Source organism: Vanellus vanellus (genome assembly GCF_965231255.1).
Source record: "Vanellus vanellus genome assembly, chromosome: 1".
NCBI lineage: Eukaryota > Metazoa > Chordata > Aves > Charadriiformes > Charadriidae > Vanellus > Vanellus vanellus.
The window spans coordinates 153,316,721-153,388,809 of record NC_138905.1 but is presented as its reverse complement, the minus strand read 5'-3'; the positions used below and the strand labels follow the sequence as shown (position 1 = coordinate 153,388,809).

The 72,089-nt window shown below is 41.4% G+C and overlaps 2 protein-coding genes across 2 annotated transcripts in view; both read right to left on the bottom strand.

Moving 5' to 3' along the window:
• Window positions 1-32,984: 32,984 nt before the first annotated feature.
• GCC2 (GRIP and coiled-coil domain containing 2) lies at window positions 32,985-63,250 on the bottom strand (the record flags this gene model as incomplete). Its single annotated transcript, XM_082487993.1, has 23 exons — window positions 32,985-34,196; window positions 35,286-35,487; window positions 36,340-36,479; window positions 37,292-37,486; window positions 38,900-39,117; window positions 41,116-41,292; window positions 43,047-43,168; window positions 45,188-45,325; window positions 46,020-46,097; window positions 46,228-46,328; window positions 46,856-47,018; window positions 47,602-47,706; window positions 48,087-48,251; window positions 49,707-49,826; window positions 52,782-52,880; window positions 52,959-53,059; window positions 53,743-53,812; window positions 54,490-56,976; window positions 57,969-58,073; window positions 58,907-58,974; window positions 60,026-60,110; window positions 60,750-60,812; window positions 63,146-63,250. 23 exons carry the CDS (start codon window positions 63,248-63,250, stop codon window positions 34,126-34,128), a joined length of 5,178 nt encoding a protein of 1,725 aa, XP_082344119.1. The 3' UTR covers window positions 32,985-34,125.
• Window positions 63,251-71,206: 7,956 nt separating this feature from the next.
• The window catches only part of SULT1C4 (sulfotransferase family 1C member 4), a 7,023-nt gene continuing 6,140 nt past the window's right edge, over window positions 71,207-72,089 (bottom strand). Inside the window, exons 6-8 of the mRNA XM_082498481.1 lie at window positions 72,077-72,089; window positions 71,683-71,863; window positions 71,207-71,524 (exon numbers count right to left, since the gene is read on the bottom strand). The exon at window positions 72,077-72,089 is cut by the window's right edge and continues 82 nt beyond it. Of these exons, the coding sequence (XP_082354607.1) occupies window positions 71,412-71,524; window positions 71,683-71,863; window positions 72,077-72,089 (307 nt within the window). The 3' untranslated portion in view covers window positions 71,207-71,411. The remainder of the gene's footprint in view (window positions 71,525-71,682; window positions 71,864-72,076) is intronic.

The window sequence follows — 72,089 nt, the reverse complement described above, 5'->3', positions numbered from 1 at the left end:
TTTTGTGTGAGACAGCATCAGCAGATACACCTCGTTTATTCCCTCGTTTATTCAGATAAGGCATGCTCATCTGACAGAGCTGGAAAATTGGCTGCTTTTAAACGATCTGTTCTTAGAAATCCACATGGCTTTTTTAATGCTGTTCTACTCAGTAAGTGCTTATATATTGACTGTTAGTTGCACTCATGCCTTGCTAGGGATCAAAGTTAGGCTGACTGAGCTTTAATTCTCCAGCAGCCTATTTTTGCCACCATTTTCAAATATAAATACTGTGTTCACTCTTCTGCATGTCTTCTGGGGCCTCTTACATGAGCTCTGAAAAAGCATCACTAATGAGCATTACAGCAGTCTCTAAACCATTCAGTAGTACTGCTGGCACCATGCACATAGTATTAAGCCAAAATGTTACAGAAATTGTATCCCACTATGTTTGACATCAATGTTAAGAAAAGCATTCTTCTTCACCATTATTACTGCATGTTATTATCTTTATGGATTAAACAGGAACAGTGACAGCCAGGGGAAAATAAACAACATGCAAAATGGAAGATTGTGCCTGTGGAATGGTACAAAAGGACCAAAAAATAAATCTCCTGTGAGAAATTATTTACACATTTCAGCCTGGTTCTGGCTCTGTTCACCGCCAGGCTTTCATTAATGGTCTCCCCTGTCCCCAGGGTTACAAGAAAGAGGAAATAAGATAACGCCCAACCCATCATTCTTACAGTGTGCCAGCCCTTTGAACAGCACCCAGCAGCCCCACTCTGACTAACACCATTGGTAGCTGCTTTCCTCCCAAACTCGCTGGCAGTGGACCAGGGATCTCCCTCCCAGGCACGCTGCCGCAGCCCCGGGGCCAGCTGGCTGCCGCTGGCCACCCTGCCTCCCTCCAAGCCTCCGCATCCCTCTGAGCCCTGCTGCGAGCCGGCGCTCACTCCTCCGATTCAAGAAACGCTTCTACTTCCAACAGGACCCTTTTTGCTCCCCACTGCCTCTCCCATCAGGAGTCAGGGATGTAAGTTATTCCTTTCCCTCTCTCTTCCCAGTGATACCAAATAACTTTGGATTCCTTGCCAGTGTCTCACCAGGGCACTGCAAGGGCTTGCCCTGCTCCCCCACCTGTGCAAGATGACGGTGGAGGTTCAGCTCACGAGGAACATCAGCGCACCCAGGGCATCAGGGGGCATTTACTTTATCTTTGAATCTCACAGCCACCTCAGGGTTCTCTGGCTGAAGGGTCAGCCAAGGTAATACCTGTCTGGACTTGCCCACCTGGTCAGGGCTGGACCACAGAGCAGAAGAGAGAGTTGTGGCATAAAGATCTGCCCCAACCTGAGTGAAAACTCAGAAAAACCTGCTCACTGCAAAGACTGGATGTCTTTCAAAAGTGATTTGCTCGATGCCCAGATTAAGAAGCAAAATTACATTATTTGTGGCAATCTTCCATGCAGCTATGAACTCCTGGGTTGCTTATTGACTGTAGCATTAAAAAAAAAAAAAATCAGTAAAAAGGTTCACATTTAACAACACTAGAGGAATAAATTTAGGCAGCAGCAGAGGGAAAAACAAGTTATTACATATCAGACCAGTGAAGATGAGCTCAGTGAAACAGCTTAATTGTTTGGAGGGGAAAATACAGTGAGTCACCCTTTAAGACTTCAAGTGTTCTCAATACAATCTCTCAGACGACTGCAAAGTACTTTAAAGACTCAGAAAGAGACTGCATGCTCGCTGATTCACCTACAAATAACCGTTTTGATTATTTGACTTCATTCACATTATCAGCTGGGTCCCCGGTTTGAATAAATCTGTGTTTCAACATGAAACTGCCTTGAATTTTTTTATTACATACTGGTTGGCATATTTGCATACTGCACAAGCGACAGAAATTACTACCATGTATGTGTAGCACTGACTACTTCTGTGCTCACCATTTGCCCTCCCACCTCACCCACCATGCTGCCTTCCTCTCCTGCTCTTCTCCCACCCTATTTTGGGAGACAAAGGAAATGAAGAGTGCAAAGGCTTTGTCACGGTTTGTGCCAGACTGGACATTCTGGAACGAATGACGGATGCTCTCCCCAACCTCTCCCTTCAGGGAGAGGCTTAACTGAAAAGTAAAATTACTGAACAGAAAATTTGTTCTGTTTTACCTCAAACCAGGACAGACTTATATAAGAATTCACCTTCTCCAAGCAGAGGGACTTTCTAACCAACCAGAAATAGATGCAACGTTGCTTTCTGAAGGCCGTAACAGCCTGAAGCACTTTTATTTATGGGACAGCCCTTTCTAGTCCACATGTCTGTCTTGCGTCTCAGTGCAGTAACCCCCCAGAACTCCTCCAGCCTTTCAAGTCAACATCACTGGGGTCACGCACCTGCAGAAACCATCCCAGCATCTCACTCAGCTCCCCTTCAGTCACCCGGCCGGGTTGTAAGTCCCTGCCCACCCTCTCTTCCTTCCTCAGCACCCTCCTCCTCTCACCCACTGGCTTATCCAGGGACTTATTTTCCTTATCAGTGCTTTTACAGTAGTGCAGTGGGAAAGTGCAGCAAGGGAGAGACAGAGGTGTGTGTTGAATGTTTAAGATGGTAAGCAGCAAAAGGATACCTGTCAGAAGATAAACCCGAAAAAACTGATCTCTAATCATTCACCGTTCAAGTCTTGTGTTTGACCTTACAAGCATAAAGCTTTGGTGGAATTGCTACCGGCAATCACTAAGAGTACCAGTTTGTAGAAAGTCAGTACACATATTGCACATATTTTAAAGTTCTTGCAATTAATTCTGCTTTATGTGGCAGTAGCTATGCAGTAACTTTCCGAGCTGGCACTATCATTTGACTCTTGTTTTTGTTTTCCCCCTGAAAAATAGGGACACCTTACAGCAAAGCCAGGCTGTCATATTTGCAGGATAACCTAACATACTACTCCATTCTGCTGGCTGTAACAAAAGCAATAATTAACGGGAAACAAAACCACTTTCATTATAAATCAAGTTCAGCCACCTTAATGCTTAGTACTGAATAATTAATGAATTTAGTAATTTAGTATCAACACTTTTTTTTTTTTTTGCTTGCAATTCCACCTGTGGAATATTAAACATACCGTAATGCCAGAATTGTACTCCTCTGGCAGTTTTACCCAATTTTGCTTATTTTAGGTAGGAAGAAGGGGGTGTCAAGGCAGGGACCCATTCCCCAGTTAACTAACCTCTTTACATATCACAGTCCTCCACTGGCTGCTTCCCTCTGCTGTGTACAGATCTGACTCTAGTGTTTGAGCTTCTCTTGGTCCTTAAACTATTTGCCCCGGAGCACTCCTGTAAGACAGGGAGGTGCCGTGGGGCTCCGCTGGCAGCCTTGGACCTGAGACACTTATCAAAGGCGAAGGAGCATGAGAGGGTGCAGCACAGGGGACCAAATCCTGCTCTGAGCTTGCATCCTCACCTCAGACCACCTGCAGCCTGGACGGACACTCTAGCAGAAAGGTTGTTTACTTAAAAAGAAAGGGAAATAAAAAAACCCACCAGAATAGTTTAACTGGAGCCAAAGGGAAGGACTTCAGGGCTCTCAAGCTCATGAGTAAAGCACTCATTAGCGATGCAGTCCCACCTCAGCTGGATTTGCAGACTGTCTACCTGCCAGGCTGGGGGCCTCCGGCATTTAAGAGCTGACTCTGACAGCTGGGGACACAGCTAGACAGGGGGTGTCCATCTGTCCATCCATCCCACTCCTTTTCCCTACTCCTTTGCCTGAGTGCTTACACCAGGCGGTGCAAAGAGAAGCGAATCGCTGCCCCTGTGCTGGCTGCCAGTTTGGGTGCCCGCATGGGGGCCATTAGCACGAGCCCAGGTGAGCAGGATCCCGAGCCCGCTCCCGCTCCTGCCACAGGGCTTCCCCACGCCCTGGCGGAGGCCGCCCTCCAAAGCGCCTTGGCAGGCTCACGCTTTTTCATTTTCGGAGAGGGCGGGTAAGCATCGCTCCAAGAGAAAAGGTGCGGTGGGACGGGAGGAATCCGGGCTGGGAGGCGCAGTGGGGCAGACCGGTGGGGATGCCGCCTGAGTCACCTCGCCTCAACTCTGCGTTTGCTGCTCCCCAACAGCCCTGCAAATTTTGGCACCACGCTCGCTCCCCACCGCGCTGTCCAGCTGTGCCCCTTCGCCTTTCCTTCCCTTAACCGGCCTTGATAAACAGAGCATCGGATACCAGGCATTTCACTTTGGGAGAAGAAAACAGCTCTTTTGCCCGCACTGGGAAACCAACCAGCTCCCGTTCAAATCAAAAGGAAAAGATCACGTGGATGCATTTCAATTAATTGCATTGGAGAGGCCCCTTCATTTACATCTTCTCTTGGGGAAAGGGTAGTTTTCAGCTGAGTTACCTGGAGGATTCATTTCATTACACGGCATCTATAAGCTGGGAGAAGGTTGTATTTACGAAGGGCTGAATTTAGCAGAGCCATAATAAGGGGGCAAATAAGGGGAAAAAAAGAAAGTACTCATTTTCCGTCTGCTAGATCAGTGGTCTCCAAACTATTTTGATCATGTACACCTATCAGTAAAAACTTTCAAGTGCACACTGCCCAATATATGTTTATTTATTTGTTTATAAATTATGTGTGTGTACTACTGAAGTCCTAGTATTTTCTTCCCACACCTCAATGCATGATCCTGTGCACGCACACACCCCCTTTGGAGACCGCTGTGCCAGAAAACATGGTGACAGTGGACAATTGGTGCCAGAAGCAGGACACATACGGACAACTAGTTGACCACAGCTGAAACCCAAATGCTCAGTCTGATGCGAGCTGCAGAGATTTACAGACTATGATGAAGCAGATAGGAAATCAAGACTAGAGTGGGGTAGCAGGAGGTCACACTTTTGCATGCCCTCTGTTCACTTCTTTGTTTCACCCAGTCTTCTCCAAAATGCTTGTCCAAGGAACGTTGTCCCCAAACAGCTCCTCTACAGCCTCCTCTCCTCAGCGGGGACTAAAATAAGGATCACATCAAGTTCTGCCCTTCTGCAGTTACACCTCCTCAGGAAGCCACCCACAGGCAAAATGCTGCTGGTGGGCTCTGCTGGGGGAACGTTCATGGCAAAAATAAAGGGCACATGAACAGCCAAAGAACAAGTCCATTTCTTCACACATGAAGACTGCAGTGACCAAAGAGCTGTTTCAAACTGACTTGGATAAAGTGGGATAACCATCCTTGTTTGGATTTATAGGAGATTATTTTTTTAGGTTTAACTTTAAGGATGATCCCATGCACAGCTCACCACTGATTTAAGAGGGATACAGACACGCCAACTGTCACCTGCCCCCAGGTACCGGCCCATCACGCAGGCTCTTACGCCAGTACCACCATCAAATACTCCAGGGCAACATTCAGGTAGCATGCATCTCAAGAAGGAAAAAGCAAACAAAAAGAAACGTAACCAAGAGAAAAACAGCATAAGGCTTCTTTGGAGTAAGAGGGTGTGGTATTTCTCAGAAATTTTTTCCCCTTAAAAGTAATTTTTAAGGCCTCTCCGGACACACACCCTTCATGAAAGAATGTGAAGAAGGAGCATTCCCAGAGATCCCAGAAGCGATCTAAATGTGGGTCGCAAATGAAGTGCGTTATGCATGTAAGTGATCATGTTCGGGTAAAGAATTACTGTTGCAGCACACCCTTTATAAGCAGTTAAAAACTGAGGTCTAAAGTCACTACTAATCTGCAGTGGTTTTTTGGCATGTCGTTTGTGCTTCCTCTGACAACAGGCATTTCCATTTCTACTTCCATTTACTTCTAACTGCTATAAAAATAGCAAGTAATGAAGTTCAGTAGTATATCAATTATTCAGAATCGAAATAAATATAAGTATTAATATCAGGTGTCAGGTAAGGCACAGGTCAATTTTATGTGTGGAAAATAGAAGAATAAGGGCAGTACCAGAACTCATATTAGAATTATATGCTTATTTTTTCTCTTATTTCATTCCCTTATGGTAAGTTACAAGTTTGTAATAATGATAGAAATAGATGAGGAAAACATAAGCCCTAGAAGGAAATGTGCTTTATCCTGGGACTTCCATAGACAGTCAAAACTTATGAAGAACTATTTGAAAATACTACTGCCATACAGCTCCAAAATAAACCTGATTCTTTCAGTTTCTTTCAGAATAACCGTCACCACTGTAATATGAACTTAAGATTTAGCAGAAGAAAGTGAAATCCCCAGATGTTGTGCTTAACAAAAAGTAATCACTTATTTTGTGTACTAGATATTCCAATAATAGAACGAAATTACTTCCAAAATTGACTTTCCTGCTTTCTAAGTAATACGCAGCTGCAAGGATGCCAAGGGATTTTGAACACAGCCCATAAGAGAATACATTGAGGACAGCAAAAAAGCGCCAGCCCAAAGAATCTTTATTTTCCCACCACTTTTAGATCATGGCAGTGCCAATAACATACGCTTATTAATTTTGATGTATGAAAAGAGAACCAAATTAATTTTTAAAAAGTTAGTTTGCTTGCCTAGCAGACACCTTTGTGGTAGCTCTGATCTGTTACTGAAAAACGAGGCATCAGTCCAAAGTAAAGAGTAAGCCTAGGGGAAAACAAATAAAGGTCTTTGAATAATACTCAAAAAATTTTCCACTAATTCTTTTGACAGCAAGAAAAAGAGGAAGAAAAGCATTTTCATCTGAAACGACACATGGAAAACCAATTTGGGTTCCCTCAACTTAAGGGGGAAAAAAAAAAAAAACTGCAAAGGAAGTTTTTATTTAAAAAAAAGTATAAAATTAAAAAAAAATTGTGCTCGGCAGCAGGGAGCTCAGCTCAGCTGTGGGAGTCCACCTCCCCACCGCATCTCCTGCACGCCCCACTCCCCACCATGGGTACCACCCCATCGCTGTGGGGGGATTACAGCTCTGCTGTGCTGAGACCCATGAGCAGGGGCAACCGGGAGAAAAGCGGAGGCTTTTTGTCATCTTTCGTTCCCATGTGACGGTGAATGTTAAACCCGGGAAGAGACAATCAACCAGACTTTGGCCAACGAAACTCACTTCTTAAATCTCTAGTTGTCACAGATGCAAGCATTAAGAGACACGTTTTTGACTACTTTTTGTTTATGTAAGAGCTTCAAAGTATACCAGGCAGTTACAGAAATGAGAAAAGACACTTCCCATCCTAAATGCTTAAAATGAAAAAAAAAAAAAAAAAAATAGACGGGTGAAAACAAGAATTCAGTAAAAGATGTGATGCTGAGCATGTACTCCTGATTTATTTCGAATCTCCTTCATGCTGGGCCCCTGGCTGCTCTTCTGGTACTTAAACTTCTTGCAGTCATTGCAGATGAAATGGTTCAGATGGGACTTGGGCAAGCCTGTGCCAGGAGCTTTCTGTCCCCCCCCCAGGAGTGACTGTAGGCATGTTTTCCAGCAGGACCACCCTGGGAAGAGACACCAGCAGAAAGCGGGAACAAAGGTGGCAACAAGCAGGAACAGCTTGGGTAGAAAAAGCTGGTGCAGTAAGAGAGGACTTCAGACGACCAAGGGTGGGAGGGAGGGACAGGCAATTGCCAACCACAGCCTGTAACGGGAAACAATGAAGTTTCATCCTGGAAAGCCCAACAGCCCACCAAGTCTCAATATGTTCCAGATTTATTAGTGGTTAGCAGTAAATGCTTGAACAGAAAGCACAGGAATTCCAGTAAATGGATCCAAGACAGTAATACAGCCAGAGAAGATTATATACACCAGTATTATATGAAATACATTATGTGAAATGGAAGTAAGACCAAGGGGAGCGCCTTCAGAATGATGGTTGGGGAAATACATCTGAACTTCTGCTGAAATGATTGAGAACGGCTTCAGATGTTCAGAAGTTCCAAAAAAATGGGACTCGTAACCCAGTGCCTTCTCTTCCTGGAATCATTACGGAAAAGCAGCTTTTAAATGATCCAGATTTAAATTATCTTAAACTATCCTGTACCTAAAACTTGAAATTAAATCCGATTTCCACAAAGAACATGCTCAAAAGCGGCCTGAAGTTCCTCTAAATTCTGGACTCTCCATGCAGCCTATAGATGCTAGAAGATATTAAAAATAAAAAAGCAATCAGCCCTCAGCTTTAAGCGCCAGCGATAGGAACCATGGAACAGCCATTACATACTGGAAGTAAGAGGCAAAAGGGAAGAAAGACAAACGAAGATGAAACTTTCCTTGTGGTTAGATCAGCCACAGCATTTCCAGGTGATTCTTTTCATCTCTGGAGACCTTCATTAATGTTATTTGTGCTTGGATAAAGTACAACAGAAATTATTTTTTTTTTAATAAAACGCTAATAATATAGGCCAGCCATGTCAAATATCACAAAGGGAGGGATGAATATCACTGCGGGGGAATGGGCTACTCTACCATCACCCTCCCAACGGGGAGCTGGAGGAGAACGCTACGCTTTTGCGCTCAGAGCAACGTCCTCTAATCAGGCGGGAGGAGGTTGCTTTATCCAATATTAGTTTACGCTTAGACTGCTCAAAGGCACCTCCCAAATACAGAACAATCAGTCCAATCAACCTATAACTGAGGGTATAAAACCAAAGAGTTTGCAAAACAGACACCAGTAAGGAACAACAGAGACCGTTTTCCCCACTAAGGCAGGAGATGGATGCCAGTTCAAGAGCACCTCATTGCGAATGTTCTTACGAGCAAGACATTTGGCAAAGCAATGGCTTCCTTTGTTTGCTGCTTGTGTGTGTTTGCTTTTAAGCTCTTTTTCCCAAACGAACAACAACAAAAAAAACTGTATACCATTCCTGGCCCTGCTCTCTGACCTTCAGCAAGCTGCATCTCCTTGAAATCACAGTTCAGAGACACAGTTCATGCATAGCCCGTTTCACAGCTTCTCCAGCAGGATCAAACATGCTGCAGCAGCGTGGTGCTGAGTACCAGTCCACTATAAGTTCTCCTACCCAGATCAGAGATTTTTAAAAAATATTGCCAGGTGACCTCTCCTGGTACAAAACTAACATGAAGTTATCACCAGTTTTGCCACAACTGGCATAAACGCTGTGCTGTGTGCTCTGCCCAATTAAACAGAGATATCGTTAGCGCCTGTGCCTGACCACATTTGTCCCACAGAGCAGCATCATACGCAGGTGTAAGCCCAGCCTTAAGCTACACTTAGCTTACACATAATGCGTGCCCCTGAACATCACCAGCAGTTTCTTGCTTTCAGAAACTGGGAGAGGAATCAAACTTGCTCATAGCATACATGAAAATCTGCCAATACTTCTAACTGGAATAAAGCATACCTAAAAATGCTATCCTGTACCCTTATGGCAACATTTCAAATGTCAAGGCCATGCACAATGCACTCTAGAAATTTAAGAGTCTGGATTCCCACCTGGATGACCCATGGGAGAGCATCTCCATTATAACCCTCCCTCAGAAAAAGATTTAAAGGACAGATAACTTGTAATATCCATGAAGCTAGGCTTTTTTCCAAATTACTGGCAATAACAGGAGATCACCTGGAACTCCACCTTCCAGAGGCAGTCTGACTCACAGGGAGGTCACCAGGACCCCACAGCCCGCAGTCCCACAGCCTCCCATGCCACACCACTCCCACCCACCTGCAGTAGCAACTCCACTGCCAACCCAAACCTCATCTCCCTTTCACAAATGAAACACACACTCTGTAAAATTCACTCCCCAGAGCTCATCCGAGGATCCATGAAGGCTCCCATGAATGGGCACCTCTGTCTTGCTTACCCATCCGTAACCATTTCGTTTGCACCAAAGCTGAAAGAACAGCATGCAGGTCATCAACTAAGTGGCTATAGAGCTAAAATGTAAATTGAATTCCCGTTAGCACTACACCAGGTTAATACACAACTTCTTAATTCGCCGCTGCATACGACTGAAATTGAATTGTCATTTGGGTGCCGACCTTCTGAGCAGGCAGACCTGCGCTGACTCGCTTTTTGTAACCTGCAGGTCTGGACTTCTGTTTTCTTTCTCACATTTACATTTGCATGATGGTTTGCCAAACTATGCGAACCCAATTATGGCAATGAAAGGGCGTTGCCAAGATCTGTTGAAAAATGCTGTAAATAAAACTGAAGGGTCATATAGTACAACAATCACTTTTCAGTTAAATTCAGGTCTTCTGTATGAAAAAAAAAAAAAAAAAACAAAACAAAAAACCACCAAAACCAAAAGCTGAAACAGCTTTAGTCACTAGTTATAAGCAAGACATAAATTATACAAAATATACTTTACCAGGTGTAAAATCCAACCTGTGACGTCTTCAACGGAAGGCATTTATCTGTGGGCACTGCGATGTGACACAGGGCAGGGATGCCATACCCATTTATCTAACAAGCAGCTGGCTCTTCTTTAAATATGAGAAACAACAGATTAGGAAAATATCTCCTAAGTTTTAACTATTACGAGACTGACCTTACTATACCATCTGGACAAAACTAACTCGAAACAGCAATAGTTTCGTCTCTATATCTGAGATGCAGAAGCAAGCTTTCAAAGATGACAGAATTATTTCCTAAGTATTAGCAAGTATTTTGTCTTATTTGGCCACTGATGTTCCACTTACAGACCCTCCAGTCTAAACCAAGTGCCATTAAACGGAACAACAGAATTTCAATTGGCTTTGAGGAGAATTGGGAAAGACTCGCTGTGATCCATCAGCACTGAACAAGTTAATCACTCTAACCTCTAGCATTTGCACATTATCAGAAACGTTAAACAACGAGTGATCAAACATACGGCTTGAAGTATTTCTGTGTTTCTAACAACATGCAGAAGATAATAAAATATTACCTTAACCTGCAGCAGAATTATCTATTTACATGCATGCAGTCTTGTGGAATTGTCACAAAGCTCCACTAATCTATTTTTATTGAAGGTGATGATACATTCCCTGCAGATTTGAAAGGAACTTGATTCTGAGTAAGGGAAAACCACCTGTATTTCTGATGGGTAATCATTCCAACCTTTATTATAGAAGCTGGCAAAAAGATAAATTTTCTTAAAACCTGTTTCTCGGCTATTTCCATATCACTGCCAAGCAGCAAAAAAGTAAGTACCCCCCTCATTTTAAAATACCTCTGCAAAAGCTGCTCTATTTAAAAAAACGCTAAATGCAGCTAGCGGTCCATCTCCTTTCCCCCTTGACATGGCAACGCAGACAAACCCTTTCTGAATCACGCTCCTCCAATTTTGAGAGGTGAAAACATTCCGTCCCCTGTAGAAGACACTTCTGTATTCTTAGAAAATGCTCCTGTATTCCCGGAAAAAAATGTGGGGCAATTTAATCTCCATCCTCCCTGGGTTGCTGGCCTCACCTCCCAGAAGATACAGCCAGAGGGGTGATGCAGACAGCGACTCTGCAGAGAGCTCAAGAGAAGCAAGCAGTAGCACGTTGGCCAGCTAGCTAGCAATGACCTCAGTTTGGCTCTTCATAACTAATAAATAAGCAAACAATTCCTGACTTCAGCTGCAGTTTCCTCCCCACTCCCCCTCCCTGTACACAAGTTGTTAGTGCAATCAGCTCACAGCGTGGCCTCGTGCCTGTGTGCTGAAGAGGAAGAGAAAGCCACTGCTGTGGTTCAGGTTGATGAAGCATCAAAGATGTCCTCTGTAAAAGCACACATTTGTTAGCACAGAAAATGCGTATTTACAGAAGCAAAGGAACAGGATACACAGAGCTGTCAGGAAACCGAACATCCTAGCATGCCATGATAAGGTAATGGAAGATGATAGGGTACATAAGACAAAAAAAGTTCTTCCAGTGTTGAGAAAAGACAGAGGAGGTGGCTTCACCACCTGGTGAGGTTACCAGCAGGGTTCCCACACCCACGCCACCCTGTGGGCTGCCAACTGCTGCTGCGTGTTCGGACATCCCCAGACACTGCCACTATTCCTCTCAACTCCTTTATATTTACTTATACAGAGCAAATTTTGCATGAAGCCCATGGGAACAGACCTGGTAGGAGGGTCTGGGGATCCCAGCTGAAACTCTTATCGCTCACCGAGCAGCCACTTCACACGCCTCCCCCAGTTGCGCCGTGCCACACCACCAGCTTCTCTTTGGGTACAGGCAGCATCATTCCGCTGAGGAGAAGCTGTAGCTTTCCAGCATCCAGGGAGAGAAAAATGCCAGCAATGACAATACATCAAGGCAACAGGCGGAACCAAAGCACCCCTTGCCACAGTGCTTTTGATACTGTACCATCATCCACTGAGGTCTTAAAATGTTAGCAATTCTTGTTGATGCATTTCTTGCTTTGGAAGGAAGACTTCAGTAGATGCATCCTGTGTTTGTTTATATACCTGACCATACAATTGCTAGTAATATTTTGGAGACAACATCCTATTGCAACACCTGCTTGTACTCAATGAGCAGAGTTATGGAATAATTTATGGCAGAATCACTTGGGAAAAAAAAAAAAAAAATCTACTTTTTCTCCTGCCACTATTTTACCTGTTTGGTTGGTTTAAATGCATCACATGCCGTGACATAGGTATCTCTCAAGAAAGTTTATAGAAAGACTACAGTAGTACAGATGCAGTTCAACACTCACGTGAGCCATGGACAACAAGAGCAAACCCAGGCCCTGTTACCGGGGACACGTGACGTGCCAGCTCTGTGCACGTGAGCTCTTGGCTCCAAGGAAATGAAATTTTAAACTCATAACTTGACCCAAGTGACCTCAGGAATTTAACTCAAGTGTTCTGTGTGATCGGGACTATATTGTCTTCAGACTAAATAAATTAATCCAATTACTTTTACTTAGACACATTTCACTCATCATGAATTTCCAAAAAAACATGTATGTCCTTTCTGTAAATGTTTAATGTTCATGCTAAGATAAGAATATTTGAGCCAAATATTATGAGGTCCTTGTCCTCATTGATTTCTGTTAATATCATAAAAGAAACAAATTTTTCACTAAATGCAATTTTCTTATCATCCTTGCAGCATTTCCACTGAAGCACTAATGAAAATTCACACTACAATCTGAAATATTAGATATTGATGTCACAGACACTTTTTTGGTACTTTTTGAACTTTATATCAACATGAACTTTAGACGAACTTTAGACATTTCTGTAGAATGCAGAACAATGTATTTTTAGAGTGAGGAACTAAGAATTTCCTCCTAACTATTTCAGGTAGACCCTGCTTCTCTTGCATCCCCAAGACCAGCCACGAGAACATTATTTTTTAAACCATGAACGCAGAATGGATAACTTATTGTTTTCCAAGTTTGATGGAAAACCTTTTGATCTTGAACTAAGGCCCTGCTCATTCTGCACATACTTTCATGAAAAGGAATTAATGATGTGTTAGAAAATCTGGACTCAGCAGTTTTTCATTATATTCTCCCCCCACTGTGGCATGGAGAACTGGTAAATACCTGTAATGCAAACCAAACAAGGAGCACCACTCAACATAGGAGAGAAACACCCTCCAGTTAACATTAGTATCATCATCAACATCCTTCATGCCTACATGGTGGGACACCAGAAGACAGCTTTAGGTGGTGTGGTTCCTCCTCCAGCAGGATGGAGCCCTTTTACCCCCAGAAGATCTCCCAATGCCACATTGTCACCATCCAACTCATCCAAGTGATGGCTGCGATGGCCGTAGTGGCTCTGCTGGGCACGCGGTGATTTACAACCCAGCATCTGCCTTGTCACTGCCCTTCTCCGGACTACAGCACTTATTTTTGTACGTGCATGGAAGTAACACTACTACACTTTTTTAACTATGCATTTATGGAATTAACAGAAAATCTGTTATGTAAATCAAGCCACTACATAGATACACATTATCAAAATCTATTGGGTAAAAACGACTAAACCAATTTTACCTCAGATGACACAAAACACTCATTTTGTAATTCTGCCCACCTTGGGCATCTGTTCATGCTGAAACTGCTCTGAAAAGACATCGATACCATGCAACAGTATCAAACTCCTTTAATGCCTCTTCTAAATACAGGTTCACAAAGCTATTTATAAAAAGAATAAATAGCCCGAGTTGAGCAGAAAGCCTTCTCATGAAGCCTGAGCAATAACGCAGTATTACTGTTCCTGGATCCGCTGCCATTTTATCATGTTCCAGTAATTTTCCCAAGGGTAATGTTGAGGATCCTCTTAAATGTACTGTTTACTCATCTCTGCATGGTAAACATAGAAATATTGATTTCCACCTTTGTGACTCCGATTCCATTCGACACAAGAAATCCAAATTATTTCCCCCTTGCAGTATATCAGCTAAGGAATCGCAAGCACAAAGAGCTTCACCCCTGTCGAAATGATGCAGCATCATTAATACGTGACACTTAAAAGCACACTTCATTTTCTCTGTACTTCTCAAAACGAAGCCCTGGTCCAGCACTAGGCTTAATGCCGGCTGGGGAAGGGATGGGTCTGAAGAGCAGGGTGAGGTTTGCCTCGGATGTGAGCCGACACAAAGGAGCATCCTGCCTTCCCAGGAGAACAGTGCTGGGATCTGTAGTGACCAGCCAGAGACCAGCACATCCAACACCCCCTACCGCTGACAACCCTCGGACCCTCTCCAGGTCCCACTGGAGAGGTCAGGGCAATCATTCCCATCCTGCATGCAACAATTAGGAAAACGCAGCTTTCAGTCTTACAGAAAGTTTGGCAACTCTGACCTTGGGGTTTACACCATACGTAGCCACCAGCAATTCCTTTATCCTCCTCCCTCACTTCTCTGACTGCAAAGCTATGGCACAACTCATCCCCCCACCGCCCCGGCCGCTCTCCAAAGCTAAACTCAGCCAGGTGGCCGGTCGGCTTTGTGCCACCGCCTGAAGACATCCAGCTCCCAGCGTGGCATCGAGCGGGGTTGAGCGATGCCATTTCACAGGGGACGTCACGTGAGCGGGATGCCCGGGGAGACGGGCAGCCTTTTCTCTCAGAAAAAAGAGAAATTGTAACTGGTGGAGATTTCAACAGAGGGGGATTCATCCCACGGCTGCGAGCCCATCAGTTTACCCCAGAGACTATCCTGGCTCTAGGGGTTTCTTTTATTTATTTTTTTTTAAATGTGAACCTGAAACAGTTCTTCAGTGTTTGAATGAGGAGGAAATCAGCCAAAAGAATAAGCCCCAACGGCCTTTAGACTATTTCAAACAATTAACAATAAGCTGCTATTCTTTGATATAATTATAGAAATCACACTTCTTTGAGGCATGATGGCAAACGAGCATGCTGAAGGGGCAAAAGGAGGTAGAAGTTTTTCCGGAAGATAAGTACTTTTCTAAATAACACCTACCCCGAGGACCATATTTATACAGCTATTTCAACAAGCAAGACTTTTGAAAGTCCACTATGACCCACAGATGAGAAAAGATCAAAGAAACTAAGAGGAAGGCTAGGACGCAATCAAAATATTTGATCAGTGAGAGGTTTCTTATCTGAGCCATAAACTTGAGGGCATTTCAGTGGGAGCTGCAGGAAGAAAAGCTGCCATGAACAACCCGGAGGCGTGTAGAGTCCCTTGGGGGAATCTTCCCCTCGTGCCTCGCCACCATCCCACCATCCCTCCCTGCGTGGGACACTGCCGGCGCCTGCCGTCCCCAGTCTCCCATCATTTTCAGTGCAGCTACCTTAAACAACCAAGGGTGGAAATTTAATTTGTTCTCCTAAATCCCACCATCTCCCCCGCTAAAGTTAAATATTTGGCCTTTGGTTAAACTAAATGGATTATTTCCTCCCCTCCTCCCCCTTTTAAAACAAAGTCTCACGATCCCCGTGTGACCCGGGTGGGAGGACAGCGGGAGGCAGCGAGACCCCACCATGCAGGCACAGCACTGCCAGAGCCCACTGAGTGTCAGCTCCCTGAACGGCACAGATGGGTATAATGAGCTTTTAATTACTTCCTTCTTTTTTTTTTTTTTTAAAAAAAACAACAAAAGAGCTACCTGGATTTTCCAGTTTTCCTCCTCACACTTTTTTTTTTTTTAAACATATTTGGCAAACATTAAAGAGCTACATATTGGGATACAACTCACATTAAACAACTGCTTCGATAGTTTAATTTTTGAAAGAAAGAGCAAAGTTTCACTTTCTTTAAAGGCTTTACTTATACTTGTTTGTATATTCCCTAGGTTATCAGATCATTTCCCTTGGCTTTTCCGATAGCAATATACATATGCTTGTAACCAGAGAAGTATGGGAAACTCTGGAACCATCCAACTGCGCACAAACATTTAGAGCTCGGATACCCTAATACAAAACAAGTACCTCTCTGAAACAAACAACTCCAGATGTTATAACATATTTTTATATATAGACAGAGATATATATAAGATGTGACTCAGGCACGGAAAGCCAAAAGAATGTTCTCATTTCCTGAGGCTGGCTAACAAAAAGGGAAAAAAATGTGAATGAAGGAACAAAGATTTCGGAAGTCAGCTTTTTCTTAGCAGCAGCAGCAGCTTTAGAATGATCCACTTTGATTCCTTTCTCGTATTATCAGAATATTGCCTCTCTCTTGCAACTGCATATACTTACAAAAGGAAAAAAACAACTTTGTTTTCTGGGACATTTAAAAGTACTATAGAAATGTTGCACTCGAGAGGTTCCTGTCCTTCTCCTTTTGGCCCCGGTGGAGCTTCGTGACAGCTCCCACCAGCCCCCTTTCCCATGGGGGCTTGCCTTGTCCCTCAGTACAGGGCTTCAGGAAGACAAGCAAGCAGCCACGCGCGCCATGGCTGGGTCTCTGTGTGGTGGGACTTGACCCGCCAGACCACATCCCTTGATCCATTTTTTCTTTCTCGAGAGCACAAGCGGGTATAAAAAGCATCCAGTTCCTCTACGACCTGACAGCAATGGGTGAAGCAAGCCCCTGGGTACCTTCAGATCGTGAAGTTGTGTCACACCAACAAACATGAGGTAGATTTAAACAGGCATGAATGTGTCGCTGTTCTCTGTGCCCTTTCCAACCATAACCTGTGTGTCACGGGGACGGCGCGTGAGGCGTCCTTCCTCCAAGCCCTCCGAAGGTCAATTTCTACAAACTAGTTCTGTGACAACCATGACAAAAACACTGCCAAGGTGGTGTCCCTTCAGGCAGGGCTGTAGGAAGGGACAAGCAGCTGCAGAAAGAATGCACTCAGGTGTGCTTTCAACAGCAGCGAGCAGAAATACGCCGGTGATCCCTCCCGGTGATCCCTCCTTGAACGACCTGCAGGACGGCAATCCCTCTTCCAGTCCAACACAGCACAGACGTGCCTCTTCCCGACACCGCACCCGGAATGGCCACAGGCTGTCCCCAGCCCCGATCCAGACCACCAGCAAACATCATTCACTCCTTCTTTAGATCCAAACACCTCCTCACAGAACCGCACCTTTAACACCGCTCTCTGAGGCCAAAGCTACACGACCCAGGTGCAAAACACACACTCCTGCTGAAATGGTTATTCCCACCTTTCCCATGTCTCCGACATCACTGCCACTCACAAGATCAAGGAACCAATCCAGATCAAGACAAACTCAGTTTTAAATCTATATATTGAAAGGCTGAGAGAGTTGGGGCTGTTCAGCCTGAAGAAAAGGCGGCTCTGAGGAGATCTTATTGCGGCCTTCCAGTACCTAAAGGGGGCCTACAGGAGAGCTGGGGAAGGACTTTTTACTAGGGCACATAGCGATAGGACGAGGGGGAATGGCTTTAAACTGGAAGAGGGCAGGTTTACATTAAACATTAGGAAGAAGTTTTTCACTTTGAGGGTGGTAAGGCACTGGAACAGGTTGCCCAGAGAAGCTGTGGAAGCTCCATCCCTGGAAGTGTTCAAAGCCAGGCTGGATGGGGCTTCGAGCAACCATGGCCGGGGGGTTGGAACTCGATGATCTTCAAGGTCCCTTCCAACCTAAACCATTCTATGATTCTATACCTACCAATCTCTCCCGCTGGGGGTTTTCAGCTGTCTCAGGTCCCCGCTGCCAGCACAAGAGATGTTGGGGGACGGGAGCGTGCGGGTTACCCTGGTCAGCTGCAGTGCAACCGCACACTCAATTAAAATGTCTCTGTAATTGTCGCCTGTGGGAAGCGCAGCTGTCCCGGCATGGCCCGGAGACAGTCTGTCCTGCTTCGTGACACTGGCCAGAGCTGGGTCTGGGAGATGATCCGCTGCCAAGTGAATCTTAGCTTACTCACCAGCATACCCTGGCAAAAATAAATTACTTAATCCAGCACAAACATTGGTCTCTCTGCCACAAAACACCAGTCTGTCCTGCTGCCAACGCAGTTCAGAAGCACATGGTGTATATATACAAAGATGCAAACCAAAATGCACGCCTATTTGCAAGCGTTTCCTCACGACGGAGGATTCACCAAAACCAGAGGGTTTTGCAAGCAGAAGCTGCTGTGCTGATTCAGCCCTGACTCCGCAGGGGCCGCCTTCCCCCCCCAACCCTGACAGTGCCAGCTGGCAGCCCCTGCCGCCCTGTCTGCCAAGCTGTATTTTTCATTCCCAAATCAGAGGTGGAGCCCGCCAGGAGACACCAAGTGAGGATTCGGGGATGCTGTGGCTCCGGAAGGCGAGAGGTTGGCAGCCGGTCCCTTGCCCCCGCCAGGCAGCACCCAGCCCCAGCAGGGATGGCCAAGACCCCGCAAAGAGTCCTCGCAAAGCGTCGAGTCCCCCTTTCCCGCTCCCAGGGCGGATTTGAAACTATTCCTCTGCACGATTTTCTCTCCCCACATCAATCCCACAGCTGTTGCACGTCAGCGTGGGGTCTGGACGGGAGCCACGCTGCCATGTTGTTGCCTCCCAAATATTTGCTGGCGTTACTGCATTGCTTTGCTGTGGTCTTTCCCAGTGCCCCCAACTACACTAAAACAATGTATTAATACAGAAAACCCTTATGATTCTGAGCGCGGCAGCTTTCCCATGCTGCTGAGGCCACCCAGGAAAAATTCTATAAAAATCATTACACTGCCTTAGTTTCTCCCTATCCACGATGTGAGCAATAAACCCCAAGGTTTTAACTCTACTCGTCCCACCAGTTTAGGTTTTACTCAATTAAAAGCCCATCCACCACTGTGTTCTCAGTTCTTCAAACTATTTAATGCAAGCAGTGATCGAAACAACCCCACGTGCACCAAGTGACGTATGACTCACCTTCTTATCAAATTCTCTAGAAGTGGCTGATGTTTTTTTTTTAAAGAGTTAAGAAGCGATAAAAAAAGGATGATCAGAGCTGGAATTCAATTACTTCTTATAGAAAACAGAAGTAAAAGCAACTAATGTGAAAAATACAGAGCATAAAACCTCATCCTGGGTGCTGGCCTTGTTGTAACACTATTTCTCATGCACCCTAGGATACTCCAGACCATGCCGCTTTTGCACAGGAATGTGGTTTCACAGTGCAGACAAGAGGTCCACTTGGCCAGTAAATAGTTTATCACTGGGCACATCATCTGCCCCCTGGACCTCACCGATGGTCTCCAGGTGCTGAGACAAATTCATCAAACTGTTTCACATCAAGGGTCATCGAGGTACACAAAACCAGCCAAGGAAATTACAGTATCTTTTTTTTTTCCTTCTATCTGCTTAAAAAAACCATAAGTAAGCACTTTCATAAAGACTTAAGACACTTCAGGAAGGGAAACGCTGACGTAATTGCAAAGGAGTGTCCTAATATGAAGAAAAGTATTAACCCCAGGGCACAGTCCCCTGCTCTGTTTTCTCTAATTGTCAGATTGAATTAGGACCTTCCCAGCCTTTTTCCACCCTTTCTGCCTCAACACCAGCCTTTTCGCACAAGCTGTAAGGTTGACGTGCACTGTAACACCCCACCGAAAGAACAAGCGCAGCAGACCATGTACGCGGCTGCTGGATTCATGCTATGGACAGCTTATACAAGGGAAGGCTTTGGCTGTCAAAACGTGACTGTCAGTTTGATTCTCCTTGTCATCAGCACCTGCCATCACAGAAAGAGCTGACGTGAGTAACTTCCCCACAATCTATCAGGCTGCTTTTAGCACAGCTAATAGTTAAAGAGTCTCTACATTGAAAAGTAACACGGGACCGCATTGTGCTACGGAGTGAAAAACCTTTAAACCGGGCTCTGGAGGAGAACAAAACACAGATGAATCAGGATGTCTAACCTAACACACTTAGCACAAAGCCACAACTGCGGAAGCTGAAAAGCCTGCCTTAAGTGCTTCAATAATAAATATTTCATTGCAACTTGAAAAAGAATTTGTTAACTATGCAAACCATCCTCCTTATATTGCAGGCCATTAACCGTTCCCCTGCAGTAAGCGTACGGAGCCAGTGCTAAGAAAAAGACCTGTGCGTTACAACTGAGACCAAACTGCAGCATCACATTTACCTCTTTATTTACGGAGTCCCCTATGAAAGCCAGTGCGTTTCTGAGCTTCACAGTCTACAGTGGAACAAGAGCTGTAAACCCAGTGAGTCTATCCCAGTTTTTCAAATGTAGTTACGCCTTGAATAAAGAGGAGCTCGCTTTGTTCAGTGTTTTACTGCATGCTGGCCCGTATTTATAGCTACAAAGGAAAACTTAGTTTGTGCTAGGAAACTACAAAAGCTTAAAATAATAACGGTTCTGAACTGCAAGCTAACGTTTTTCTCTGAACCGCATAAGAAACTCATTCCAAGGATAACACATCAAGATGAGTTCAGCACAACCAGCTGGAAAAGCTGCCCACAATCCCTTCTATCCCCCTAAAAAAATCTCCAACTCACATACTCTGAACCCAAACTGCTACCCAGCACCGTCCCAGCTACAGGGCGATCTGCACATCCTTCCCTGCCCAAACCCCTCTCCTCTGGGGCAGAGTCCGATCTCCCAGCCCGATGCCGAACGCGATGGCTGCGCCCCGGGAAACGGGCATTCACATTACCAGCGCCGGCCTGCAAGATCCTTTCATTGCAAAACAAAAGCCGCAGCAGTAACTGGAGTGCAAAAAGCCTCCATAAAGTGGAGAAGGGAAAAAAAAACACCCAAAGTTAAAAAGAAGAGTATTTCAGAGGACTATAATAACCCTGTGCGCGTACCTGCTGACCAGATGTCTGCTCTTCCTCCATGTACCAAATCTGGAGAGATACCTCAAGTCATTCTTTCCTTTTTTGTTTTCTTCCCCAGAACTTAGATTATTTTAACTCTCTAAATCAGAGCAAAAAGTCGAGACTAAAAATCCCTTAGGAGTTTCAGCCTGCAGAAGCTTTTGAGATCACCTTACATTTTGTCAAAAAGTGGTTTTGAATGAAACATTTGCATGTTTAGTGTGTTGTTTTTTTTTTTTCCCCAAAGAATCAAACCAAGAAAAACGCACCAATTTTTAACCTCCTCCCCCAGAGGGGACCGGCCAATTTAAACCAAGGGGTGCCATGTCCGGACCCTGCTGGGCCAGCAGCTCATATTCAGAGCCCATCAGCAGCCATAGGACATCAGGTTGACACTCAACCGTGGGAGGATTTGCTCATCTGGGATGCGGCAGGGCTCATCCCCACTGCCAGGGAAGGATGCTCAAGCCACCAGCCGTACCCTGGGATGGGCGTTCTGCCACTGTCGCTTCTGTGGACGTGTGGTTCACCCGCTTGCCCACTGTGGGATGCGCCGCCTGCATTTTGTGCTGAAGAAGGTCCTCCCAGACAGCTTTGAGTGAGGTGGGCTCCCACCAGAGCGCTCTGCTACTTCGTCTCAGCAAGTTCCCGCAAGCTTAGCCTGTAGCCTGACTTTGTCCCAAAATTTCTTGCTGTGCCAGCGGTGTAGCCTCGTTCGTATCCTGGGAAGCGTGCACTAGCAGGGCGGCTGGCCTGCTCCCTGACGACTTCAGCCCAACAGAGGCCAAATCCGCGACTGCTCTGTTTACCCGGAGAGGCAGGCTCTGCACCGCAGCCAAAGCACCTGTGCGGGGCTGCACCACGTGCAGTCGCAAGAGACTGACGCTCGCAGCACGAATACTGACAACTCGGCCACTTTCGGCATTGCAGAAAGAAACCTGGGCCTGGAAGCACCCGTCGCTCGCTAAGGAAGTGAGCGGCTTTTGGAACAACTGAAGAAAAAACAGTTACCTTGATACAGATGAATTATGTTACCGTCTTTTTCCCGGGACTTGGCTGCACAGCAGCTGGAGCGAAAGCTGACCCAGCTCAGCATCCCACCCCACCGCACGCCGGGCACAGCGTGCCACCGCGGTAGCCCCAACCGGGCTTGGCTTTGCTGCTGCTGCCGCCGCCGCAGCTTTTTTCCAAAGGTGTGGTGCGGAGGTGCAGGAATTCGCGGCAGAAATCAGGCACGGGAAAGATAAGGCAGTCTTTAGCCAGGCTAAAGTCTGTGTGTGCCAGCAGCCGCCCGGGACCTGCAGCCCAAGCCAGGGGCAAAAATCGAGCTTTCTCCCCTTCCCTCAACCCCAGGTTTCGACATATTAGCGCAGCACTCGCCGAGCGCTTTAATTCGGGGCATTTCTTCCCAAGAAACGACTCCAACAACGGGTGAGGCGCCGAAACGCCGGGTGATGGGTAGAACAGCCTTCGCTTTCCGCAACCCATCCCCATTAACCTTCCCCTAAGACACGACTTTCTCAGTAATTGTGGGATTCGCATACATCTACACCAACCTCACCACATAAATACCCGAGGTTATTTAGTACCACGCTTTTAAAGCGCTGAAAGGAAAGGGAAAAGACGCCTTTTAACGCAAAGGGCTTTAGACAGTGCTCACGCGCCCTTCAGAACGAGTTAATACTGGAGTTTCGTGCCCGATTTCCAGTTTGCTGTGGGAAGGACGCGCAGGGCCACCCCGCTGCTCCCCTGCGGGACCGTCGCCCCTCGGGGGCGGCCCACGGCGGACACACGGCACTTCTGCCGCCGCCCGCGGCTCCGCAGCCGCCGGTGCTGCCGGGCGGGAAGGGGAGAAACTTCCCCCCCGCGCCGCGGAAAACGCGCGGGGCGCGGCGGGGACATCCCCGCGCGGCTGTAAACACCCCCCGACACCTCCTCGGCGGGACCCCATCCCCTACACCGGCCCGCCCAGGGGACCGTCCCAGCGCGTTTCCCACCCGCCGGACCCCGAGGGCGCCGCCGCCGCCGCCTCCTCCTCCTCCCTCCGCCCCGCACGGCGCGGCCCCGCCGCCGCCCCACCGGCGGGGCAGTGTGTGGGGAGTGCCTTCCACGGGGCAGCGGGGAAGGGGGTTCAAGCAAGCGGGCAGCAGCCCGGTGACAGCGGCCCGGCCGCGCCGAGACAAAGCGCCGCCCGCCGCGGGAGGCGGGACAGGACGGGACGGGACGGGACGGGACGGGCGGCCCCCGCGCCTCTCCTTACCTGTTACAGCTCAGCCCCGCCGCCGCCGCCGCCGCCGCCACCCCCAGCATCCCGCCGGCGGCCGCTGCCCCGCCGCTCCCGCCGCCGCCGCCGGGAGGAGCCACGCCGGGCGGCGGTAATGGCGCTGGGCGGCCGCTCCGCCCGCGCCCCCCCCCCCCCTCCCTTCCCGCCACCACCGGGGGGCGCGCGCCGCACGCGCCGCCGCCGGCAGGCCCCGCCCCCCACCCCCCACCCCCCTCTCCGGTTTCCCGCGCTTGAGCGGGTTTGGCGTGGGCGCCCTTCTCGCCACCCGCCACGGGAAGGCGAGTCCCCGGCGAGCGCTGGGGCGGCGGGTGCCGCCGCTTCCCGGGGGGGGCGGGGGGGGGAGTCGCGGAGAGTCCGCGGAAACGGGTTCATCGGCGCCTTTGAGTCAGGAAAAGCGGGAGGGGCCGGGGCGGAAATTTCCTGCGGCGTTACCTGGAGTCGGTGCTGGCTTTTTCTTTTTTTGTTAATATATATATATATATATATATATATTTTTTTTTCTCCCCAGAGCAGAAAATTGCTGTCAAAACAATCGCAAGGAGTCTTACTGTTTCTCGGGTGGCGTTGCGTAATACGGTGCGGTTCCCACCAAGAGAGCTTGGAACCTTTGGGCACCGCACATGTTTCGGCGAGTATTTACCACGGCAAGGTGCCATTGTTTATCGACACGTTTGAAAATTTCAGCGGTACTAATGAGGAAGGGCGTGGCAAGAGGCCGGCACCTCGCTCGGCTTCAGCTGCCTTTTTTTTTTTTTTTTTTTTCTCTTTAGAAAATAAATAGAAATAAGTAACCTTCAGCCCCACAGCTGCGGGCAGAGGCCCGGCTTCGCTTGGAGAGAAGTGATCTCCTTCCGAACCACACAAGTTTCGGAGACCGATGGATGAATGAAAAGAGCCTTACAGAAAATGCAGGATTATTAAGCAACGTCTATGGCCACCCGTTGCCGTTCTCATTATCAGAACAAGGAAGTGGCGCGGTGAAATGAAGAATGCAAATATTTGAGTGCCGGGATTAAGGAGGTCTCGCTATGGCTCCAAGACGACCCTATGTTCAGGGAATGCGTTAAGCCAGTGAAAATCGGCATAGGCAGGTGCAAGTGAGTACACATCAGAAAGTAATTCCGACTATGTGTACATGGAGTATGTCTACTTCAGTATCCGTTAAGACCAGGAAAAAAATGTAAACTTTCAGGAATATAATTCACAAAAGATATTTGATCAATATGCCCCAAGGATGGTTCTGGAGAGAACTACAGCTGTGAAAACACAGAGCCATCAGACTGTTGGCTTTTTCTTTGTTTGTGCGTGTGTGTTTGCTCCTTGGCACAATTTGGTTTTGCTTGTCAAGTTTAGGAATCCAAACGTAGCAAAATTTTAGCATCACAGGGAATACATTTCTGTACAAAGAGGGAAATAAAGGATATGGCTGGAAAAGTGAAGGGATGTGATGCCAGGAGGGGGAGAGATGACTCTTCCCCTCTACTTGGCACTGGTGAGGCCACACCTTGAGTGCTGGGTCCAGTGCTGGGCTCACCAGTACAAGAGAGACATGGACATGCTGGAGAGAGTCCAACAAATGGCCACTAAGATGACTAAGGAACTGGAACATCTCTGCTGTGAGGACAGGCCAAGAGACCTGGGATTATTCATCCTGGAGAAGAGAAGGCTCAGGGGCATTGTATCAATTAATATAAATACCTGAAAGGGGAGGATACAGGATGGAGCCAGGCTCTTTTCAGTGGTGCCCAGTGACCAGACCAGGGGCAATGGGCACAAACTGAAACACAGGAGGTTCCCTCTGAACATCAGGAAACACTTTTTTACTGCTAGGGTGACCCAGCACCGGCATGGGTTGCCCAGGGAGGTTTTGGAGTCTCCAGCCTTGGAGATACTCAAAAGTCGTATGGGACATGGTCCTGGGCAACCTGCTGCAGGTAGCCCAGCTTGAGCAGGGAGGTTGGACAAGGTGCCCTCCAGAGATACCTGCCAACCTCAACCAGTCTGTGATTCTGTTAAAAAATGAAGCAAAACGAAGCAGACCGACCCACCCCCCCAAAAATACCCCAAACCTAAAACACCCACTCATCATAATGAGTCTGTCAGCAGGGCTTCCTTCTAAGTACCCATTTTGTGCCAGCTGAAGGTAATAGTACCTTTTTGGGTTTTTTCTAATCAACTTTGGGCAGTCTGCCATTAGTTGGAGGCAGCTTCATGAATGTCTTTAATTAACCTCAGTTTGGCTGCACGGATTTTAGGGTCTCTCCCCGTTGACCATCCCCGTGGGGAGCTCAGCCCGGCCAAAGAGCAGCACCTCCGACCGGCACAGCCTGGAACAGGGGGAGATGGCCGGGCAGACGTGCCACTACCAGGGCAGCAAACTCCAAAACAGTAAACTCTGGAAATCATTAACAGGCAGGGCCTGGCAGCCAGCACAGCCGTTACGGGCCTTCCTTTAGAGAGCTCGTTAATAGGTTTAATGGCAAGTGAATTGCACCATGTGCAGTTTTCCAGGGCTTTTAAAGATGACATCCCTGGAGCCAAGCAAGCAATAGAATCTCAGAGTAGCAAAGGCATTCACAGAGAGCGGCAGAGCCTCCCCCAAACACGCGCGTGTGCCAAACGCTAAGTACTAGCAGCTTTTGGAAACACCATACCAAGAGAAGCTGGGAATTGAGTTTCACAGATCACCTCCCTCGGCTCCGTGCGCTTTACAGCAAGCGTGCGCCTTGGCTTTGGGCTGTCATTTAAATTTTTGTTGTGTCTTGCTGTACAACAGAAATAACAATTCTTAATTGTTACTAATTCTCCATTACATAGTATTAGAGCATGCTGGCCCTCTAATTAACTTCTAAAATTCAGTCCAGAATACTTAGACAAACAATTGAGTAGGATTCACAAATACACACCGCAAACTCAAGAGAAAAAAAAAATCACTCCTTCCAGTCCAGTATAATGAAAGGCTCTTACTGTTTTCTTCCGCTGCAGTTTTTTAAAAAAATATGGTAATTTGCCTACTTATTGCTGCTTACAAACCCATCACAAAGTTAAACATTTTATTGCTAATGTACTTGGCATCAGGAGGAGAAGTGCCATTATCCCCAGCAGACGAGTGAGGAAACGGAGATAGAGAAATTGAAATTAAATTCACAAAGGAAGCATGTGGCAAATCAGGGACTTTGGACTCTGTGTCTCCAGACCAGCATAATAATCACAAAATTAATGTCTCTTCCCCCCCCCCCCCCCCCCAATGTCTCCCTGCTAAATTAGAGTAAAAAGGAGTTTTAAGTAGACATATGCTTTTGATGTTCTGTCTCCAGAGCACTTCCATCATTGTTGAAATGCCAACGTATAGTGCTGTGGCTGGCAGCGGTGGAAGCGACAGCACAGAACCCACATCTATTCAGAGCTGTACACATTATCAGCTTTGCTGACACCACCGAGTCCATTATTGTAGGCTTGGGGGAAGACGTGAGAAAGGAAAGGTTATGAGGGAGAGAGGCGAGAAAAGGCTGCTTGGTGAAAGAATTTGACTGCCTGTCTCCGATCACTAATGTCAGCATCGTTACACCAAGTTCTTTTTCATTTCGAGAAAAAAAAGCATTTTACAGTTTTGCCATAGTGATATGAAAAGACTCGAATAAGTAAGTTCCACCTATTGTATTGTAGATATTCACTCTAGCTTCTGCTTTCTCCCAGAACTTCATGCAACCGCAGATGGTATATTCTTCCTCATGTTGTGATTGACCCCACATGCTTGTTAACACGGCAGCCCCGGGGTCGTTGACCTTAATATAACCAATGAATTTCAACTGTAAACTGTGTCAGTGTTCGTGTTATACCTCCAAAGCTATGAAGTCAAAGCAACAGCAAAGGCATCTTTGACCATTTAAATATGACTGATTTCTGACCACAGGGTGTCCAGTTAAGCATTCCGAGTGAAACCTTTAATGAATTCACAAGTAACAATTTATTTAGGTTTCACATTCTTGCTCAGCATTAATAAATTTTCAAAACTCAGTTGTAGAAAGAAGTTTTGACCACTATTTGATCTCCATAAAAATCTTCGCTATTTTTTAATATAAGTATGTGCTTTACTCAGAATACTAGCAGACTTATTTTAAGTGATCATTCCAACATCCTTACGAAAGCAAAGTCAAATTTCTGCTTCATGCATTTTAGACTTGCCTGGTATATTTGACTTCACCTTTTATTGGGAGATGGAAGGAGATAGTGCAAGAACAGGGTTATAACTTCTAGAGCTCAATCTCCAAACCCTGCAAAATTGATCATAAAAATTCCACATTTAGCAGCATAGATTTCTGTTTCATGACAAGGTCGGTAATTGGACAGACAACCTAACAGCTAAAGAAAAAGCTTATGGCAGCACCACAAAACAGGTACTTTAAAAGGTAACTTAATGACTTTTGGCGACCATGGTATAATTCCCACATTTTTATTTAAGCTTGTATGTCACTTGCATATAAGAGAGGAATATGGAGATTCATCCACAGCAATGCTTATTGTTAGTGATACTGTAAAAAGAGTTAAAGGACATTGATTCCAAGCTGAAAGCTTAGTCTACATCAATAGATAAAGCTATAAAAATAGTTAATTTAATAAACAGAAAGGATGACTGTGTATCAGACTATTCTCATTATGCTCCACCTATCATAAAAAAATAAATCTCTCACTGAGCCACCCCAAATTCCTAACCCACCCATCAGAAATAGTTTTTCAAAGTGATCTCTGTCCCACTGCAGAAGGCAGGGAACAAATCTGATGGCAAATCATGCTGACAGACCCTGTCCTTCTCTACCGCATATGGACCATATTTTCACACGAGCATCCCTAGCTATTACAAGACCAGTGGTATCACCATTGGTTAAAAAAAAAAAAAAAAACACAACAAAAAAAACCAAAAAAAACCCACAAAAAACCACAAACAAAAAATCCTTGCTTAATAACAATTTGATGCACCCAGTTAGAATTACCTGTTTATTATTTTGTATGGTTATTCAGAAGTTTTTGCTAATGCCAGTATTCTGATGTCCTCCAAAGTGAGGAAGTGTAGCTCAGAGTCAGGCACCACAGAAGTCGGTCAAATACCTTGGGGTCACTAGATGGGGGGAAACAAGTTCCAACCTGCAGTAATTGAAGTCTGCCATTTTTCTATTTTAAGCTTTTTTTCACTGCAATTTCCGAACATTACAAAACCTACTGTTAGCTTTTCTATGCTTTCTGAAAATCCTCCTCCTGCAAGAAAAGTATGATATACCTGTTATCCCCTACCATTCTGCAAACAACTGGTTTAACCAGCTTCCAAGGGGAAGGCTGGTGGGGAACTAGGGCAGGGAGAGAGAACCACCACATCGACGACAGGAGCTGTTTAAGTTTTTATTGCCTCCAGCTGCTTCTCTCTCCACTCTTCCAGAGTGGCTGTAGCCCTCTGCCTATGGAGCAGAGTGACACACATCTATCCCTCTGCAAAGGTTGGTAGCTTCACCTAGATTGCTGCAGGTTTAAGCCAACGCTGTGACTACGCGCGAGAGGAACATTAACTAGTCTGTATAAATATTTGGATGCTGAAAGCCAAAATGGCAGTACTTGGGTAAAAGCCTTTCTCTGGAGTCCTGTAATGGTTTCCATGTTTTTTACTTTTGAGAGGTTCTGCTTGCTGCAAAGGGCAAGAGATCCAAGAATTAATACATACCTCCACTCTGGAAACAGTCTGAGTGTTCTCAGAACAAGCTTCAATTTTCAAGCAATAAAGCTTCCAGATGAAACGATAAAAAAAACTCCTTAAAGCCTATATTCGTATACAGCCGCTATCCAGTGTCTATCAATTCAAAACACTTTCAAAGGCTGTTATAAGAGGACTGGGACTGTGCCCATGCCCAAAATAGCACATTGGCTTTTACATCAATTACCTTTACCTTGGCTTCTGAAGAAGCCTACGGGCATTCAACTGACAGCAAAAATAATAAATTATTTGCCAATACCAAAGTGGATTTAATTGTCGGAGCAGAGACTGATGCACATTTTCCCACTTTGTTCTACTATCCTCAGTCTTCATTATTCAGTCCAGCCTTGGTCCTCTGGATGAGCCTGAGGAACACAGGACAGGAAGGAAGCTCTTGTACCTAAGACGCACTTTCTCATCCTTGCAAGACAAGATGATAAATTTTAGATCAAACTCAGTTTGAAGAGTAGTCAATTATTTCCCTTCCCCTATGCATATATACACTTAAGCGAAAGCTGTTAAAAATTGACTTTAAATATCAGGCTGTTTTATATCCATTTGTTATGTCAACTTCTTTTTGCACCTCACCATCCCTTCTCTGACCACATATTTGTATAATAAGCATAGTCTAACAAAAAAAAAAAAAAAAAAAGGATGTCAGGAAGATAAACACACCAGGCTCTCACTTAAATCAAACAACCAAACCACCTCTTCGTCCATACAGCATCTAATCTCTGCGCTAGGACAGCCATGCAGATAGAGAAAAACTATCACAGGGAATCAGGAAAGAGGTCATTATGTCCACTTCAAAGTGGAGTGCTATTTGGAAGGATGTTGGGTTTATAAGATGGGTAGTACTTAAAATGAAAATACTAACTGCAGTCTTCCTAACAAGCACATCAATACCTTCTGCATCTCTTCCTCTCCTTCAGATTCAGATCCGGTATCATCAGATTGCTGGTGACGTGCCAGTAACATGTTTGAAGTAATTTAAATGAGGCTTTTTTTGAAAAGTTGATTATTTATTTTTTCCTAAAAAAAACCCCAACCCTACAACAAACCAAATTCCTTCCCTCTTCAATTCATCCAGAAGTATCCATCACTGTTATTGTTTTCCAAAGTAAAGACTGTGACTACTATACCAGATCCATAAAATCTTCGCTTTAATACTACAGTAAACATCCCCTTGTTTTTTACCTTGCATCCGAGTAGCATTTTCTCAGGTAAGAACAGGCATTCAGGGAAAAAAAAAAAAAAAAGGCACTCCGCTGAGTAAAGGTGAATTTTATTGAAGTGATGGCCACATGAAAAGGCCATCAAAGACATATTTCCAACAAAACAATTCTCTATTCAGACTAGCAATTCTGAAATTACTACAATAAATATATTTTTTTACCTCTTCATACATTTGGTTTCTCAGCTTGTGGGTAGTAACTGCTATTTGCAAGGCTCCTAAGGGAGATATTTTCACAGTACCAGTAAGAGCAGAACTATCAGGTAGGTAGTTGAGGAAGCACTGGTGCACCAGGTGAAGCCAAGACATGAGCCAAATGAAGCACAGGTGGTTAAGCTGCCTTCAAAGCCACTTAGTACAAACTAAGGAGAGTTTTTAAATATTCCTCCACAATTCCAGGATATATTGTCTGTTATCAAAGCAAAAGGATGGGGAGTAATAGCCAAATGAAGATTTAAATTTAGAAAGTAATCTAACAATGTATTCTCTCAATTACACTTTGGGGAAGGAGGGTCATGAAAGAAAAAAGCAACTCTATCACTTCCAACATGGGTTCCCTTTGGCTATGCTGAACCCCAAATCCAGCTGGCCACATCTGCACTACAGCCCGACAAGTTCTGGTCTTCCTGTCTTTCAACCAGAACTTGTTTCAGTTGCACAGATGAGCTTCCCTTCTGGGTAAAGGGAACATGAAAGGCATATAACTCGTTTCTAAGTCAGCACAGGTAGTTGAAAATTCAGCCACAGTGCACATGCAGGCCTGGCAACTGTGACTCACTCCCATTTTTTATTTTTAATTAATGTATACTCTGCATAGTGACAGTAGAGTCTCTTTTTTTATTATGCCCTCCTGAGGCTTGGGCTGAAGGCAGGCTGATAGAAGAGAAAAATTTGGTCCTAAGCTTGTAAACTATTTGGGCAGGGGTTACATTTTCTAGGAAACATCCTAACAAATATGGCACTGTAAACAAAACAAACAAACAAACGAACCAGAAAGCAAAGTCAGCACAGTGCTCTTCCAAAAAAGAACACCAGAGTTTATCAAGAAGCAGCAGTACTAGTTAAAACTTTAAATTGCTTTTTGAAAGCAAATCACAGCTACAATGCTGTACATTACAAATGCAAATATATGACATATAAAGAGTTTTCTATGCAAAATAATCCTGCTTCTAGTCCACATTCTTCTATGCCATTTACTGCAAGTGTATATTGAACTTTGATATATTTGCTTACAGACAGTTTATTGCCACAAAGGTAAGTTCTGGCAATCTTAGCAACAGAACACAATTTAGTAGCAGTTATTAAAATATTCTTTACGTTACTTAAGATCTTAATCTTCCATTGTAAAAAAAAAAAAGTAAAAGTAATGCAAGTTGTCCACTACAATCATAAGTACAATACTGGAGTTTTACTAAAAACAGTGAGCATGCAACTCAGACTTGAAAGAAGTCAATAAGAAAGTGGTATTTCATAGAGCCAGTGATATGTTACTTGCATACATTCATTCACAGTTTACAATGTTAAATAACCTACAGTTCTGAAATATGTGCATTTTAAAAGGAACTTGTCACGGCTCTTTAGCAACAGCTGAGCAGACATCGTGCAGAAGAGACTAAATCAGGTCAGCTGAAAACTGAGTTTGAACTAAGTAAGACAAAGTCGTACCCTTCCACTCATGTGCTTCCATTGTTAAAATCACAGCAGGAGAATGACTTGCACTTATTTTTATGCCTATTTCAAATCTCTCCTGTCGCTCTGTTTTGGCATTCTTTTGAGTGACATTAACCAAATCCAACTGTGAATAAGGAGTTAGAATTCAACACCCGAGATCTGGAGCAAACCACGAATGTTGAAGGTATGGTAATAATTTCAAAAGCAAATGCAAGAAAGACTAAATGCAGCCTCATGTTTGCTATCTACATTTCCAAGCTACAGACGCCTAAAAAGACTCATCCCCACACTATTATTTATCGGTTCTGTGATCTGAAAGTCCACACAGAATGTTTTCACTGGTAGCAGAAACCACAACGATTCCAGTTAAAACACATATTGAAGGGGGGAAGAGAAGGGTAGGGGAAGAAACCCCAAAACAAACAAACAAAAAAAGGTGCTAAAGATTGTGGAAAGGAATTAAAGTGTTTAAATAAAGCCTGTTGGCTTTGTTGATCTTTGTTGATTGTGTACTGAAATATATACAAGCAGCAAAAAATTAAACCAAAAGCAGTTACTAAACAGTTTATTCTCAATGTGTGCTGCCTTTCTGCCGTTCTTATATCCAGATTAATCTCAGCCCCAAATAAGGCAATATTAAAGGAATAAGCATAATTTCCTCAGGGCCTCAACTAAGACAGGAAGGGAAGAACACTATTTAGTATTGGTATGTATGCCAGGGAACGATTCTCTGTAAAACGGCACAAAGACCATGAAAATCTGAGTGACAGACATGGAAAAACTCTGGTTGAAAGGTAACCAGGGTTGAAAAACATGTGTATGCATTTTAATAACTTACAAATAAATTAAGATGGTGAAAGGCAGCAGGGACTATAATGGGGAAAAGAAGACTGAAGCTAAAAAAAAGGTGCTGTGTTGATAATAGAAGTAGTAATTCTATGTCAGAGATTTTTATTTTTGAAGAAAACCAAACATTCTGTTGAATAACCTGGAACAGAGATGTCATCTGTGCAAAAGATTTGTGCAAATGATGTGTGCAAACACAGAGAAGCGAGAGAAGGGTATAACATCTTCAACCATTAGAACATTTAAAAGATGCATTGATTGGCCAAAGCTCTTTCCTTTTCTCTCAGAAGTTATTGTAAGGAGTCTGACCTATGGACTCAGATTCTTCCTTTAGTGTCTTCAATATGACTCAGTCAGTATGAGTAGTCTTTTCATCTAAGTACAGACATCACTACAGTAATGAAACATTTCTTCCTGGTCTCGAACACAAACTTCTAACCTCAGAGTAAAAAGCCATAGCTTAAGCCCTTCCTCCCAAAGCTTCAGCACACTTATGACCTCTGATTCTTGGAGTACTATCCCAAGACTTCCATAGATGCCATTAATCTCTACTGCAGTACCATGCCCCAGATATGCCAAACATTCTATTTCATATAGTTCGAGGCACCCTCTACATTTTGTGGACTGTTCCCTTCATATTTTCAATCCAGCTTTTCAAAAAAAAAAAAAAAAACCAACAAAAAAAACACAAACCAAAAAACCCCACCAAGACTAAAAATTGAGTCAAGTCAAAGCAGAAAATGCCATTTCTGTTTCTTAGTGATCTTACATTCTGTAAGCATCATCAGAGAGAAAATAACTCCATTTTAATTACTTCAACATGCAGGGAATAACACTAACCTTATAGATTAGCGAGCTGACAAAAATATGTGAAAGAAACTGTAAACACTTCAAAAGTCTAAAGTCTAGTTATTCCAGTTACTATATTAGATCAAGTTTTTAAATCAGTATCAAAAGAGCCGTCACAGGTTTGTTAAATTCTGTTTCCAAGCAATTTGCAATTAATTTGTCACTTATTATTATACTTCTGATCATCAGCTTTAACATTTACAAGAGGAATAGTTCGCTGCTGTCACAGCATAATATAGGACAGTCTCTCAGAGCTACTGAGGGCTTCTTTTTTAGAAGAGCCTAAAAAGCTGGAAATAACACACAGAAATAAAATCCTGTAGTTCAATGCTACAACACCAACAGATTGTTCTTCTACATTAAAATTTCTTTTTTTGCAACTGTGGAATGTGTTTAAAGATTCGGCGTTTTCACTGTTTCATCGAAGTCCTGACCAGCTGTGGAGGTATGAAGCCCACCCAGAGGGCCGTGAACTAGTCTCTTCTTCACCTGAAGGTGCAAGAAAAACATACTTTAAACTAAGTTTATTATGTTATACATTGCATCATTTGGTCACATAACCTTGTTTCCCCCCCAACCTCTATCCTTTTTAAATGCTGTTCTCATAAACTTGTTGAGGAGGTAACATTCAATATTCAGTCTTGGGTTGCCATAGATGCATTCATGGATTTTATCACCAAGTCCACTTTAAAACATCCTTAAGTACCCAAAGTAAAGAGGCCATTTATCATCTTTCTCCAGAAAAATCCAAATCAGTGTTTATTAGAGTGCCAGAACAGCAGCAAAATACTTAATTTACTTCTCATCTTTCCAAATGCAAAGCCTATCATGGAATGCAGTACTTTGCCACTTCCCTCATTCATGTGATCTTGTTCACAACTTTTAAGTGCTTATACATATACATGGTACTTACTATTTATATTACTTTTAAAATAAAGTATAGTTCAGTTGCCAATTAAGTACAAGCAGATGCAGGTTGTTATTGAGAAGTGACAAAAACTGTTTCTAAGTGGACAAACGCTCAAACAGAGCATTTGAAGCAGAGCCAGGATATTATTACAGAGTTAGCTCTTGGGTTAATTTCTTGCAAAGGCTTAACTCTATTTCTTTCCTTCCCTAGTTCCTTTATTTCCTAAACAAAAAATCATATTGAAGAGATTTTAGAAGTTAATATAGTGAAACTAATATTAGATCTGCAGTATTGCATTGAGAGGACCGCTTCAGTTATCTTTTTAGAACATCTGCCAATAAAGTAATAATTTATAGTAGCCTCTATTTTAAGGTCACTTTGACTCTACTCACAACATGAACACAATAAATTTTTACAACTTACTATTGTCTTCCTAAAACGTGTATGTTTCAGGTTATGTTTTACCTTATTTTTGTTTATATTTTTGGGTATTTGTTCTGTTTTCTGAAAACTGAATAGTAACTTCCCAACAGAGCAAAACGGTGTTAGTGCTAGCTCACTGGCATTATGCTGCTAAGCTTTGTCTACATAAAAAGAAAGCACAGAACTTCAGTTGCCTTTATTTCCACTTTTCCTTTTTTTGTGACAATGTTTTGAACACCACCTACCTTGGGCAATTGCAACTAGCTTCCCCTTCTCTTCAGGGCTGAGCTGTAGCATGGTGTCTATTACTGGGAGCAGCCTTTCTTTCTCGCTTCCCGATTTTAGAAATATGAACTGCAATAGAACATTCTTCAAGTATTCTAGATTAGCCACAGACTTTTCTCTCTCTTGATTTCTTTCCAATCTTCTTATTTCATTCTTAAGAAGCTGCAGATGAGGGGAAAAAATACGCAATATTGTCTGCTTCATATAATGAGCAATTGGACAAAGGTTTAAGAGCTAAAAAAATGAATTATGCAGCTTGGTTCAAAAAGAACAACACGTGCATAGCAACATATTCTGGACAAAAATCCAGTAAAACTTGAACACTGATAATGTTGTCCAGAAATAATTTCTTATTGATCAAAAATAACCTTTTTTGATAAAATCTGTGCAGTAGTTATAATGATATGCAGTACTAACTATTCAATGTCAGTGATAAAGAGTTGAACAGTTAAATAAGCAATGTGGATCAAAGATTTGACAGTGTCATCATTCATTAAGAAACATTCCATAAAAGAAAACTTAGCATATTTAGAGAATATGCTAACTTCAAAAATGCTTTCAGAAAATTCAGGGAATTACAATCAAATCAAACCAAACTCCTTGAGTACATGTATCTCTAAACACGCATCTTGAGAGCTAAAAGGGGTTACAGGAAGAGAAACCAGATAATGCTTCCCTTGGCATTTACTGCTTTTATTTAAGTGAACACAGTAAAGGCACTTTATTAAAGGCACATTAAACTTGCAAACTCTTGAGGTTTTCTTCCGTAGCAGCTTTTACTCTCCCCCTTGCCTCCAAGTAGGAACCATGGGGAAAAAACCCAAAAACCTGAAGTGAACTCAGGAAGCGCTAATTAGTTCTGTGGAATAAAAGCCCTTCCAAAATGAAGTTTTGCATCACCATTTTTTTTATAGACTGGGATTGTCTGAAACATATTTTAGTGTTAAATATTTGGTGTAAGAAACAGGCCATAGAAATTAGAGCTGTCCCGATATTTCCTGCATGTCTACTAACCTTTATTTGTTCCATTAGGATTGCATTTGTTGCTTCTGATTCACGAAGTAATTCATTCAAGTGATCAGCACTCTTCGCGGTTGTGTTTAGTTTCTGAATCAGTTCATCCTTGGTGAGTTCTGTTTGCCACTGGGACGGTTCTGCAATTAATTGGAAAAGAAAACTGAAAGAAGGAAAAAGCACTTGCCTCTCCTTTATACTAACCTAACATTAGGACTTGATTAATGTAGTTTCTTAGAAACAAAACTGATGCAAAGTCAGACCGCAAAATTAACAGGCATCACTGCTGCTGCTGCATGCTTGTTTTCTGATCTATTTTTGTATATATATTAGAACAGAATTGGCAAATCAGTTTTAAGTATGTCAAGATACATCGTTTTAGTTTACCCTTTGTTTCCTACCCATAGATGGACATTTTCAACAGTTCTCAAAGGGTTCAGTAGACTTTTAAAACGTGATTAGAAGCTACCGTATATTTTTCTGCTTTTTGGGGGGGACTAATAGAACATTGTTTTTCATGCTGGCATTCATTTTCCTAGAAGAAACTATGAATAAATTCCTGGTCTAATAAGCCACACGAAGACGAACAGCCATTTTATCCTTTCATTAACAAGAGCTAAATCAGCACTTAATTGTTTCTAGTAGAGACTAGTCCATAATACAAGAAGTTATGTAACTATTCACTGACTTGATCATCCAGTCTTTTACCTTTAGAAAGCCACAAATATGACATCTTTAAATCACTAAAACCTGTAGCAAAGTTTTATTGTTAGTCCTTACTCAAGGACAAAACTCCTACAGAAATTCAGGATAGTGTAAATTCAGTGGCACTTAAGTAGACTTGTGTCTTGCAACTAAAAGCATGAAAACACAACATTCTCAGAATTCTGAGGGCACAAACTTCTGCAACTTATGTAGGCAAGTGCTTCAAAAAGCCACATGTTCTACCCACCAAGTTTTGCTTCTGGAGAGTTCAGAAGTTGTTCCAAGGAGGGTACATAGGTGCTGGCTGAAGAGACAGACTCTGTGTCCGTTGTTTCCATACCTTCTCCCTCTTCCCTAGCTGTAGTGTGCACATCGAGAACAGGAAGGTCAGTGTTTCGCCGTTCTCTTAAGTTCTTCGCTGCTGGATTTGAAACAGCTGAACCTGAAAGATACTTACTGATGTTTGTCATCAGAATGAAATTGGTAGGGCTCTTTCATAGGTGTGACTGTCTCAGATTGGAGAGCAGTACATAAAATAGTCATCAAAAAGCAGGGGGAGAAAAGGTGAAGAAAAGGGAGAAAGCCAGATACACAGATAACATTTATAATAGAAAATACAGCCTTTCACCTCCAAGTGACCATTCCAATCAATTCCTGTTTCTAAATCCAAACTTGATTGCCAATTTTTATTTCAGTGACTATGAAACCTTCATGCAACTCTCCCTGAAGATGTGCTGTATCTATGACAAGAGTGTCAAATGTTTTTAATGCAAAACAGAACTAGCTTTTCTTTCAACCCGTCTTGTGGGAGGCGTAAATTGTTCTGTTTTAATACTGTGCGCACTGTCCTGCTGCTTTAAAAACATATGGAAAGAGTAACTTCTTAAACTGTTACTGCTGCTTGGCAAACATCCAACTACATTCTAATTAGTAACTTTACAGATATAAAAATAGCACTTGAGCTTGAACATAGTAAAATCTTAAATTAGAAGAGTGATCAAATAGCAAGTATACCAACAGCAAACATTGTTAAAACAGCTTTCAGTACACTTTTCTTTAGCTTTATCCCTGATACTAAAGGCAGAAGTTCAGGATGATCCAAAATCTAAGACAAATTGATAGGAAGAGCACTGAATATTTGCAAAGTATTTTCCTCCATCTGTCCACCAATGCAGGCACTGCAGAAGAGATAACATTGATGCAGATTCTAGAACATAACAGAGTAGTTCCAGCTGGAAGGGACCTACAGTGATCATCTAGTCCAACCGCCTGACCACTTCAGGGCTGACCAAAAAGTTAAAAGCATATTATTAAGGGCACTGTCAAAATGCCTGTTAAACACTGTCAGGCATGGGGCATCCATTGCCCCTCTAGGATTGACCACCTTCTCGGTAAAGAAATGCTTCCTAAAGTCCAGTCTAAACCTCCCCTGGTGCAGCTCTGAACCATTCCCATACGTCCTGTCACTGGGTGCCAGGGAGAAGAGCTCAGCACCTCCCTCTCCCCTTCCCCTCCTCAGGAAGCTGCAAAGAGCCATGAGGTCACCCCTCAGCCTCCTTTCCTCCAAACTAGACAAACCCAAAGTCCTTAGCTGCTCCTCACAAGACATGCCTTCCAGCCCTTTCACCAGCTTTGTTGCCGTCCTCGGGACGCATTCAAGTACCTTAAGGTTCTGAAGGGACAGTAATAACAGTGACATGTTCCTTACTTGGTATCAGTGGATTGATGCAGCATGCTGCAAACTCTCCAGAGTTTCTGGTGTATTACAGAACCACACACCATGTTTTAGATTCAGGCTCAGGTACACAAATTTGTATCTAACCCAAGAAAACCTGATGTTATAACTGAAAGTTACCTCTAGCACTTGGTTCATTCCTGAGTTGGAAGAGCTGAGCTTCTACTCTGGACAGTTGCTGCTGAAGTGTCTCTACTGTCTTCCTGTGCTCTTCTTGCAGATTCCTGACTTGATCTCTGAAATTGTTTCGGAGAGCTTCATTCTGGGCTGTCAGCTGACTCAAAGTCTGGGCATGCTCTGTTTTCATGACCATGTTCTCAGACTGTATTGTGCAGAGCCTGAAAACAGAAAAAAAAACCAAAACAAAACAAAACAGCAAAACAGTCTTTTTTACATTTCAGAATTTTGGAAGTTTAAAGTACTTTTCAATTCTAAGGTGTATGATTATCTTAGAATGACTGTGCAACTTTTTTCTGTTTAAATTCCTCTTTTTACAGGGAAAACCTAAGACTGAGAAAGTTACACTTATTCCCTATCATACAAATGCACTGTGCTATTATAAACTCTTTGATTTCTATTTCAGAACACAAAATTCACACATTTTTGGGGGAAAATGGAAGTATTAGAGCCACTGTGGTCTAAATTTTTTTAAATTCCACAACTGCAACATGGTTGTTTATACTGTAATACAGAACATGTCACTTACTTTATACTCCACTTCCTTTAACATTTATGTACCAAAATGTTATGCAGGACTTCTGAAAACATAAGTTCTCAAGATGCTAAGTTTAATTGTTTTTAAGCTTCAACTTCCAGTGCAAAAGAGGGTAGAAGAGTATAGTTGCTAGCAAGAAAAATGTCAGTAACACATCAATTGTACTTGGTTTGGAGGCACTCCAGAAGCAAGACAAAACTGTCACAAGCAATTAAACAAGTGCATGTAGGGAAAGACTAAGCATAGGACTTGCCCTTATAAGCACACAACTTAAATATAGCCAGAGTAGCAAAGAGCTAATCTCTCTTGGGTACAAAAGAAACCTACTGTGATATGGGTTGTTTCCAGAAAAATGCAGAATGACATAATTTATTTGATTACAAGAAATCATCATGTGGCTATCGAGAACAGATAAAACAGTACAAAGATAGAGACAAGAAATCAACAGTTCCTAATACTAAGCTGTAATTTCTAATGAATATTTCATGTGAACTTCTTTGTTCAAGACAAGACCCTTTTTGAATAGGTCAAGTATTAGGTACTTATGTGTTTTTTCAAGAAGTGATACAAATTAAATGGATTGAATCTGAAAATATTGAGAATATATTGAAATATATTTGAAAATATTCAAAATATATTTTGAAAGAAATAGCAGATTAAGGTTGTGGCAAGAACAGACTTAAGAAAACCATATTTTCTGTAAGAAGGGCACTTGGTGGGTGCAGGACTGGATATTTTGTCAGTGAAATTGTTTGCTCTGCATTTAACGCCTTTATTTTTCTAATAGGAAACATCCATAGAGCATTCAGCCCTGGAGCCCCCAACATAAGAAGGGCATGGACTCATCAGAGTGAGTCCAGAGGAGGGCCATGAAGATGATCATAGGGCTGGAGCACCTCTCCTATGAAGACAGTCTGAAAGAGTTGCGGCTGTTCAGCCTGGAGAAGAGAAGGCTCTGAAGAGACCTTATAGTGGCCTTCCAGTACTCAAAGGGGGCCTACAGGAGAGCTGGAGAGGGAGTGTAGTGATAGGACAAGGGGTAATGGTTTCAAATTAAAAGAGGCAAGATTTAGATTAGATATTAGGAAGAAATTCTTTACTGTGAGTGTGGCGAGACAGTGGAACGGGCTGCCCAGAGAAGTTGTGGAGGCCCCATCCCCTGGAGGTGTTCAAGGCCAGGCTAGATGGAGCTCTGAGCAACCTGGTCTAGTGGAAGGCGTCCCCACTTTATGGCAGGGGGGTTGGAAATAGATGGTCTTTAAGGTCCCTCCCAGCCCTAACCATTCTATGATTTTATGATAAAAATTCAGTTGAGCAGTCCAACACAAAAATAGTGCTGAGTACTGGACTTAAAAATAGTCAACATGCTTAAAAAAAGCTGATAGTTAACAGGTAGAAAGCTTGCAGAAATCTCAGATTCCCTGATCAGCTACTATTTCGTTTCATTGCTGAAATTTCTGAAGACTGATGAAAAACAGCAAACAATCCTTCTGAAAATTCCTTTAACTGTCTCAACAGTTGTGCCTTTTCTTTGGCAAGTACAGTTACAGGCCACTACAGGCCTAGCCCTTAAAGGTCATACAAAATAAAATATCTACATCTGTTCATCAGCAGACCATACTTTTCACGGAGTTCTGCCTCTTTTGCAACGGTCTCTTGCAGCATCTTATTGTGTCTTTCCAGCAGGGTGTCGTGTTCAGACTGCAACGCCTGGAGTTCAGACGCATTCATCTGTGAATTATGCTGAGCATCTTGCAGCTTAACTTTAAGTTGATCTATCACCATTTCTAACTGTTCTCTACAAGGGAAAAAAAAATAATATACATTGAAAAATAATTATTTCAGAACCTGTATTATATCTATAACATTTTGGATAGCTGATCTAAATTGCTTATTTTTTAATTAAATCGATACAGCACCATGACAAAAAAAAAAAAAAAAGGAGTTCAGAATGTGACTGCAGCAGAAACAACTAGGAAGTGTCTGATTGCATTTCAATATAGGTACAAACAGATTTATCACATCTCATCTGAACTGCTGGGAATGTAACTATTGGGGTAGAAAGTGTGACTGCTACCACTTTCTACTTCAAGCTGGTTTGGAGGAACAAGCCAGAAGGAGAATATATGGGATGCAGATGGGAGAAACAATTTCTTCTTAAAAGTGGTGGAAGTTTTTTTGTTTGTTTAGTAAATGCACATCAGTTCAATGAGACTGAATATAGGAGACAAATGTTTGGAGGAAATTTTGAGCAAATGACTAGAAAGCACCAACAATCCATAAAAACAAATAAACTCTGTTAGTCAGAAATAAATAAAAATCAGATATACCAGGAGGAAAAAGTCTCACATTCTCCTTTTATGCTTTCTGTACTTATATACATCTTCATTATCTCATGAAATGTATATTTCATTAACCCTTAGAGTTGATACTTGCAAATCATTTCTTTGAAAACTACATCATCTGGTTATTGCTTGATTTGTTTCCAAGGTGACCCTCTTTCACAAAAACCTAACAATAGCAGACCTTTTAAAAATTCTGCAAAAAGGAGAGATAAAGAAACGCAACTGTTGCAGTTTGCTTGCTTCAAAGAAAAGATGAGGTAGATGTACTTAAAAAGTCCCAAAGATACCATAAAACCAAAGTCCTCTAACAAAGCAGAAGTCTCCCTCTGGTGGATTTTCAGCAGCAATTGCATGTACTTTTTTAAGATCTGTGTAAGAAATTGCTTTTGACATCTAACGCATAAATGCGGTCTGTCACCAAGGACAGCTATCAATAACTCATACAAAAATAGAAACTGATCTACTTTTGAAGTAGGTTCACACATTTTCTGAAGTGAATCTGAATTTACCTGGCTTACAACTACACTTAAATGATTTTCAGGGAAGCTTTGGCAGTATAACTTTTTTTTTTCCCCAAGTCTTTCCTCATATAACAGTTTCTAAGACAGCAGTATTTCATAAATCTGAATTAATTGGCAGCCAGAGCTTTACATACACTAAAACATTCCTTCCTGAAAAAGTTCAAAGTGAGCACAGCTGAACAGTACCAGTCTGCTCTTTTCTTCTTAATTGGAAATGGTACTTCGCTGCAATACTTTATATCAGAGAAAATGACATGTCAAGTCTACACAGAAGATGCTGGCTCATTTCTGCTCATAAGAATCGTAAGAATCTTCCTAATACCTTACTTCTCCCTCTGACTGTAACAACAGGTAATCTACATAAAAATAAATGTTGAAAAAGACAAATCAAGGCATTAGAAACTAACAGTACCCACCACAGTACAAACTGATGATCTTTCTTCTGTTCAAATACGCAGAGCCACAGTTAAATTACAGATCAGATAATGTTTATAGAAATAGAGTTGTGTTTGTTTTTTTTAAAGCCTAAGTAACTGGGGAAGCAAACTGCCTCCCTTCTGATATTTTCCTTATTGAAGCAAAGAATTAAATAGCAGAACTCCCTTGTTGGTCAGAAATTAGCAAGGCAAACACTATAACTCAAGTATCAGTATTTTTCTGTATGCTTATAAAAATTTTAGTTTTACCTTTCTTGTTTGGCTCCCTCAGATTCAGTCTGAGAAGCAGATTTATTCTTTTGCTGTTTTAGAACATTATGAACACGGACTTTGTAGCTCTCGAATTCAGAAGTAACAGATGCTTGTTCAGCCTATAAGATAAAAAAAAAGCATTAATAAGCTATGCTATTAACTATTGCTCCCTTATTTCTCTAAAATGAAATGCGTTTAACATTTACAAAAAAAAATTATGAACCAACTGTTGCATTTTCTTATTTTAAATGGATAATTAAAATACTGACTACCGTAACAGATCATGTTTCTTTAGACTTTAATTGAATGTCATAAAACGTGAAACTTGAGACACTGGTCTTCAACATTATCAGTATTAAAGAAAAGAAAGAATACTTGCAAATTCAAAAACTGCATTCAACAGAGATTCAGAAGCAAGGGGTTCTATCAAACAGCTTTAAATGAAGGCAAACGTGAAGGATGAAAAGGAATAATTCTATTTTCCTTTTATATTACCCAGGTGAATAAAATCTAGTATGCCTTAAAGTTATGCATAATTTTGAGGATTTAAGTCAGTCTTGTAATGGTAATACACAGCACAAGATATAATACTGTAGTTGATTGTAAGGCTGTTTGGTCTGCTCTTCTAAATTCAGCTGATACATGAGTTTCTGTGTACATACAGAAAATTACCTCACAACATAGTAGCTTCATCCTTGACTGTACACTATACAGCAAGAATTATTCCCATCCTTCAAGTACTCATGTTGTATAGTCCTCAACGAAAGCACAAATGCGGGTTTTCATTCTTGGATCTTAGGAGAAGCTCATGGATTCATTAGTCACCCCTGAGATGACTAAAATGCTCTCAACTCCAAGCGGAGGAGTTCAGAAAGTTTCTCTTCAGCTGAACTGGTGAGTGAAATTTCATAGTGCTGACCCTGGTTAGCCACTGCTCCAGCTCTTCTGGAGTCTGTAAGATTGTGGGCATTTTCTTTAAATTAATCCTTCTCTTTTCTTCCCGTCAAACTATGTGAGTTAGACTATTCATAAGTCTTCAGGTATACGGCCTTAAATGTCAGCATGACTTTTGCCTTCTAACCTAGTATCTGCTTTGGTGTCCATCTTTCCTTTAGACAGAATTTCCCTTTGTTAATAACCTTGTATTAATACCTATTTTCTAGTTGTAGAGAACCCAAAGAGGAAGGCTAATCTTCCAACAGCTTCAAGCCATGCCATCGTGGAAGATCTACGCCCTTACTGGTTTCACAACATCAAGGAGCAAGCCACCATGGATAGGCATCATAAGCCCCCAGTTATGAAGAATGCATTTGTAAAACCATGATCCATATCTACCAGTACAACTCGGGCAAGCCTCCTGTAGAAGCAACCACAAAGTTTGTCCATTTCAGTTCACCTTTTTAAAATATAGTTTTTTGAGAGGCTGCGTTCAACTTATTTATCTGCAGGATACACACCTATCGTACAAAAGGGGCCATAGTGTGGAGCAGTAATCTCCACAAAGATAGTTTGAACATAACAATCCTACTATATTCTGTATCTGTGTCTCCAATGCAAACACTAGACTCCAGGAACACCTAACACTGTCATATGGACAAAAACACAGAAACAATACAAACCTCCGCAATAGTGTCAGTTTCACATGTAGCTCAGCTGCCAATAAAGAAGCTGTTCATATAGCAGCATATTAAAAGGTGCTTGCAAATATATTTTTCCCATTTTTTTTTTAAAGTGGTATCTGTGTTAACTGTTTTTGTATGGAGCAAACGATATTCCCTTTCTGTTTGTTCTTCCCTCCTTTTCTTTAAAGGCTTCTTCCCCCCCAAGTGTATACATGCTGAGCATCTTAAATGAACTCTGACTCCCCACTACCACAAGGTTTTCCCTACTGGAAATTATAAGAGCACAGTCCAGACGTTCCACCACCAGTGACACCAGACAATGAGGACAGTCTCTGGCTTGTCCTCTATATAACTCAAATACATTAAAAGCACTGGGATAATTCCCAATTTGTGACAGACAAAAAACCAAGAGTAAAAGATCCACAAAATATTTTTAGAGCATCAGACAGAGAGTGCAGTAAGTCTTCCTTCTAAAGTCTCTGATATTACTTCTTCCACTAAAGTCCACTAAAGTACCTGGGCTGCTCTGCACTCTTCTTGCAAGTTTGCAATTTTTTGCTGGTAGGCACTCAACATACGCTGGTGTTGCTCTGAAGAAGTTCGCAGGTGTTCCTGAACTTTATGCTTTTCTGATGTTAGTACAGCGACTTGAATCTGAAAAAGTCAGTTGAAAACTTCACTGTGGCAAAATTTTTTGTTCCCTCTCTGAGGCCATGTGCCACAGAGCACATATGATTCTACTATAGTAATTCCTGCACAGAACTGGTAAATATAAAATTGCAATCCAATAAAAAAAAAAAAAGACATGAGTTACAATGTACTTAATTAAAAAAAAAAAGATGTTTTTTAAAGAGAGAATTGAAGAGAAAGTAACAGTAGTGAAGTGGCAGCATTTAAGAAAGCCAATCCCTCTCCCTTCCCCTCCCTGCTACTTTTCATTACATTCAATTCCTATTCTGTCCAAACAACAAAATTTATAAAGATGGCCATAACACTTGAGATTTCCAATTATGATGTTGATGTTTTTAAACTGAGCAACTTCCATTTTTACAGAACTGTTCTAAAACATATCCCAGTTACAAGCTTCAAATTATGCAGTCCTCTTTTTTGGTGGAAAGGGAGGGGAAAGAGGAGCAAGAAAGGTTAAAGCTGTTTAAACAACATCACAAGAGGAATAATTGGGAAAGGAGCAAACAGACAAAAGCCATTCAAGAAAAAGAACAAGTACCCAAGCAATAAAAATAACACCTTTTCATTCTTCAGCATATATTCCATCCACCCAGTACAAATCACATCCTTATTACTTAAATAAGAAACCTTATACTAACAAAGAAGTGAAGTTTCTTGCCTTATAGGCTTCCACTTGTTGTTGACTGGCTTCCAGTTCCCCTTTTAATGATGCCTGCAACATTAGATGGTCATTTTCCTGCATGATAAAATTATGTGGTTATTAAAGAACCCCCCTCAGCAGCTTAATAGTTCAGCTATCAGCTGATTTTTTTTTTTTTTTTTTTTTTTTTTTTAGGGTATATACAGTCAATGACATCGGGACTTACAGCTTGTTTTGAATCAGCCAGTTCTTTTTTGGTTTTCACCAGGAGTTGTTTTATCTTGGCATTTCTTTCCTCATCCTGTTGCACAGTTGACTGAAGTGACTCTAATGCAGAAAACAGCAGTTTTATGCAAAAGAAACTTCCCTCCTAAATTTCCTTCAAAGCTAATACTGATAGACTTCAAGAGCTGCAAACAAGTAGCTTATAGTAAGTTTAGTATCCAGTTTCCAAGTATCACAAAGATCTTCTAATAAATCAAATTGTTTTAAGACTTACAGTTAAGGATAAGAAGAAATGAAATTTTTAACTACATGCTAACTAAAAAGTTTTATGTGTGTATTATGTCAGAATGAAAATTCCTGTCAGTCACTGACCTTCAGAACTTACGATTAACTTAATGAGGTAAGAATCACCGTTCATCAGGCAGGGAATTTGGCTTTTATTTGCTGTATACAAGACAAAGTGACTGATGCCCTACTAAAGTTTCCTTTATGGAAAAGTAATTTTGACCATGTTGCTCTTTAGTATTCCTTCAAACCCTACTCTCACTCAACTTGAGTTGTTTGTGAACTGTGTTTTTTATCATTACTAACTATACCGTAGAGACTCTTGCAGTTTATATTTTACTCACTTATTTCTTCCTGTAGGGTCTCTTGCTTCTGTTTCTGAATTCCTGTCTCTTGCTCAAGATCTTCTATTCTACTGTCTTTATCAGTAATCTTCTGATTAAGTTCTTTTACTAGCCTTTCATAATCAGCTATTTCCATATCCATCAGTGTACTCTTTTGAGCATCCTGCAAATTACACATAATCAAGTTACAGCTTACAATCTGCCTTGGCTGCGAAGAACTTTCTTTTTAAAATTATATTAAAAAACTATATTGCCCATCAAACAAAAACTTTATTACTACCCACATCCACAAGCAGCACCCATTCATCAGCTTTCCATATCCACAGTAAATAATCTGCTTTCAAACAAGAATCAGACGCTTTGAAAAACCTGTTGCTAGTTTTAACAGTTTTACCAGCAGGTATTTTGCAGATATTGGTTTCTATCATTTTCCTTACAACAAGGGCAGCTTCTGAATAATGCACCATACAAGTACTCCAGACATCTGAATTCTGTTTCTTTCTCTACTCATGACAGGCACATAACCCAAGCTAAAACAAACTAACAAAGAAATTAAAAAAAACCCAAACCCAAAAGTACACATCAGCTCTCCAAACACAAAACCAGGGGTAAAAACCCTTGAGTTTTCCCTTTTGCAAACCTTGTGCTTTAAAAATCCTCAGAACATAAAGGGAGGCATTCAACACAGCAAGATGGGCCAAAATCTTTGGTAGTCTGTTAAGCACTAACATGAACAGAAGCTCTACCTTTCTGGCCAGCTCTAGGTCTTGCATAGTTTTCTGCAGATGTTTCTTTTCCTTCTGAAGTTGCATTTGAAGCTCCTCCATTTCTCGGAGAGCACCACTATGTTCCTGAAATTTAAATACTTCACAATTATGCAGTCCAATTTCAAAATAGATATCAGCATCTATTTACACTTACATACACACACACTTTGGTTGTACAAAGGTAAAAGATTATTTCTTTTGAGGAAATCACTGGGAACTGAAGGAAAACCCAGAAGATTATGAAGTATTTTTCACATTCTCTAGCAACCCCCTAACTACTCTAAGTGGTAGTCTTGCAAAGTCCTTTCAATGCACAGACCAAGCCTTCAAAAAAGAGAGAGTCAAGTAACAAGAAGAGACAGTGTGGAGACTGTTCTATAAAAACACAGTTTACAAGGTCTAACAGAAGTCACATCCACTGAAAATAATGCTTCAGCCCATTTGCCATCTCTACAGATTACTACCTTTGTTTTCTGTTCTTTTAGAAGCTTTTCAGCTTCTAGTTCTTTGTCAGCCTTTGCCTTGGCTCTTTGTATCTCCAGTATCTGAGCTTCCAGCAGCTTAGCATTATATTGCAGTGTTTCAACACGAGCCAGGAGGTCTTCGTTAGCAGACTGTAACTGATCATGCTGAAAGGATCACAGTGGAAAGATAAAAACATAAACTGAATGTGCATGTGACTTTGACAGATAATATATCGTCTATATTTAAAAAACAAACACCAATTTCTACCCAACTCCCTTGGAAACAGCACTCCTACAGCGGAGTCTTGACCATCTTAATTGTTTTAAACCAGATTAAGAAATAGGCTAAATTAAAGTCACTAGCATAATTTGATTTTTTTTTTTTTCAGAGTTCATTTGCCTAGCTTTCTGTAAGGTGGCTAGAATTACAAGAAATCTGAAAAAAAAAAAAAAAAAAAAAGAAAATCCCAACATTTATGCTTTCATCCCACAATAATAGGCAAGGTTCAAGCACTTATTGCCCCACTTCAAATACAGCTGCTGTATTTATAAATTTTTTCTATGAATAGTGTGATTCATTTATTTAACTGCAGCACCATCAAGCCTTCAGTGAGATAATATCAGTACATAGTAAGAACTCCTCCTGTATCTGAACTATTTTTGCAGTGATTTTAACAGATTTAATTTTGACATCTTCAATGCTTTATGTCAGTCTCTATTATGCAGATTAAGGATAAAGTATAAGTGAAAGTATTACTTAAGTGAAAGAAGTGCCAATTACCTAAACAGTGTTTTTATTTACAAAATACTTCATAACAAACGTAAAAAATTCAGTGTCTGCATAATCAGCAGAATATATGCTACTATTTGTCATTTCTTCCTATGCTTTTCACTACTAGCTTCCATTTATAAGGAAACTGTGACCTAGGTGGATCTTCACTGTAATTATGTATGGGGCCTGGGAGTTTAAATTGTAAATCTCAAACCCATTTCAGTTAGCTTTGCAGAAGTGTCTCACAGCTGTTTAATTAACAACTTAGACTCTTCTGAATGCCACTACAGTACTCCACAAGGAATGCTTAAAGTCTCCTCTTTGAAAGGATGCAAAACCCATAATTAATTAGTATGTTTAAACACCATTGATTAGATAACAAAAACCACATTTTGTCGAAGAAACAGAAGAAAATAAACGTAACACTTAAAAGTTACTGTACTTCATAAGAACTGTAGGTGTGAAATCAGAGAAACAGGGCAAGTTTGATACTTTGTTTTTATATCTGGTACATGTCAGGGTATCGTGTCCAACCCAAGCCAGAGTTGATCACCTTCCCTTCTCTGTGAGTTGACCTGGGGTAAATTAAACTCTATCTACTGAAAAAGCCAGGCATTCGAGATATATTTACTTTTTTCACAGCCAGATATCACGTGTTGAAAAAAAAAAAAAAACACAAAAAAACAACCACCGAAAAAACAACCACCTGAATTTCAAGTCATTATTCAAAACACATTTTGATTATGAAACTATACATAGTAACAATCACATTAATAAGACTTACACTCAGTAAGTAAAATAATTTTTACTGTAATTATCAATAGATCAGACACACCTACTGAACTGACCTGCTGGGACGCCACCTGTAGCTGTCTTGTGAGGTCATCTATCTGACGTTCAAGATTACTTGCTCTGCCTTTTTCAGAATCCAGCTGTTCTCCTTGCTTATCGTATTCCATCAAAAGATTCTTAACACATACAAACACAAAACCAACTTTTTTTACAATATACATTGAATGAGCATATTCTGTATCTCAGATGCTTACTTATCTTCCAAATATTTCGGCATATGAGTTGTCTTACTGCAACATCAGAAATATCAGAATGACATTAAAGCTATCATTCCATTACAGGCTCTGGGAGAAACCCTGAAAAGGGTTTCTAGAATATTCTAGAAATTCTAGAATAATTCAGGTTGGAAGAGATTTCAAGCAGTCTACATTCAACCTCCTCCTTGAAGCATGTTCAGCAGTGAGATCAGACCAGGTTGCTCAGAGTCTTGTCCAGTCAGGTCTTTCCAAGGACCTGCCTCCAAGGATGGAGATGGCGCTACACCTCTGGGCAACCTGTTCCAAAGCTCAACCATCTTCATAGGGTAAAAAAGTTTACCAATGTATCCAGTCAGAATCTCACATTTCAGTTTAGGACTACTGTCTATCATCTTGCACCACCATTAATAACCTGACTCTATTTCCTGATAACGTCTTTGTAGGTACTGGAAGACTGTTATTAGGCCCCTTTGTCCCTCCTAGTATTCTCCAAGCTGAGTAATTTCTCAGCCTTGTACATCGCATATTTCAGTCCCTTGACCATCCTGGTAAGCCTCCACTGACATCACTTCAGGTTACCAATGTCTTTCTTGTATTTGGGGGAAGAAGGAGGGACAAGACTGACTGCAATACTCCAATGATGTCATAGAATTATGGAATCATTGCTAAAACCACCACTAAACTATGTCCCTCAGCACCACGTCTACACGTCTTTTAAATACCTCCAGGGATGGTGACTCAACCACCTCCCTGGACAGCCTGTTCCAATGCTTGACAACCCCTTCGGTGAAGTAGTCTTTCCTAATATCCAATCTAAGCCTTCCCTGGTGCAACTGTTTCATCCTATCACTTGTTACTTGAGAAAAGAGGCTGACACCCACTTTGCTACAACCTCCTTTCGTGTACCTGTAGAGAACGATACGGTCTCCCTTCAGCCTCCTTTTCTCCAGGCTAAACAATCCCACTTCCCTCAGCTGCTCCTCATAGAGCTCTAGACACTTCACCTTCGTGGGATTGCTGACCAAAGACGCATAACGGCCTCCCTTGACCTACTAGCCATACTCTTGTTCTTGCAACCCAGGATACTGGGACCACCTTTGGTACCTGGATACAGTTTCCTCATTCTCAGTGTACTGCCCAACAAAACCCTGAAATTCTTTTCAGCAGCAACACACTCCCCAGCTTGTATTGAGTCCCTCTCTCCCACATGAAGAAATTTGCATCTGTCTTTGTTGAACTTCAAAGGGTTTCTGTCAGCCTGTTCCTCACACCTGTCTAGATCCCTCTGAATAGAATCTCTGCCCTCATGTCTATTGACTAGTTCCCAATTAGGAATAATGACAGAACTTGACGAATGTGCATTCCATCATTTTTTTTTTCTTTTCTTCTTTTCTTTTTTTTTTTATTCAGAGTTGGAAGGGACCTCTCGAGATCATCTAGTCCAACTCCCCTGCCAAAGCAGGATTGCCTAGAGCACATTACTCAGGACTGCATCCAGGCGGGTCTTGAAAATCTCCAGAGAAGGGGACTCCACAACCTCCCTGGGCAGCCTGTGCCAGTGCTGTGTCACCCTCACTGTAAAGAAGTTTTTCCGTGTATTTGAACAGAACTTCCTATGTTCTAACTTGTGCCCATTGCCCCTCGTCCTGTCACTGGGAACCATTGAAAAGAGCCTGGCTCCATCCTCCTTCAACCCACCCTTTAGATACTTGTAAGCATTAATAAGGTCTCCCCTCAGCCTTCTCTTCTCCAGGCTAGAGAGTCCCAGCTCTCTCAGCCTTTCCTCATAAGGCAGATGCTCCAAGCCCTTAATCATCTTAGTTGCCCTTCGCTGGACTCGCTCCAGCAGTTCCCTGTCCCTTTTGAACTGGGGAGCCCAGAACTGGACACAGTATTCCAGTTGTGGCCTCACCAGTGCAGAGTAGAGGGGGAGAATGACCTCCTTCGACCTACTGGCCACACTCTTCCCTATGCAGCCGAGGATTCCATTGGCCTTTTTGGCGACAAGGGCACATTGCTGGGTCATGGATAATTTACTGTCTGCTAGGACCCCCAGATCCTTCTCGTCAGAACTACTTCCCAGCAGGTCACTGTCATCATTCTCCAGGTCATTGTCAAAGTTAAACAGGACAGGTCCCAGCATAGACCCCTTTGGTACTCGATTTGTTATTGGCATCTAGTACAAGCCATTAATCTCTACTCAGAGTCAAACCATGAAACTATTTTTTTTCATTATTTTTTAAGTACCCATTCAGTTTTTTTACCCATTTAGATTGTAAGTTCTCAGTGCAGATACAAGGGTACTGTGAGAAAACTTCAAAAGCATTCCTGAAGCCAAGATCAGTGACATCCACTGTTCTCCTCTCATCCACAACTCCAACTGTTTTATCATGGCAGGTGATCAGATTAATCAGACACAATTTACTCTTGGTGAATTGATGCTGACTGTCATCAGCTCCTGTTTTGTGTGCCCGGAGACATGCTCCAATAGGACTCGCTCCCAGGCTATTGTTAGCTTATGTCTTTATCACTTAAGGACTTTCTAACTGATCCCCAATGTAACGTACTTTGAAAAATTCATAATGATTTATGTTTTGTCTCAGCAACACATTGTTTGATACATTTGATGCCAGATCTAACAGATTTAAAAATACCACCCAGTAGAAAGGAATCGCCTTATTTTCTTTTGACAGCAGCTGCACAGTTCTGTTACTAGAACCTGACATTTCTTGATTTGGGTACTCAACTGCACTGGCACAGTTTCATTTGCCAAACATACTTGTGCAAGTAAATAGCAATATATATCCAGGCTAGGCTTTAAAAGGAAAGTATTTTCTGAAAGTTAACCTTTTATAAGTGTAGTACTATTCTTACCTTATAGCTTTCAGCTCCTTGAATGACATCTTTCATTGAAGCAGACAACTGATCTTTTTCTGATCGAACCAACTCCAATTCTTCCCTCAGCATCTGCATCTTTTTAATAAGAAGTGTGTCATTAAAACAGAACCCCACACACAGAATGTTCTTCATATTAAAAAGCAGTAAGGGTACCTCTTTTCGGCTGACATCTAATTCTTTCTTTGCTTTCACAGCAACCACCTTAATTTTATTTAGCTTCTCTCCTTTTTCTGCAGATTCTTTTTCCAGTCTTCCTAAAATAAATAAGAAAGTGAAAAAATATGCCTCTCCTCTCCCCCAAGAAATGAAATAAAATTCAATTAGAACACAAATACAGCATAACTTCAAAACAAAACAAAATATAAAGCAGGGGGAGACATTCAAATGTTTCACTCAGTTAAGCATTTAAATTTAATTTGAAGCTAAACCATCCAGCTGCACAGACAGCTTAGGGACAATCTTTCCCTGTTTCAGAGGCTTCCATCACAGTTAACATTAAGAGCTATATTCCTGTCTACTTCTACATACAATTGTAACAACTCGGAAGCATTGTCTTCCTAATGTGTTGGGATAACTACAATGAGGCAACAGTAGTTTTGACAGTGTTGCTTTCTTCTCCTCTTGGCAGCCTTAGGGATTCTTATTGACACAATTATTTCCCATATTTAAAAAATAAAGATGAAATCCACTACACTGTTTATAGTCAAATGTACACAGGAAGAAAAAACCTTAAGAAATACCAAATGATAACTGACTTCAGACTGCTAACAATCTTTTAAATCCCTAATGTGAGGAATATTGTAGGAAGCCGCATTGATATCTACTTCCCCTCCTTCCTTGGCTTGTAGGAAATACAGGAAAATTATGCAGAGAAAGAAAAACTAATAAACCAAAACCCCCAAACGGTTTATATAAAGAAGAACAATGGGAAAGATACCAATTTTTTCTTGAAGCTCTGCTACTGAAGGCTGTTGGTCAGTTTTCTCAGTCACTGTCTCCATTAAATTCTGTATTATAAACAAAGACATAAGAAGTATTACAAAAATTTCTTTGTGATATCTTTTTTTCCCCTAACAAGCCACCAGAAGTTTCAGCTACAGCTGGACTGTGTCTACATTCTTACTACCAAGAAAGTCCTTAGGTGCAATTTTGTATCAGTTTGGTAACTGAAAAGCATACTTATGTTGAAAGGAAAACATTCCAACCTTTTAACAGCTGCTTTCCATCCTGTCCAAGGACAAAAAATGGGAGACCATTAATTCTGCAGCTGTCAGTTTTACATAACCACCAATTCCCAGGACCTGAAGTCAGGAGTAGCTAATGCAGAGCAAGGAGCAGTTTTGTTTGAGATGGAGCCACAGAAAGTTAGAGGTGAAAGATTATGAGGTAGGTCAGTTAGTCCATCTAGTTAAATGATCACTTTGAGGTGTATTGATAGGAAGAGAGGTTCAAGTACAGCAACTTTTGTCAAAATAGCATTATGATTGGGTTTGTTTCATTGGTTTTTTTCTGGGGGGAGGGAGGGGATTTTGAGGTGCTAGGAAACTCAAACACGTGCTTTCTGGAAAGGAAACTCACTTTCAGGCCAAGGAAAAAAAAAGAGAGAGAATTGAAAGTATTTTTTGAACCTTAATTCTGAAGACTTTAGAGGTTTAGTCTGTATACTTCAATAACAAAATATAACCTTTAGAGAACTCAGTTCGTCTTTCACTTTTCTAAGTTCAGTTTCCTTTTGTTCCAGAATGAAATTTAATTCGTCTTGTTTTTCTGATCCTTTTTGCTGTTCTTGTATTTGACTTTCATAAAAAGCAAGTTTTTGAGTGATCTCTGCAATATTAGCTAAAGGATCTTGATTTTCAATCCTTGCTTTTTCACTGGCATTCTTCAGCTCCTGGATATCATGTTGAAGTGCTTCTTTTTCAGACAACACTCCTTCCAATTCTTCTCTCAAGAGATCTTTTTCTTTTTCAAAATCCTGAATCAGGGATCTATGTTCTGTATATTGAGCTGCATTTTCTTCCTCTAGTCTCTCAACTTCCCGTTGCAAATGAAGAACTTTCTCCTCATTCTGTAAAGCAAGGCATAGCTCTTCTTTCATTTTTGCCAAGCATTCATTCACAATTTGTAACAAGTTAAGAGAATCATATTCCTCATTAGAATCTGAAACGCTGGACCCCACTTGCTCAAGTGAGTGGTACAGCTGAGCTCTTACAAGGGATCTGTGTGCTTGTTCATTTTCAAGTAATGTTGATATATGGTCTTTTTCTGCAGTCATCATTTGTAGTTTCTTTTCTAAGTTTTCAGACTGCTCTTTCAACACTAACCAACCATCTTTTTCAGATCTAATCTTTTCCAGGTCTTCACTTAATTCACCTTTTTCCTGAATGATTTTCTTATTTTCGTCACGAAGAGTATATACTTCAGATAAAAGGTTCTCTCTCTCACGCACCAGAGATTCAATCTGGTTTTCCAGTTGCTCTAGCGTTTGAGCATTTTCACTCTTCCTAGTTAAACCTTCATTCAGTCTCCCTGTTAATTCCTCCACTTTTTTCTTCAGGTCGCTATTGTACTGGTTAGCAACATCTACTTCGTGCTGAAGTTCCTGAACTTTTCCTTGTTCTTGCTTGCATCTTTCCTGAAGGGTTTCTCTCTCTTCATCCAAGCATTTTACTTCATTTAAAATATCCTTATTTTGATCAGTAAGAGCAATGATCTTCTCTTCTAGTTCTTTCATAGCAGTCTCTTTTTGCTCAATGGAGCTTGTTATCATGTTATTCTCCTCCTGAAGACTAACAATTTTACATTTAAGTTCTTCTATCTCTAGCTGATTAGATGACAATTTTTCTGTTTCTTCCCGGAGGCGATTCACAGTTTCAAGAAGAACATCCTTTTCACTGAAAGCAGCTCGGAGTTTCTGTTGCAGTTCACTGACATCAGAAGCTTGCTGTTGTTTCATTGACTCAAACTCCTGGCTGATCTTTCCAGCAGATTCCCCTAGCTCAGTCTGTAGAGTTTCCATTGTTTCTCTCAGGCTATTATAATTGGACACTGCTTCTTCTTTCTCCTGAGTTAGCTTTTCAAGTTGCTCTCTAAGTTCCTGCATTTCAAAAACTAATGCCATTTTTTCTTTTTCAGAACTAGATAACAAAGTTTCATTCAGTTCAGAAATTTCTCTTTTATGTTGCTCTTTCAGAGTTTGAGTCTCTAACTTATGCTCTTTTACAGTGGTTTCACAGTGCTGTCTTGCTGCTTGAAGCTCCAATTTTAATTTTTCGATTACACAACAGTAATCTTCTTTAGTAAGCTGCAATTCATTTATCTTAAAGTCCAAGTCTTCCCGCTCATGGAAGTACTCATCCTTTATGCGATGGATTTCCTCTTCCAGTTTTAGTTTAACATTACTCATGTAAGTTAACTCATCTTTTAGTATGCTATGTTGGGACTGGAGCTCTTCTAAACTGTACTCCAGGTGCCTAACCTTTTCTTCCATTTTAGCTTCTACACAAGGTTCTTCTTGTGTATCTACAACATCTACCTTGTTTTCATTTTTATTTAAGACTTCTCTCAGCTGCTCTACGTCACAGTCACACTGGTCAGTACGAGCACACATTTCATCCTTTCCATTTTTCTCTTTTATTAAGTGCTCCTCTGCCAAATTGTGCTGTAACTGATTTATCTGATTTTGCTTTTCTTCATTTTCTTTATATGATACTTCAATCCGATGCATCAACTCTGACACCTCTTCCTGATGGGCAATTTTTAATTTTTTAAGCTCTTCGTTCAGATTTTTTATTTCATTGCGGTAACACTGAGAGTTGCTTTTAATAGTTTCTTGCAGGTTTGTCACTTCTTTGTTTTTGTCCTCATTCACAGCTTCCAACTGCTTGCTCAGACACAAAATTTGCTCCTCATAAGTAGATTTAATTCTTTGGACATCATCTTGTAATCTTTTAACTTCTTTTTGACTATCACTGTGACATTCAATCTGTTCCACCATCCCCATCCGTTTCTTTGCTTGTTCCTCTAATTCCATTTTCAGCTTTGTTAAGTCCTCATTGTGTTTGCATTGTGCATTTGCTAATTCACTCTTCAGAGATTTTATTTCTTTCAGAGAGTCAATACTTGATTGTTCCAGTTGCTTCTGCAATTCTTCTGTCTTAGTTACCGCAGCCTAAACAAACAAGCAAGTTATTAAATACTGGTAATTTAGCACACAATTTCCAAATAAACTGTTTACAATAGTGAATTAAAAGATTTAGGGGTCCTTAGTTTTAAAAATTGCTATAGTTTTTAAATATCTAACTATATTAGGACAACTCAATTCAGAAGACACTGCAGATAGTACAAAAATGGTCACAGAATGACAAAGGAAAACTAACTCTTAAATTGTGTTTACAAGCATAATTTCACAAAATGGTCATGAGAGACTTCAGCTTTAGCAACTATTCTGATAATGTATTACAGAATGAATTACTTTTAGTGCATCAAATTCAAGTACCTGGAATATAACAATGTTCATCAACTGCAAGCGATTCATACTTCACTTTATTATTAATTGAGATTACTGACACAATATTGATGCCTTGGCTGACAGGGTCCTTCCTATGACTATCCGAATGTAAATGTCATATTTCCATTGGAAAGACGGAGCTAACTGATTAAAGCCATCACATAGGGTGACAGAGCACTGGAACAGGCTGCCCAGGGAGGTTGTGGAGTCCCCTTCCCTGGAGATTTTCAAGACCCGCCTGGATGCAGTCCTGAGTAATGTGCTCTAGGCAATCCTGCTTTAGCAGGAGAGTTGGACTAGATGATCTCTAGAGGTCCCTTCCAACTCTGATAATTCTGTGATTCTGTGATTCTGTGATATGTAGGCTATTAATATGCATACTGAATTCTTTTTGAACAGCTTTGGATCTAGCTGGTGCATATAAGAACTTTATATTTATTGTTAGTCCTACAAAAACTATAAATTAGGGGGTATAGAGAAAATATGCTTTAACATATGAAACCTTTAGATTTTTTTTTTAAGGTACAACAGAACACAGGTAAGTGAAGAAAAAGATTCAAATGAAAATGAAATACACAACAAGCAAAACTAGAAAATAAAGATAAACATAATTCTGAAATATTTTACTAATGTCCTATGGCTTATTTCAGTACCTCTGCTTCTTGCTTTATTTGAATATTTTCTTTTTTCAGCGCCACACACTGCTGCTGACTTTCAGCTTTTTCCAGAAGTACAACATCCAGTCTTTCTGTGAGAGCCTAATTTTAAGGGAGAAAGATCACTGAAATAAGGGTTTCTTAACAACAGAAGCCTAAACAATTTTTGCAAACCATAGGACGTCACATATCGATCATGACTTTTTTTTGTCAATTAAACAGATCAGTCTGATTTTAAAAGTTACTTTCAGCCCAAATATGACAGATATGGAATATGTAGACTAAAACAATGATGTTGAGTACTAGGTTCTGTTCAAAATCATATTTCTGACGAGCTAATTTTTTTTATCACCAGGTGGTGGTAGATGAGCTTCACTTCTGTAGAAAAGAAATCCCCATCCAAATTATTAAGAACAATTTTCCAGTTGATAAATACCTCCTCGCTACCAATTTTCACTTTCATATGCCATCTATGACTCTTACTTTGAGAAAGACAGATGTTCTTTCCACTTAAAAAAAATCCAGTTACTTTCCTAAAAGTATTTCATGTGACACGCAACTTTAATTGTGTGTTTCTGATCTCATCAAACGACCGTCTCAGAAGTTTTCTAAATGGCTGAAGTCTTTCCACAGTGGTCATCCTAAAAATAAACAAAAGCCTGTCTAACCAGCTACACAAGGAAAAAGCCTTGCTGAAGAAATTGTGCTGTTTTGTACTATTCCTCACAGAACTAATAGTGTTTTCTGAGAAGTGGGGTAAGGACGTGGGGGGACGAGGAAAAAAAAAAAAGAGCTTCTAGGAAGTGTCTTGAAATTCTGAAAATTGATTACATTCAATTTGAATAACAGTTTTAAAGCTATTTACCAAATAATTTCTGTAGATATATTTCAGCTAACATTGTGTAATACATTAGAAACCCATTATATATTCCTACCTGAATAATATCATCAGCTCCTCCACCAGCTGCTTTAGATCTGAGTTCTTCAATCTCTTTCTCTAGTTCTTAAAAAAGTATAGAAATTTCACAGCATGAATTGATGCTCCATCACAATAGCAAATTACTAGTAAATCCAGTGCCTAACAACACTTCTATTCAAATCAGACACATCTTTTACTTAGTCAGGTTTTGCTTGTTACTGAGTAATGGAAAGACAACAAACAATCAGTCCTACTTCTCCAGTCCTGACATTTAGCAGGGTTTCCTGAGGAAACAAAGCTTCCTTGTTTGGGTAGAGGGACAACAGATAAGAATTCTTTTGATGATTGTCATACCTTCTATTTCATGAACAATTTAAGCCAAAGAAAAGATACTCAGTTCCTACTGGTTCTCTAAAAATAGGCAGCAGGCAGAAGAACAAGATCTTATGAACAACCCCTCTGAGGGAAAGCCCAGTATAGCCCAATCCTATCCTTACTGTTTCACTGGGCAGCTACCAGCAGTCAGTGTAACTGTAACTCCAAACAAGGGGAAGTGACCAAGTACTGGGCCACTGGAGGAAAAGGGACAGGAGCGAAGAGAAGGACAGCACATAACAGCACAGATTTATAGAGGATACTTCTAGGTGGTTAACACAAAAGTGTGTTTCATCTATTTTACAATTTCTTGTTAAAAAAGTAAATGACCAAATATAAAAAAAGCTATTTTAAAGAAGCCATAGTCTACAACAGTACTTATTACAGAAAAATCTATCAGAGACATTCCCCTCCCATCTACTTTCTGAAAAGCAACAAGTATCCCTGCAACTGACACAGGAAACAGACAAGTCCCACGCCAACTACAACTAGGCTACATTGTTCTATCATGCCATACCGCCAGATCAAAATTAATTTCATACCTGACAAAAGCAAGGCTTCTTTTACTTCCCTTACTTGCTTTAAGGATTTCAGTCCTTATCCTCCCACAAAAAAAAAAAAAAATAGTGGAATTGCAGAAAAAAATATAGGATATTTGCCTGGAATTAAAATCTGTCTAGCAAAAATATGCAGTGATATTAGGAAAGGTCAGATAGTACCAAGCATTAAAGCAGAAATTGTTCTCTTTCCAGTAAGGTACCTGTACATCTTGACTTTACTTTCTGTATAAGCATCACTTGCTTTTTTGCAAACTTGATGAGATCTTCTTTGGGCAATGTGTCCAGCTGTAAAAAAGTACATATTAGAAAAAACAGCTTTCTCTAACCCAGAGGTAAACAGAAAACAGGGCATTGTAGCATCCAACTTCCACGAAGTTAAGTTTAGGGTAAGAAACTGTCTTACTACACATTTGGAAGAACAATAACAGTTCAAATTACTGCTGTTCTGTTATCCAATTCTGTTATATCAAGAGCAATAACAGAAACTACTCCTAATCCTGTACTTTTCCAAAATAATTCTAGAGCACATAACCGGGCGGCACCAGTTAGACAGGAAACCTCAGCTGGGAAGGGTACAATTCAGTAATATAATTTGAACAACGTTTTGAAAATGGTGTGCTGACCTAACACTGACATTGTTTAAATTTGTTTCCAACATATGCAAAGAAGTCTATGTACATTATGAAAGAGACTACTGCCAAAACTGGATGCTACCAATATTATCAAACATTGTAACAGGAAATGAACATATCAGTAAGAGATTTTTCCAAAACACTGTTTATAAATCAATTTTTCAAGAAGTCCAGAAGACAGGAAACTGTTTAAAAATACCTTTGTCTTCCTATTAGTCACAGCTTGCACACTAAGCTGTAACACTTTCAACTACTGCTATCCAAATAAATTAGATTTGTGAGGCCTGATTACCTTTGATTTGCCTGATCCTGGTGTGACAGAAGACGCCACCATCTCTTGCCCAGCATCTTGAACCTACAACAAGGTAAAGCACACCCTGCAGTAACTGAACTTTTTAATGTAAGACTACCAATGGTACTTACTGAAAGTCTGCAAACACTGAGAATAACTGAATATAGTGAGAGATCAAGAAAAAAATTAAAAATATATCTGTAGAACTAATCAGAAGGATAACGGGAAAAAAAACTGATAGAGATCTATCGAGAGTAGTGCAATACAACAGCAGAATAGGAAATTCCAAACAAAAAAACCCTGATTTCCAAACCAGTATGATCTTATGATTCCATAACTGAATTGACATCTAGACTGATACATTGCTGAAAAATCATTTTATTTACAAGGCATGACTCACTATCTTGTTCTTAAAAACCCATTAAAACAAGGCTTGAACGAAAAAAAGCTTGTAGAGAAGTAGCAGTTAAATCAAACTTTGAGAACTTTTTGAACTACATCATCTTTCTTAAACACACTGGTTCTTGCTAGAATTATTGGCCCAACAAATATATTTGAAGAGACTCTGCAAAGCCAGGGCTCTTTTGAACAAAATATAACCCTCTCCCCACCTCCGTTTTTTTTTTGTTTTGCCTTTTTTTTTTTTTTTTTTTAAACGCACTGGTTAGCACTAGAAGTGCAGGCCTGACAAACTTATCTATAAAGGCTCTACAAATTCTGGGTTCCCTACTCCTAACATACATGCATAACGCCTTCTACTGTAAACTTCCACAGAGCTAATCAGGGAGACTCTATGTTACTTTACAGTGGTTTATATGAGATATGCTTACCTATACTCAGGAACATGAGGAAACATACATAACTAAGACGGGGCAAAGGAAAAAGGAACAGACACTTCCAATATATTAAGGGCAGCATTTACAAGCTTTGACCTTTACCTTGCCTTTTCCTTCATATTATCATATGTGTATAAAAGTGAAGTGGTATATATATACATATTTGTATTTTTATATGTCTAGGTGTTTGTGCGTATGTCTATGTATACACACATACCTTCATTTCTATTTTGCTACTCTCTTGATTACGACAAAAAAGTCCCTTATAATAGAAACTAAGGAAAAAACAAACTCGATCTAAACACTACTGGAATGGAGAAACACTAACAATTTAGAGAGAACAGCTGGTACAGATAATAAGAAAGGTCATCATTAGAAATATGAGTTCAAGTACAGATCAAGGACAAAGTTATCTCTCTGTTTTTCTTGAGATGGCAAAAGCAAACGTACTAGAAAATAATTTGCCCGTTAAACATAAATACAGCATTTAAAAAAATAAACAAAACTATAAAGTTTCAGATTTTCTGGTATGCAGGACTTTGTCAACATTTATATTCTCAATATTTCAGCACTGCAATTAGCAAAACACTTGCTACAAGCAGTAGGTTTACACAGTATAATTACGAACAACAAACTGTATGTACTGTGTAGAAAGTGATAGCACATATCTCACCAGACTACCGTAAGGTCAGATGAATGTATACATCACTTTTACTCTCCTTTAAGCTAACACACAGAGACACAGAACTGCATGTCATGTAATACAGTGTATCCAGTTTTGCTATGCTCGTAACAGAAACCAAAAGCAGCTTGTGTAGAGGGCTTCGCCCGTTTGAATTAGAAAAATGAGGAAGATGAGTTAATAAAAAACCTCTAAACTTTGCACACAAGCTGTGACCCAGCAGATAGTAAGTAAACTGCTAAGCACAACACTGGGTCCTGCAAGTATTCGCAAGTTTCTATTCTACCATTCTGAAACCAAAGTATGCTTCCATACTTTTATATATATATATATATACACACACACACATACGCTTTTTTTTTTTTCATTTAGAGCCTACTTTACCTATACTAAGGTGCCTCCAAGCCACAGCTTAGCATGCTCCATGCATTGTAATTGCTTCCTACCCCTTACTTTTGCAATAGCTTATACCCTTATAAAGCCTAACCAGTGCAGAAACGCAACACATCAGACTTCGAGGCGACCCCGTGGCGGTAACGACCATAACGAAGAGCGGTTTCCTGAGCAGCGTGCAACTTTTAGGCATGCCCAACTCTGACCGCTCCAAGTCACATTAAAATACGTTTTGAGCTGCGATCGCTTCAGCGAACGGGGGCACCGAACCTCTATTAGAACGGCTGCAGCTCACATACCCCCACCCGCCACGCTGGCTACGGGCACCAACCGGCGGCCGGGCCCTGAGGCGAGCGGCGCCGCCCGTCAGGCGCGACCAACGGTCGCGCCTGACGGGCGGCGCCGCTCCCCTCAGGACTGACAGGGCTGGTGGAGCGCCGTCCCCCCTCCGGGCCCCCCCTTCAACGGCTCCGCGTCCCCGTTACCTCCATGGCGAAGCCGGCTGGCTGCCGGAGCAGGGAGATGGCGGCACCGCCGCAGCCGCTGTCAGCGCCGTTACCTCCTGCCCGACCCACTTCCGCCTCCGTCATCCCCCCACCCGCCGCGTAACGTAAACGCACCGAACCGGCTGAGGGAACGTCCGTCACCTGAGCCCCGCCCCTCCCCTCCTCGGCGCTCGGCCCCGCCCCCTGGCGCGCGGCGCCGGCGGTTGAGCGCCTCAGCGGCGCGCAGTGGGCGGGAAGGGCGGGCTGCGGTAGGGCCCTACCGAGGGAACGTCGCCTGACAGGAATTCTGCTGTGGCCGGGCCCTCCGTCTAATAAAAACGGCACAGGGGAAAGGGGTACGGCTACAACACGGCTGTACCCCACCTTTTCCTGTCCCTGAAGGGCTCCTGAGGGGTACGCGCTGCTGCAGCGGCACCTGAGGGTGCGGGGAGACTGGTGTTAGGCAAGTGCGTCTCTCACTGTAACGATAAGGAGAATAGGAGGTGAACAGTTATATGCTCAGGCTGGTACTTCAGGATTTAGGATCCTCTCTTTAATATCTCGATAGAAGCACAGAGGGATTAAGTTATTTATCAAAAGTCGGCTATGAAGGACTGTACCAGAGCAAATAGCAGAAGCCAGATATTAAGGCTTGTAGTTCTGTTTGTTTGTTTTTTTTTTTAATTAACAGATTTTTATCACCATGTGGGTAGGTGTTTGAGGGGAGCAATACCTGCTATAAAGTGCACACATTTTTTTATTGCAATCGTGCATGCACTTTGATAATGCTTGAATTATTTTTTACATTTTGTGATAAGTAATTGACTTTTTAATGAGAAGTTGCCTGGGAGAAACAATTTAGGCATATTATTCTATTTACAGATCACCGGCTAAATATTGAGTGTCACTGAGTTAATTATGGTATCATGAGAGAATCTCTGTTATTTTGATAGAAAAAGAGAGTCATGTTAGTCACAATGCTGCTCTTGGAAGAATAAATTGCATTTTTCCAAGTCTACTTATTGTCATTTTAAAATTCAAATGACAGATAGTGACAAAAGGCAGAAAGGTTCTTCACATATACCTCAGGAATTATTTTTGTTTTTTCCTCCAGTGCATTCTCTGTACATTATTTATTGTATATTGCAATCTATACAGATAGATAACTGCAGGAGGAGCATATGGTTCCATGCTTTCAGAGAGGCTGCTGGCAAGGAGCAGATCTCCCTAAAGAAAACGCAAGAAGCTGTTTTTCCAGTACTTCTATTATTATACTTTTTAGAAGCCCCACAGGGCACCAAACAGATTAATTCTTTCTTTCCTCATCTATTTTGGCAGACTCTGAATGGGGTACCTGGGCCTGCACTGCTATGGTCTAACATGGGAGTTTCACACAATTTCAAGAAGAGCATTTCTAGATACAGTCCTTCCAAAACCATCCAGCTTTTGACCCTAAACTATGCCATACTGCACTGCATTGTCCTCCCAGGTCATTCTGCGATTGAAGTTGGAAGGCTGGAGAGAACACTATAGGAAAACTTACCACTTTTTTTTTTTTTTTTTTTTTTTTTCAAAAACCCCAGAGAAAACAATGTTTCATCTAAATTCGTTCTTTCCTTCTATCCCCAGAAAATATGTGTTGTGATCCAACTCTTGGGTCACCTCATGACTGAGCCTATGAGGAAATTGATTTTGGAGATTGTCCAAGGCAGACGCACAAAGGGAGTTCAAATGTGTTTGTACTGAAGGCAACGAACTGCCGGCTCACTCATCACCGGCTTTCTGAAATGAACCCATTCTGCCTAGGGAGCGCCCAGCCCCTGGTACAGCTCCCTGATCCTGTGAGCTACGTATTTGACAGAGACAGGCCAATTCTCACCTCCTGCGTCCCTCCATTTTGTGCAAACGAATGTAGGTATATTTTACTCTTGAGATTGACTTAACAGTCTTTCATTCTGGTCTGGAATTGCGACAGCGGTTGCAAAGCATCCTGGTTATGGAATGGTAGAAGAATGAAAAAGGTTTCTAGAGTACCTAGAAGAAAAAAGAATGAGGATTTTGACTGTTGATTGTTTCTGTTTGTTACAATAAAGTATAAGTTGCTCCATATTTTGTGGGAAAAAATGTCGATTCATACCTGCAAGAGTCTTACATAATTTTATTAAACAGTTTATGAATTGTACATCTTACCTATCCAGAAGGAGCAGTAGGATGATATATATTGCATGCAGCTAATTTGGGACAAGATAAGTGAGAAAACCAAGAATAATTTATGTGCTCCGTATATTCTATAATTTTGTTATCGTTGTAAAAGATAATTAGTTAATCTTTTTAAATAGCATTGTTCATATAAAACAAGATTGCCAAGACATTTATGGGATGTGTTGGGACAGAGCATGACAAACTCTGCCTCCTGCTTTCATTGAGAGGCCAAGTCCCATGGGGCTGTGATTAGCCCTTACATCAAGGCAGCCCACAAATGCTTGTTCACTATCATTGGAATTACTAGACCTGATGGAATTTTCTGAAGAGCACAGAATGAGAAAATTACTGTAATTTTGCAACTGAGGAATGTGTTTTCAGCATGCAAGAGATGATGCTTTAAATACTTGCCCCTGTAGAATCTGCCTTTCCAACAGGTTCTGAAGATCACAAACTCTTTTGCTTACAAGCCGTGCTCGGCCCATCAGCATTCTTGCTTTGAGCTACTTTTGTGGCCTTTCTCCATGCCAAATTAGTCTAAAGGAAAGCAGGGTATGACTTTACAGTATGTTAACTATTCTTTTCTGTTTGGGAACTTAAAGTATTCTCCCTGCCCTGTGCAAATGAACCACAAATTCTGTGGCTGACTGTGGCCATTTTGTTGGGTTGAGTTCAGGTTCAGGAGGTTCCCACTGGGGTGGAAGGGTAGAGGCTACACGTATGGTGAAAAAGTTAAGAAAGCGTGAAAGGGGAGTCTAAGCTGAATGTTTATATGGGATGCAAATAGGATGCAAAGGCACTACTGCTCTTCATGTTTATCTCAATACTACTTAGCACATGAAGGATTCGGTTAGGTATTAAAAAAAAAGAAGTTGTATTCATAGTCTCTAATTCTGGTCTTGAATAGTAATAGGAAACAGGTGAGAAATTTGGTGTTCTCTTACTCCCCTGCAAAGCCCACCAAGACTGTTGAAAGATTAGCGTGAAACAAACAAGGAAACTAACAGTTTGTTTGAGCACTTAGGGTTGGGTCTGGCTATAAAAGGCTGTTCCATTGTTAACAGGATATGAAAGCTCTTTCAATTGCACGCAGAGATAATAGTAAATGTAGGTCAGTGAAGGTTATTCATACAACAAGAAGTTACTGTGAATCGAGGCCCAATTTTAACAATTAGAAAAATATATTAGTTACCTTCATTTTTAGGTGTCTAACCTAAGAGTCTACCTATACCTATGTTGCCTGTACCACAGCAGGATCCAGTGTGGCTTGCTTTTGACATCATCTCTCTCTCTCCATGGTCATGGTAGATGGCCATAATTCAACTGTGAGCCTTCACACAGCCCTTAAGGCAGTCTGGGCTCACACTGCTGATAAATACCAAATGCCCTTCTGCAAAATAATCCAGGGGTAATTTGATTCTTCAACATTAACCATGCGACACTGCTGAATGACAACATTCCTGGTCCACCTACACAGTGCCTGAGTCTGCGCTTGGTCTGGAGGGCAGGCAGAGCCTTGTTATCCACCCCAAGCTTTAAGTCTGGCACTGTAGTTGCATCCTATGAGTATGAAGGGCTTAACTTTCTCAGTGTGCCTCTAGGCTCACCTACGGCCTGCGCTGAGACAGGGTTTGCATCACTCATCGGGGATGTGAGGGAAATGGAAGCTTCAGTCCGGGCTTAAAATATAATGTTAATGCACCTCTGGAAAACTCCAGAATTAATAATTAACCTTGTTGTAAAGATAAGGCTCTTTGTGAATGTGTTGACATAATCATTATAAAAAACATACAATGTATATATTATAGGGTAGGATATCCATATCCTATATGGATAGAAAAAATTAAATAAAAACTACTTCATGTCCGCAGTCTGTTTTGTAACAGGAGGAACAGTAACTTTCAATCCAAGCATGAAGCGGATCATACACAGTAAAATTTGCAGAAAGGATAGCAGTGCCCCCCTGTCTTTGAACGCTAGCTAAGAAGATAGAACAGCTTCCCTCTCTGCCTCTTAAATTTTTTGAAGCTTGGTGCTTCTTCCATTCTGTTTCATAAGCAGTTGCATTCCATGTTAAAAAGTCTGTATCGAAGCAGGAATTCATAGCTGTGGGAGGATTTGTTTTTGTAGTTTTAATGCAGAGCTACAAAACAGAACTGTAGTCCTGCTTTGAGGTAAAACAGAACCAATTTTTTGTTCAGTGGTTTTACTTTGCAGCTAACCCTCTTATAAATAACTGAACTCCCTGAAATTCACAGCATATTGTCCAGACACTGTTCACTGTCAGAGTGATATGTGATAAGTGTCAGAGTGTCAGAGTGATAAGACCTATGTTTATAGTTGATGCCCAGGCATGGTATGCAGACAGGCTCTCACTTATACCTATTGCTGCAACACCCAAGGCAGCTAACTTTGGTATTTGCCCCGTTGGAGGTTCGGAAGCAGAAAAGCATAGAGGGGTCCCACCTGTGGGGAGGAGCGGGCAGGACAGGTGACCCAAAACTGACCCACAGGGTATTCCATCCCATCTGCCTCATGCTCAGTATAAAAGCTGAGGGATCAAAGGGTCAGCCCTCTTTCTTCAATGGCCAGTGTCTGAGGAGGACTCTGTCTGTTTGTCTGCCTTTGATCCCGATCCCTGCATTCCTGAATGTAAATCCAGAATCCCGTTCCCACCCATCACTGAGTCCAGTCTGGGACTTTCCCCGTGCCTACCGGTGACATGATTGTCATCCCAGGAGCTCGATACTAGTTTTGTATATATTGCATATATTTTCATTATTTTCTTTTTATTATTTTATTAGTATTTTCATTAAAGTAATTTAGTTTCTTCTAAACTCCTAAGTCTCTTTCTGTCTCTCCCTCCTCTCCTTGGAGAGGGAGGTGGGGGAGAGCATCTGCCATTTGTTTCAGTGACCAGTCCGGCCCAAACCACGAAAATCCTGTGAATGTGTATTGATCAACACTGATTTTCAAACATTTGTTAGAGATTAATAACAAATTTTCCCTGCTATCAAAACTCTGCAGGTACACTTTCTTATAAAAGAAGAGACAAGCAGCATTGAAGAAGTTGCCGTGGGATTGCATTATCTAAACTGACACAACTCCTTTTTAAACTGACATAGGATAAGTTGCATCTATGTAAGAAGGTTAGTAAAATCATGCATCAAGGATGAAAATAAAGCATCAGTACATATTCAGGCCATATGTCTAATAGAGCTTTATATGGAGCTCTATCACTATATTAAAAAGAGTCACTTGACAATAGTTTAAACTGTTTGGAAAAAAATTCGCTGAACAAGTAAAATCTTCTGCAGGTACTCACAGATTTACAGTATCTTACGTAAAAATAAATGAAAACTCTTGCCAACTTATGTTAGTATTAGTAAACAATCTCTGTATAACACATCATTTAAAGCTCTTCTGTTCTTAACAACTGACAAACCTAAAGATATGTAAGTTAAAGGTGCTTTAGATGTAGACGCCCTCCAGTCATCTACCCAGAAACATATGCACATCTCTATTGGCATACTGTCATTCCAAACCACGGTAGTCCCCAGGCCCATTAGGGGATGCATACAGCCTATTCAGACTTTTCCCAAACTGTCCTGGTAACTACAGATCTAATCATTTTCACTGGTAATAATTCACTGTTTCCTGTAGTTTTACACTGGTATAATTAATAATATTTCTCAAATTATGATGGAATCCGCAGGTTGATCTCTCTCAGCTGTGGTGGCTTGAGAGAGCATAAAAGGCAGAAACATCCCACTTTTCTATCACCCTGCCAGCTATGTTTTGTCATAAAGGTAAACAGTTCTGGTTTTGAATGTGTATAAGGATAATACCAGTGGCATGAGAAACCCCTTTTTTTTATGTAACCATACATCCAGTGTTTGTTTCCCCTCCCTTTTTTTTTTTCTAGGACTGCACTCTGACCTGTGTTACTTTTTATCTGCTTTTCAGAACAGCTGAACTAGAGCTGGGGGAAGAGTTACCTAAGGAAGTGAGAGCAAAGGTGACTTTCCCAATGTGATACAAGCTCCTATTATATTGTGCCTCTATCCTTGCATGGATGTGCACCTCCCTTTCAGACCAGGCTTCACCACTGTCAGCATTTTGCACTTCTGATAGATTCAGAGATTTCAAAGGAGGAACAAATAGGTCGTCTGTGTGAACTTTTGTATAGCACCGCTAATAAAATGTCACCAGGCTACTGAGTTCAGCATGTTTTCAGTTTACTGATGGCTCTTATGACACTGAATGAGGATTAGATTGACAAACTGAGCTGACTCATTGATTTCATGGAGCAACCCAAGAGAATGAAAATATGTCAGAGAGCAGGCAACGCCTTCTCCTCATACTGGCAATAGTAAGATAGCAAATCAAGTTAATCATAAACAAAAACCAAACAGGTAGTGGAATACTCCTCAGGCTGATATTTAGTTCTGCTGTGATGAACAGCAGTGCCTCTGCCAGATGATTTTTTTTCTCAGGTAGCCAATTTACCGAGACATCCTTTATTTGTGGGCAAGAATCGCTGTTAACCTAAAGCTCTTCAAATGCCTATGTTTGCCTGAGTGTAGCAAAAGTGTGTTTCTAGTTCCAGTGTTTTCTTCATCTTTGGGTGAAACTCGGTGGACCAGGAACTGACAATGTAACGTCTACATTTGACAGGGAGCCTTTCATTTGTTTCCAAAGTTGAGGCAAGATATTGCTGCCCTTTAGAGAACTGCACTCATTTTAGGCATTTGGATTAAATCGGTAGCCTGAAATGGACCGTCTGTGTTGTCAGCTGCTCCTGTTACTAAATCCTTGGAACTTTCCACAGGCCAAAGAGAAAATACACCCAGCAAACATTTATTGTGTTGAACTGGACTAAACTAGACTAAATGAGAATAAGACAGTATTTTCCTCCAGCTGCTGTAGTCTATGTTGTTTTCCCTCTGAGTGCAAACCCAGTTAAGCAGGTATTCTTTGGTGCCTTTTTTGTGCGCCAAGCTCAACGGTGGCACTTTAAACCAAAAGTGGACTGGTAATAATTGTTTATAATTAAATGGGCTATGAATAACTTTAATTAATTCCCCACAAGCTCAAAGCATGGCTGTAGTGCTGGTACTAATGCTAAAGCAGAACTGTTCTTCATTTGATAATGTCAGCCGGGCCCTATTACAACTAAGAGCGCTCATTGGGATGTTTGTATATTTGGTTAACCAGGGAAGAGCAAAGAAAAGGACAAGGTAGTAATGTGGTGTGTCTGATGAACATTTTTACAGCGGTGGAGAAGAGGGAGATGATATGTGCAGTATGGACTATTGACCTGGTTCATTCCAACTTTCAGAATTCTCCGACTATTAACAGAAGATTATGCTATCCGTTTCAAAAGGCAACAGTGATAAAAGCTTCTTGACTTGATGCAGTAGGAACTACTGCCTCCACATCTGGTTTTTAAATAAATGCCTCTATGTAGCCTTTTAGCAGGTTTTATCAAAGTCAGTAATAGTGTTTGGTGTTTTTGGAAATGTTGCTTTCATCTCAATGGCATTTATGATGTCCATCTTAAAACAAGAGAAAAAGAAAATTATTCTACTTGGTGCCCTTCTGTTGTTCTGTTTATACTTGACCACCTTTAAATTTGTTTATTGTTATTTATTGATTAATGTTTGTACAACATATGAATAACATAATGCCCACACCTGTTGCACTCCTTTAACACCTTTTTTTCCTATTGGTTCCTAATTTCCGTTAGAGGTTGATTTGAAAATGCCAGCAATATCAACTGCAGTTTTACAAAGACAAAACCTCAAAGCATATCTGAAATATTTTTGTTAATGCTGAAAGTTACCACGTGAGGGATGAATGAGAAGTATCCGGTGTGATTATTTTCTTCACGGAGACCTAAACTTCCACATAATCTGGGAACTCTCACAATAATGAAAAAATCAGTGGCGTGTGAAAGAGAGATATTGAAATCTTAGGGACACAGGCATTTTGTGAAGGAAAAGCAAAATACATAAAATGGAAAAGGCTGAAGATCATAAAGAATAATTCCCCCTGCTAGTAATCACAATTCCATGCGAAAAACGAGAGAGGTATCAGCCATGTTTTTCTTATAATCTTCATCAAATTTCTGATTCTGTGCCACAGTGAAATAATTCTTCCAGTCACCAACAACCCCTATGAACAGCAGAGCAAAAAGAGAAATAAGATTAATTTACCAGTATTTTCTGAAGCCCATTAGCCATGACTTGGTAGATACTTGTACTTCAAGGCTTATTTCAAAGCAGAATGACAGTCAGGAAGACAGAGTTGATGCCAGTAACAAACCTCAGTACCTTTTCTCATGAATGGGGAAATGGAGTGATCCATTATTCCCTGAAACTCCTTTGTGTAATTTGCCATGGGATTTTCCTTCATTATCTCAAACGAGGTGTGATGGATTATCTTGTTTAGAACCTCCTGATTCACATCCTTCTCCAGGAATTTCACAATCTTCTGAATTTCTCGCTTTGGATTCTGCAGAGAGGATAACGTGGTATATGATACAGACCCAGGAAAAGCAAAGAAATCAAACATAGTGTTAAAGTTGCAATTGCCAGAGTAAGAAGATCAGGTTATCAGAAAATTTACTGATACAGCTGTCATTATAATAGGAAACTGTTGATCGTAGGTAGTATCTACTGGACTTCCAGATTTCAGAGCTCTATAAACATGTATTCAGCCTTTTACCTCCTTCATATCT